At 36.3% G+C, this 70,452-nt stretch overlaps 8 protein-coding genes across 12 annotated transcripts in view; 5 read left to right on the top strand and 3 right to left on the bottom strand.

Annotated features, from left to right (window-relative positions):
• Positions 1–6,507: 6,507 nt before the first annotated feature.
• LOC131000520 (ABC transporter G family member 28-like) lies at positions 6,508–11,414 on the top strand. The gene is made up of 14 exons (XM_057926476.1): positions 6,508–6,844; positions 6,908–6,984; positions 7,071–7,352; positions 7,435–7,498; positions 7,568–7,714; positions 7,808–7,842; positions 7,924–7,997; positions 8,096–8,979; positions 9,062–9,358; positions 9,472–9,960; positions 10,102–10,250; positions 10,337–10,626; positions 10,722–10,852; positions 10,929–11,414. The coding sequence occupies exons 1-14, from the start codon at positions 6,594–6,596 to the stop codon at positions 11,083–11,085; spliced, it is 3,327 nt and encodes a 1,108-aa protein (XP_057782459.1). The 5' UTR covers positions 6,508–6,593; the 3' UTR covers positions 11,086–11,414.
• On the bottom strand, positions 11,350–15,439 carry LOC131000580 (ATPase GET3B-like). The gene is made up of 11 exons (XM_057926583.1): positions 15,211–15,439; positions 14,322–14,533; positions 14,173–14,235; positions 13,981–14,088; positions 13,404–13,478; positions 13,263–13,331; positions 13,132–13,197; positions 12,758–12,832; positions 12,442–12,540; positions 12,021–12,155; positions 11,350–11,687 (listed from the first exon to the last, which is right to left on the bottom strand). Exons 1-11 carry the CDS (start codon positions 15,338–15,340, stop codon positions 11,550–11,552), a joined length of 1,170 nt encoding a protein of 389 aa, XP_057782566.1. The 5' UTR covers positions 15,341–15,439; the 3' UTR covers positions 11,350–11,549.
• A 1,940-nt stretch (positions 15,440–17,379) lies between these two features.
• LOC131000545 (uncharacterized) lies at positions 17,380–20,251 on the top strand. Of its 2 annotated transcripts, none has more exons than XM_057926519.1 (10): positions 17,380–17,670; positions 17,754–17,810; positions 17,896–18,012; positions 18,088–18,426; positions 18,496–18,926; positions 19,028–19,127; positions 19,224–19,289; positions 19,415–19,504; positions 19,609–19,725; positions 19,812–20,251. In XM_057926519.1, exons 1-10 carry the CDS (start codon positions 17,395–17,397, stop codon positions 20,121–20,123), a joined length of 1,905 nt encoding a protein of 634 aa, XP_057782502.1. In that variant the 5' UTR covers positions 17,380–17,394; the 3' UTR covers positions 20,124–20,251. The 2 variants fall into 2 exon arrangements, with proteins under 2 accessions (XP_057782502.1, XP_057782503.1); XM_057926520.1 differs by having other exon boundaries at positions 17,596–17,670; positions 17,754–17,815.
• Positions 20,252–20,974: 723 nt separating this feature from the next.
• LOC131000609 (uncharacterized) lies at positions 20,975–22,120 on the bottom strand. Its single transcript, XM_057926622.1, has one exon. It carries the CDS (start codon positions 21,717–21,719, stop codon positions 21,096–21,098), a length of 624 nt encoding a protein of 207 aa, XP_057782605.1. The 5' UTR covers positions 21,720–22,120; the 3' UTR covers positions 20,975–21,095.
• An 8,480-nt stretch (positions 22,121–30,600) lies between these two features.
• Positions 30,601–32,711, top strand: LOC131000575 (lysM domain receptor-like kinase 3). Its single transcript, XM_057926576.1, has one exon. It carries the CDS (start codon positions 31,206–31,208, stop codon positions 32,532–32,534), a length of 1,329 nt encoding a protein of 442 aa, XP_057782559.1. The 5' UTR covers positions 30,601–31,205; the 3' UTR covers positions 32,535–32,711.
• Positions 32,712–34,126: 1,415 nt separating this feature from the next.
• Positions 34,127–39,043, bottom strand: LOC131000525 (110 kDa U5 small nuclear ribonucleoprotein component CLO). Of its 2 annotated transcripts, XM_057926483.1 has the most exons (11): positions 38,864–39,041; positions 37,773–38,527; positions 37,582–37,650; positions 36,273–37,466; positions 36,062–36,160; positions 35,831–35,989; positions 35,595–35,680; positions 35,323–35,521; positions 34,927–35,037; positions 34,633–34,839; positions 34,127–34,494 (listed from the first exon to the last, which is right to left on the bottom strand). In XM_057926483.1, the coding sequence occupies exons 2-11, from the start codon at positions 38,514–38,516 to the stop codon at positions 34,396–34,398; spliced, it is 2,967 nt and encodes a 988-aa protein (XP_057782466.1). In that variant the 5' UTR covers positions 38,517–38,527; positions 38,864–39,041; the 3' UTR covers positions 34,127–34,395. The 2 variants fall into 2 exon arrangements, with proteins under 2 accessions (XP_057782466.1, XP_057782465.1); XM_057926482.1 differs by having other exon boundaries at positions 34,127–34,839; positions 38,864–39,043.
• Positions 39,044–61,800: 22,757 nt separating this feature from the next.
• On the top strand, positions 61,801–67,236 carry LOC131000535 (BEL1-like homeodomain protein 8). 3 transcript variants are annotated; one of them, XM_057926506.1, is made up of 6 exons: positions 61,833–62,070; positions 62,954–63,311; positions 63,394–64,286; positions 65,864–66,255; positions 66,339–66,399; positions 66,510–67,236. In XM_057926506.1, exons 3-6 carry the CDS (start codon positions 63,435–63,437, stop codon positions 66,990–66,992), a joined length of 1,788 nt encoding a protein of 595 aa, XP_057782489.1. In that variant the 5' UTR covers positions 61,833–62,070; positions 62,954–63,311; positions 63,394–63,434; the 3' UTR covers positions 66,993–67,236. The 3 variants fall into 3 exon arrangements, with proteins under 3 accessions (XP_057782488.1, XP_057782489.1, XP_057782487.1); XM_057926505.1 differs by having other exon boundaries at positions 61,801–62,070; positions 62,954–64,286; XM_057926504.1 differs by lacking the exon at positions 61,833–62,070 and adding an exon at positions 62,111–62,849 and having other exon boundaries at positions 62,954–64,286.
• An 819-nt stretch (positions 67,237–68,055) lies between these two features.
• The window catches only part of LOC130998007 (uncharacterized), a 3,848-nt gene continuing 1,451 nt past the window's right edge, over positions 68,056–70,452 (top strand). Inside the window, exons 1-3 of the mRNA XM_057923444.1 lie at positions 68,056–68,154; positions 68,721–69,566; positions 69,656–70,452. The exon at positions 69,656–70,452 is cut by the window's right edge and continues 445 nt beyond it. Coding sequence (XP_057779427.1) covers positions 68,056–68,154; positions 68,721–69,566; positions 69,656–70,452 — 1,742 coding nt within the window. The remainder of the gene's footprint in view (positions 68,155–68,720; positions 69,567–69,655) is intronic.

Here is a 70,452-nt window from a genome sequence, read left to right on the forward strand (position 1 = left end):
CACTTAATGACTTTAATGGTTGAACATATTAACTTGTGACTAGAAAATCATGTATACCAATTATTTTTTCTATTAAGTTTCAATCAAAGCTATTCATTTATTATTTGTTTAAAGTATTTTAAAAATAAAAAGAGTAAAAATAAATCACTTTTTAGTTTTAGATGGAAAGTTTCAATCATTCGTAGGGGTGTAAATGAGCCGAGTCGAGTCGAGTATTGACATACTCGAGCTCGAGCTCGGTCTATATGTATCAAGCTCGAGCTCGAGCTCGACTCGCTCGAGTTTGAGATTTTTGAGCTCGAGCTCGACTCGATTGCATATTCGATGAGCTCGAGCTCGACTCGGTTCGGCTCGATTATTGAATCTTAATCAAACTCGAGCTCGTTTAGGCTCGGTGAGCTCGAGCTCGTTTAAGCTCGTCTCATACATGCTTCAACAAATTGTATATATTATGAGCTATATTAATAATTAAGCTATAATATAGGGATAAAATCGTAATTTGTTTGAAAGCTCGATTAGGCTCGCGAGCCTAACGAGTCGAGTATGATGAAACTCGAACTCGGGCTCGATACCTAGTCGAGTAGCTCGAGCTCGAGCTCGACTCGACTTATACCGAGTCGATTTCGAGTAATTTTCGAGTCGATCCCGAGTAGCTCGCGAGCTAGCTCGACTCACTTACACCCCTAATCATTCGTGTCCTGGAATTATAGTTTCCATCTTTTAGGTCGTGGGTTGGTACTAAATTAGTAGACTGAATTTTGGACGCAAACTAATTAAAAAATCATAAAATCTCTTGTACGTTCAGGTGTACGGCATACTCAGGTATACAGTGTCATTTCGATAACATGATAGTATCATTTAGTGTTAGTGTCATTTCAATATACTGTTAGTGTCATTTCGAGATATAATGTTATTTATATAACATGATAGTATCATTTATAAAACAAAATAGTGTTAGTATCATTCTAAGATAGTGTTAGTGTCATTTACACCTAAGAAAAATTTGTGTATTTATTTTTTATGTGTTTGTTTGGAAATGGCGGCTGGAGTGGTCGCGTGAGCTGAGAGAGCGAGAGGTTGAGCAGGTGGCTGAGCTTTACTCCTTCATCAACTCTTTTTCTTTGAATGCAGGGCAAAGTGACAGATGGACATGGAAAGGATCTAAAGATGGCAAATTCTCGGTCAAATTGGCCTATAAAGCTTGTAGAGAGGAGGGGCAAGCCCGACAGAATCCTAGGGATCAAGAGGCTTTTCAAAGAATTTGGGAAGCTCCGGTTCCGTATAAGATGAAGACTTTGGCGTGGAGAGTTATCAAAGGGAGAGTGGCAACTTGCAACAAACTTCAAAGAAGGCAGGTGCAACTTTCTCCCACAGACTCTCAATGTTTTTTCTGCCAAGACAAAAGTGAGGAGCTGAACCACCTGCCATCTGACGAAGGTAATTTGGAATGAGATCCTTTCTTGGCTTGGGCTCTCTTCAGTTTTGCAGCAAAAGGCGAAAGAACACTTCAACGCATTCACTAATCTTGGTCAAAAATCATCTCAAAAAATTCTCTCAAGTGTATGGATAGCTACAGTGTGGAGCATCTGGAAAGTTAGGAATGAAGGAGTTTTCAGCGGAGCCAAGTGGAATAAAGGAAAGCAAGTTGCCGAGATTAAGTCACGACTGTGGAGTTGGAAGCAAGTTTATAAGACAGAGGCTCCTCCCATTGATTTTAAAGCTTGGATGCAATTTGTTCCTCTTTTTTGTCCCTGACTCTTGCTCTTGTCTGGTTTTCGGTAGCTTTGGAGTGGGCTTTGTGCCTTGGTTTCGACTTGGGCATCTGTGATTTTTGCTTCGTGGGTACCACTGGTGCCTCGCTGTTCTCTTGTCTTAATAAAATTATCTTTTTTCTGATAAAAAAAAAAAAAGAAAGATGTACCTTGTTTGAAATAAGAGAGAATAAGAAAGAAAATAAAAGGGCAATATGAGGCAGGGTCAAATGACAACATGAAAAAAAGTGCGGAAGCGGCGTCGGTTTACTATTTTGTCGGAATTTGACACAAGATTCGGTTCGACTGGATATTATGACGTCACTATTGCGCAATAGTACATCTTTACACTTTTCAAATACTAGCATTTACCACGTCGCTCATTTTCTATGATTCTTGTAGTGAATTCATTTTTTATGACTGTTTTGATATTCTTTTATCTTTTTCAGCAATGCATACGTACAAAAAGAAAGCTCCAAATTATAGATTACCGACGTCGCCATTTTTCATTCTTGTAAGAATCTTTTTGTACTATGATCGTGAATGATGATAACATATTCATAAATCATACATACTCATCGACAACTTACTCACTCATAATTCGAAAAAGTAAAGTAAATTACTCACTCATAGTGTAGTGCATTTAACATTTGTTTGTTTTACATATTTTAGGTGAGCGAATAATGAATGAAGATGATTAAAAACAAAACCCCAAGTTGGGACATAATATTTGTAAAACTAGTATTTCACCCGTGCGGCACGGGGTAAATTATTGTAGTCTTTTTTTTATAACGTTAATTAATTATATATTAATTAATATTGTATTGTGTTAAAATAATAAATAAAAATTATTGTGTTATATTGAAAAAAACAACATAACCTTTAACTAAGCAAATAATTTATTTTTTTAATTATACTATTACAAATATGGGTGCAATAATAATAAATAAATAAATAAAATTGATGAGTGTGGAATTAATCTCAACATAAATAATATATATAAAAATATAAAAATAACACAAGTATTTAACGTGGTTTGATCGTTAAGATCTACATCCACAGAGAGAAATCCGAGAGAATTTATTGTTTGTGGAGTTATACAATTATAGAGTTGAGTAATTATAATGAATCAACCCCTAATTCTATACATAAGAATCCTATTTATAAGTTATTAAGTGGACCTAGCCCTAAAGCCCATTAAACAATGCAATTAGGCCTAAATTATTGACATGGCTGGAGGTGCCAAGGGTGGCATTGACATAGTTGGAAATGCCAAAGATGGCGTTGACACGACTGCCACAAATGGAGGTTAACATAGTTGGAAGCGCCACGGGTGACGTTGACATAGCTGCCACGGGTGTAGGTTGACATAGCTGTTATAGGTGGCGTTTCTACGAGTGGACTGCCAACAGTGGTCTGCCAAAGCTATGTTGTCACGGCTGATTCTTTGCCTTTATTTATATTCATTGTACTTGATATGATATTATTATGTTTATCACATGCTGAAATCTCCAAGCCACTCCGACTATTTACTCTTGAAACAGCAACGTAAAGTTGACCATAAGAGAATACTGATTTCTTTAGAAAAAACTTCACGAGTGGCATAGATTATTCTCGACTCTTGTTGATTGTTATGACATACAAAATAATAAGAGGAAATTGTCTCTATTCGAACTTGAATGGAAGTCGTGAATCTGATGGAGTCAGAGACATTCTAGAAATCAACACTTTTTAGCCAGAATTAGTATCGATTAATGTGTTAGCCTCCAACATGTGGTTACCAAGTCTTGTAATCACCAAACGTGTTCTATTACACACTCCTTGAGAATGGTCAATGTTCCTTAATAACATGACCGGAGTTATGACCATCAAATTTATCTCGTTATTGGAATTTTGTGGATTAAAACAACAATGAAGTCCATATAAATATTTATTATGTATTTTAACACTTACTTATTTTTATGTTTTAAAAATATAATTATCTACAATCTAGGTCATGATTAGGCTTGTCGAATGATTCAAATTTGGATACCCGAATCAAAATTTTCAATTAGTAGTATTCAAGATCATTGCTTCTATGTCAATTAGTTGAACTCAAACTCAAACATAGACATCATGTAATTGATACAATAAGTTGCAAATTTATTTATTACTATAATTTACTGATTAGCATAAAAATAAATTAAATTAGTTTCCATAATGGAAACAATGAACAAAAAAAGACTCATATATAGCCGCAAATATTTCTCTAGAGATCGAATCAATTCTACCTCAATCACTAACAAAGCAATACATATTTGTGCTAACACAAATATAATAATCATTTTCTCGTATTATATACTCCCTCCGTTCGTCAAGATTATGTAAAAATTACTATATCGGACGTCCGACAAGATTAAGGCAATGGTCCCACCATCTTCTTTAATATTTTATCCTTACTAACACTATTTATTTACAAAAAACTCACCTCAAATTCAATCTCAACCACACATCTCATAAAGTGGTGAGACCCTTTCTCCACTACATCAAAATCATCACCAATTTTATTAAATCTTGTGCCCAAGCAATTTTACATAATCTTGGCGGACGGATGGAGTATGTAATTTCTTACATCCCAAAATATTGTCTCTTACACAAATTCAAGAAAAGCAATAGAGTTGTTGCACTCAATTTCATTCCATATAATATAATTGCCTTCAATTGCAACACCACATTCATACTATAATATTATTGCTTGTACAGATTTTAATTCCACGATTGATTATGGGAGATTCCAAGATTTTAAAGATATTAAAAAATATCACACACAAATACACAAAGAGATAGATTTTAGGAGAGTCATATCAAGCACTACCTCAAAACACCAAGTTACCTTGAAACTTGAAGTTGCTAACATAAATATAAAATATAAACGTATGAACCTAAGGCAAAATGTTTCAATTTCGAGTCAAACATCACCTAATCTTTAAATTTATTTGTTTAACAATAAAAAATGCATGAGAAGAGATGATGAGAAATGAACAATGTAATATGGTACAAAACCAAGTGATAAGAGTTAAATTATCATACCCTTAATTTATTATGTACATGATCAACATTTCATCTAACGCATGAGAAAGAAGTGGATCTTAGATTTGTAAGAAATTTATTAATTATGATATGATAGAGGTTGTTCGTTAAAAACAGAGTCGATGCTGTGAAAAAGTATGAAGTTGTGCCAATAAATACTACGGTCTACGGTTATATAAGAAGAACAACAATGTATGATATATTTATTCAACATTAACAGTTGGATAAAACAAATATGAACAATAGATTATTTGATATAATTTTTACATTTGAGACGTACATAAATTACTTTGCAGTTTAGGCATAAAATTTGCAGCTTTTCATTCCTTTTCATTGTCTCTGCATTTACTTCTTCAATTTCAGCAGACGCATATAAGTCGTAGCGTCAAAGATGTTGTCTCAAGAGAAATATAATCGGTGACGGGGAAGACATTCATCAGCTGGGGGAAATTTGCAAAGAGGACTAAGAATTTTGCTGAGATTTTGAGAGGCATACTCCCTCCATCCCGCTCCAAATGACCCATACCTTTTTTGGCAATACAATATCTCTCTATACTTAATATTTAAACAATTTCCACCAACTCGCTTTATCTACTTTATACATAATTTATCTACTTTATACACATTTTTTAATCTCTGTGCCCAAAAGTAATGAGACATTTGGAGTGGGACGGAGGGAGTACAAAATAGAGTGATAATATTGTTGATTTTAAGATATTTATATTGTGATTTAAGGTGGCGAATCAATAATTGCTTGATTGACAAATCTAATTCTATATATAATTGATAATTAATTTGGCGTACATATATATATAACTTTGAATATTTTTAGCCTCAACCTTTTTATAATCAACAGCTTCAAAACATAAATTTAGTCAATTTATTTTTATATCTAATCTTATAATTTATAATTAATTTTTCGTATATATATAACTTTGAATATCTTTAGCCTCAATTTTTTTTCTAATCAACACCTTCAAAACATAAATTAAATCAATTCATTTTTTTTAGGAAAAAGTCAATTCATTTTTATATGAGTTTAAGTAACTCATTTTAATTATATTTAAAAAAGGTAATTACTTTTAATTGACTTAATTAACTACCTAAATGCATTTATATTTGTACAATTGAAATTAATGCATTTATATCAACGTAATTAATGAATGTGTTAACAAATTTTAAAAATAAAAAGATAAAAAAGTAGAAAAACAGAAGTTACTATTTACGATAAGCCGACTTTATTATTATATATTATTATGTAGATTGGTTCCACAATTCAACCTCTTTTAATTAATACTTCGTCCATCTCATGAAATTAGTCATCTTTTAATCTTTATAAAAGTACAAAAAAAATATATCTAATATTATATGAAAATATAATTTATATACAATTATTCTATTTTGTCACTATTAGTACTTCATATGTTATTGTCATCAACATTGAATAAAGACATGCATGTTAGTAAAAGAATGTTTTAATATAATTCTAAATTTTTTTATTAAAAATTTATGAATTTATTTTTGACCACCCTATTTGGGAAACTAAGTTAAATACTTATATATAACAACCCGGTTTCTGAAAAAAGAAAAGAATAATTGAAAGTCAATCCAACGGTCCACACTCTTCAACTCCCTAAATCACCTCCCCGCCATTTCTTCCCTCCACAACCACACTCCGAAGGAACATCCCTCTCTCTCTCTCTCTAGAAAAAACAGAAACCAAGGAAGAAGACGATTTTGTTGAATCTTCGCAAAACAAATGAGAATGACACGATGCTTGAAATGAGAATATTGTCGTCGGCGATAACACTCACGCTAATCCTTCAAACAATATGGCGGGTGAGCCACGCGCAACCGCAACCACAACCAACACCACAAGACCCCGCCGCCGCCGCCGCCGCTGCCGCCGATAACCCGGCGGCCATGCAGCTGCTCTCCAAGACCATGTTCAACCGCTTCAACAATTTCTCCGCCTTCTTGGGCCCCGATGCCAAGAAGCATCTCGGCTTCTGCATCAGAGATATGTAATTAATCATCTCTCACCAAATCCTAATCATCGATTTCATGGCTAATTAATTTGCATGTAGGGACGCTGAATGGGATAAGGCGTTTAATTTCTCCAAGAACACGCAGTTTTTGGCGGAATGCGTGAGAGGCGACAAAGGCACGTAGACAATCAATGAATGGCATTGGCTATATGATGATGATGATGATGATGATGAATGGTCTGATAATGAATGGGTTGTGCAGATGCTATGCAGCGGCTGTGCACGGCGGCGGAGGTGAAGTTCTACGGGCAGAGTCTGTTGGGCGGCGGGGGAGGAGGGCTGAGGAGCAGTTACTATCTGAGACCAAACAAGAACTGCAACTTGACGGCGTGGCCAGCCGGTTGCGAGCCCGGATGGGCGTGCAATGTGAAGAAAGAAGACAATGTTGACATCAAAAATGACAAAGAGATACCGGAGAGAGTTCTTGACTGTCAGCCTTGTTGCCCTGGCTTCTTCTGTCCCCATGGCCTTACTTGCATGATTCGTGAGCTCTATCTTTCCACTTAAATATACTAACTTTCATAATCCATATGCACTTTTCAAAAATATTTGTCTGTTTCTTGAAGCGTGCCCCTTGGGAGCTTACTGCCCTCGAGCTCAACTCAATCAAGCCACCGGTGTCTGTGATCCGTAAGCCTTCAATTCTTGTATATATATGTGTATGTATGATTGATGCTGACATTCTGAGAAATTTGGAAGGTACCGTTATCAACTACCTCCAGGGCAAGCCAACCACAGCTGCGGCGGCGCCGATATCTGGTCTGATTTTAACACTGGCTACGAGTTGTTCTGTTCCGGAGGATTTTACTGTCCCACCACCACCCAAAGACTCCCCTGCACCGAGGGGTTGGTATTACTTGTTTCCAGACATGATTCATAGCATTCATTAATTCTCCTACTCAAAACTTCTTCTTCTTCTTCTTCTTCAATGTGTTGCAGGCATTTCTGTAGGTCTGGTTCCACTGCTCAAATGCGTAAGTCGAGTCTTGCTACGTGTGTTTCTGTGTCTTTATCATTTAAGAATGATGATGAATCTCAGCATGGATGAGTTGCAGGTTGCTTTCAGCTCGCAGGCTGTGACCAGCAAACTGAGAATCAGAATATCACGGCTTACGGAATCATCTTCTTCGTAAGCTTCTTCTTCTTCTTCGACTGCTACTGCTTGCTTTGTTTTCTCTTGTAAGAGACAAAGGATTTGGTTGAAATGCGGCGTTGATGTTAATGTAGGGTGGGATCACTATGATCCTTCTCATCATATACAACTGCTCGGGGCAAGTCCTGAGCGATCGAGAGAAGAGGCAGGCCAAGTCAAGGGAAGCCGCAGCGAGGAGCGCCAGAGAGACGGTGCAGGCTCGCGAGAGATGGAAGTCCGCCAAGGATGTCGCACGGAAAGGTGCAGAGTTAACGGCACAGTTGTCACGGACATTCTCCCGCAAGAAGTCCGTGCTGAACGAGCCGCATAAGGGCTCGGGCCAACCTAAACCCGGATCGGATGCAGCATTGGCTTCAATGTCCGGTGAGCTCAAAGGGAAGAAGAAAAAGGAAAGCAACCTCACTAAGATGCTGCGCGACCTCGAAGAGAATCCTGATAACGACGAGGGGTTCAACGTGGAGATCGGAGACAAGAATCTGAAGAAGCAGGGGAAGGGGAAGCAGCTGCACACGCGCAGCCAGATCTTCAAGTATGCCTACGGCCAGATCGAGAAGGAGAAGGCTCTACAGGAGCAGACCAAGAATTTGACATTCTCCGGTGTCATATCCGTGGCTTCGGATTTGGAATTCTCAAGTAGGCCGCCTATTGAAGTGTTCTTCCAAGACTTGACTCTCACGTTGAAGGGTAAAAACAAGCATCTCTTGAGGTGCGTCACAGGGAAGCTCGTACCTGGCCACGTTTCTGCTGTCATGGGTCCGTCGGGTGCTGGGAAGACGACATTCCTCTCAGCCTTGCTGGGAAAAGCTGCTGGATGCACCATCACTGGCTCCATCCTTATCAACGGGAAGAACGAACCTATGCAATCATACAAAAGAATTATCGGATATGTTCCTCAAGATGATATAGTTCATGGAAATTTGACAGTGGAGGAGAATCTCTGGTTCAGTGCTAGATGCAGGTACATTTCTGTCAATTTATATGATTACTCATGCTGTGTTTATAATGATCTTCGTGGTTCTAATCCCTAAAATTTTCTGTAGACTCGCGGCTGATCTTGAAAAAGCAGAGAAAGTTCTAGTTGTTGAGAGAGTAATCGAATCCCTAGGGTTGCAGCACATTAGGGACTCCCTAGTTGGAACTGTTGAGAAGAGAGGAATCTCTGGAGGTCAGAGGAAACGAGTGAATGTCGGGCTTGAAATGGTTATGGAGCCTTCGCTGTTAATCTTAGACGAGCCTACGTCTGGCCTAGACAGTTCTTCTTCTCTGCTGCTACTCAGAGCCCTGCGTCGTGAAGCTCTTGAAGGAGTAAACATATGCATGGTGGTTCACCAACCAAGGTAATCTAAGGAGTTCATCACTATTTATGAGCTAAAGCGTGTGTCTGTTCTTCGAGAAAGCTAAGGTGTCCCGGAGATTTCTGATGCTAATCACCAACCATTTCTTTCTGCAGTTACACATTATACAAGATGTTCGATGATTTGATACTTCTAGCTAAGGGTGGCCTCACGGTGTATCACGGACCAGTGAAGAAAGTCGAGGAATACTTTTCTGGTCTAGGGATCGTTGTCCCTGAAAGAGTGAATCCTCCTGATTACTACATTGACATATTGGAAGGAATAGTGAAACCAAATGCAAACGCGACTGTCAAATTTAAGGAGCTTCCGCTCAGATGGATGCTTCACAATGGTTATCCTGTACCACCCGACATGCTAGATTCTGCAGGGGTCTCGTCCATTGCCACTGACGACTCATCCCATGGAGGAATGACGCCTGCAAGTGCTACCCCGGACCAGTCTTTTGCTGGAGATCTTTGGCAGGATGTTAAGTTTACCGTAGGCCAGAAGAAAGATCACATATGGCTTAATTTCAACAGGTCCCAAGACTTGTCTAATCGAAACACACCAAACGTCGTCATGCAGTATAAGTTTTTCTTAGGGAGGTAATATCTACATTCATTTTGGTGGAAACTCTCTCTACTAGAAGCATAATCTAAGATTGTATGAGATGAAAGCTTAAATTGATGAGTAAAAGCAACAGCATCTTACCTCTTGATTGCTGATGCACAATAGTTTCGTCTCAGAGTCGGAAAGCAACGACTAAGAGAAGCCAGAACACAAGCTGTGGACTATCTTATCCTACTACTGGCAGGAATATGCTTAGGAACACTTGCAAAAGTGAGCGACGAAACCTTTGGCTCAACGGGATATCTGTATACAGTCATTGGAGTCTGTAAGTCATGAATTCCATCTAAAAAGATTGCTGCTTTGAGAATGTACAGCAAAACTAAACTGATGTTTACCAATGTTTTCGTGTAGCCTTGCTCACCAAGATTGCTGCTTTGAGATCGTTTTCTCTGGACAAGTTGCATTACTGGAGAGAGAGTGCTGCTGGCATGAGCAGCTTGGCTTATTTCCTAGCAAAGGACTCTGTCGATCATTTCAACACCATCATAAAGCCTGCTGTCTACCTATCGATGTTCTATTTCTTCAACAATCCCAGGTCTACCATTTTTGACAACTACATGGTCTTGCTGTGTCTCGTATACTGCGTTACTGGCATAGCCTACGTTCTTGCAATCTACTACGAACCTGCTCCAGCCCAACTGGTGCGCAATTCTGTCTTCTCTGAGAGTGTTTTTTGGCATTCGTCTTCTTGAGTACTTAAGTCTTGACTACATCCTGTGTTTTTGCACCTTTCCAGTGGTCGGTGTTGCTCCCTGTTGTTCTTACTCTCATCGCCAACCAAGATGCGGATTCATTCGCATCAAAAATAGGAAACTATTGCTACACAAAATGGGCTCTGGAAGCATTCCTGCTTGCAAATGCAGAAAGGTATGAACTGCATGCCATACTCTCAAAAAAAATAAAAATTGCAAGAGTATTCAGCATCTGTTGCCTGCTGTTGCAGGTATTCTGGGGTATGGCTTATTCAAAGATGTGGTGCAATCAGACAGAGAGGTTATGACCTCGACGACTACTACCCCTGTTTGGCATACCTCATCGCGACTGGTATATTTAGTCGAGGGGTGGCCTTTTTCTGTCTGGTCACTTTCCAGAAGAAATAGTTACAGAAGATCTAGCTGGTTTTGATTTTCTTGTAGCAGAGAGGTAAAGGGAAGGGCAAGATTTATAGTTAGGAAAATTTTCAGACAAACCTTGTCATGGGATACAGTTAGCAGTGAGAGTTAGAGATCTTATTGATAGTATGTTTGTATCCTACGATGGCTATGAGAGTGGAGAAACATGTTAGGTGGTGTTGTATCATATTCAACAAAATTCTTGCCTCCGGGGATATATCCCCGCCTACCAATGAAATACGAGATGAAACATAGACAAAGAAGACATTGTTATTGCATTTGTGAAAGGTAAATGAAGGAAGATTTGATTTCTCAAATTCTGTCTTAGTTCCATCTTGAGTTACAAGATGCTCCATGGTATGTGAAACAGGACGATAAATAAGATATTCAATGAACTTCTTGAAACATATGTAGAAGTGGGATGAAATACAGCTATCTATCAAGATGGTGCTTCATCTCCAAACCATATCTCCCATAAATTTAAGAGCTGGGACACCCCTTATTTCTACATCAACTAGAGGCGACTCAATTCGCTTCAGTTTTGCCAGCTGTGGGTCTTTCTCGATCATATCAAGAGCACGTCTTTGGTCCTAGAGAAAATGAAATATGAAGCTTTAGATGCATCCTCGTATCATAATTGAATTTTTCTTTTATGATTAGTATATATGTAGTATCTTACAAATATTAGATTTTATACTACAAAAAGGATAGAACTTTTCTGAATGCTGAAGACTTGATCTAATTTGAAGTATCTAAGCATATTCGAAATTCAGATGTTCAAGCACAACCTGGTATTTAAGATGTTATTCCTAGACTTTTACTGAGAAGAACGTTATATATACCGGTATAAACTTCCGTGGCTCCACTAGGCCCAAATCAAAACCAAGATGAAGCTGAGAAACAATTTCAGATTCATATCTTACCTTTCTTCTCATTGAGCAAAACTTGCAGTCAGATGCCGATGGAGGTAACAATTGATTTATGACTAGTCTGTTCACTGGAACTTTCTCCTTCCTTAAGGATGCACATAGTCTTGAAGATTCATTGATTGCCATCACCTACACATTATTACACCAGGAAGCAGTCAAGGCAGCAGTTTAACAGAAAATGGACGTGTTGAATACCCTTTTCCTAATCACATAGGGATAATGATTGATTAATAACTTGTTACAGATGTTGAGTGTGGTGAATTCAGATATGAGAAGATTGTGAATATCTATAGCATCCAAGTGGTTCTGGTTAAATGAGAAATTTAATTAGGAAAAAATGATGGCAGATATATCATTGTTTTCATTGATCTTATAAGAGAAATTAAACTGAAAGCTATCTGTGTGGATTCATTACAGTGGGGATTGTTACGATCACAAACTCTGTGGTCTCTGGGTCACGGAAAAGATCTCGCACTTTTCCCATGCTTAACCTTAGCTGCTCTAACTTGTCATTCTGCAAAATTTTAGAAAAAAGTAATGATAAAGAACAGAATCATAAGAGCTAGATGAAAATTGGGGAACAAAAGGCTGTACTAATCCTTTCTGAATAAGTAAACTGTTAATTACTAGAAAGCCTCTTATAAAATGAGAGCATAAGAGAATACAAAGATAATAAGGAGTTTCTTTTTTTCTTTCTCTTATATTGAGGAAAATACTAAGGAGGTTCTTACATCATCTTGTTGTGGTTCTCCTTTTCCAAATGCAGATTTAAGGGCTGCTGTTGCTGAAGCTATCTTCTTCTTGATCTGAATTCAGCCATATGTAAAGGGTGTTAAATCAGTACAACTAATTAAATCCCTACTACGAATATTCAAGACAAATTAAACCATGTCAATATCAAGTGAAGCAGTTGTACATACTGCATACAATTACAACTAGCTAGACAGGAAATATGGGATTTTGTTTGATTGAGATATATAATAGGATAAATTTTTTAATAATTCTATTTCCCTACCAAAATCGCTAACTTAAGGATGGGGGAAGGAGGGCAAAGAAGTCGAGCATATAGAGAATCGCAAGTGCACAAACACAAAAATGTACTCACCTTCATCATCTTGCCTATAGATGCATCAAGGAAATCAGGTAGCGACAATAGTCGAAGTGTGTGACCCTACAATACTCATATTAGCGGAGCTTCTGTAACTGTCGGCAAAGAAACAAAGACTAATCCCTTACCGTGGGAGCCGTATCAAACACAATGCGACTGAATTTACTATACTCCGGTGACTCCAAAAAATGCATGACCTGTAAGATGATATAATAATAAATTAGCATATATCCAAAAATGGGTTAATAGAAATAATTTATTATACGCACCTTGGAAATTGCAATAACTTCATCTAGACCAGGAGGAGGAGTGTCCAACAGCTCTTCAAGTTTGAGGTCTCCCATCTGCTCAAGAAAGAAGCAAGTACGAGACAAGAATAAATGGTACATCATCTTTCTAGTTCATCAAAAGTCTGAAATATTAACTATAGCTATTTGAGATTCGACTACATTTAGTATTACATGCTCAAATCAGCTGAATAAGATATTACTCATTACATAGCTCCAGCTCCATCGAACCGAAAGCAACTGTTCCGAGCAATTCCTCTTTCCATAACCCACCATGAGAATTAACAAAAATATATTTGATATGAAATACACAATGAGCTTCCTAACTCAGCAGCTACTTTACCCTTACATAAGTGAAACTAAGGCTTAATTTGCTAAATGAGTGCAACGGTTATCAGTTTCGTCTTTGAATGTCTTCTTTGATCATAAATCTACAACAGATGCCATAATACATGTACGGATGTACCAGCAATTCACAGAAAAGTTGAGGAACCGAATAAATCTCTGAAACTAAGGGCAACATAAGAAAGGCAAACTGACAAGTAATACCTGTTCTCACCTTGCCAACAAGCCCCCCGAAGCCCATACTGTCCATGACGTTTCTAACTGCCCCTTCATCGTGCTGCCCTCTGGAACTCAATTCTTCCCTCTCCTTTTCAGGGTTTAACTTTCATACGACAAATACAATGCATAATAAAAAACTAACACTTAGAGAAAGAGAGATCTGTGCGTCATATCAAGAAATCGATACCTCAAGTGCATACAAGGGAGAATCCACACCTTGTACGGGAACAAGCATCCCTCCAGCCAAATTCTACGGAATACACATTGAGAAAATGGCATTGTCTTCTAAGATTAAAAATCAAACTCTCAAGTATACACATGAGTACGAGACATTACTTGATCAAAAGAATCGCTTAATGAATGAGCAGGATCTGTAGACACCACCATAGTGGGGTGACCATGATTCGCTAATTTTACAGCAAGAGATGCTGCACAACTTGTTTTCCCAACACCTCCTTTCCCACCTAGCAAATAAAATCTCCTCTGTGTGCTAGAAACCATTTCATCAAATCCAGCAATTTTTGTCACAGCAGTGACCACAGATCTTGCTGCAATAACAATATTACCATGGAAGTTTAAAAGGGTACCTTAATCGAAACAGTACTTTTATAAGGATGTTTTGTAGACTTGGAATTCATGTAACATGTAAACTCAGCCACGAATACAGGTCGCAGGCAATGTTTTCATTTTACCGGAAAAAATCTGAATTCTTTCACCTAAAATACTAGCAAATACATTTGCATTTTTCAATGCATGTTCTTAGTAATATAAAATGGTTTCCCATATATCACATTGAAAATCTTCTCTCACAATTCAGCCACCAATTAACTTTGTTTCATTTTTTCAGCAACTCTTTTGCTCCTAGCAGTTAAAAACTACCTAAGTCTTCAGTCTTCACATATCTTCTGCCTAAGAGAATCAAATATGTTAATCTACCTATCCTTTTCCAATGTTTTCGTGGACACAGATTGCAGATTATTTCAGCTCAAATTCTTAAAGGGAACAAAAAATTAAGAGTATAAGAAACTGAGTAAAATATCATAAAACATATACAATATGAACGAAGGGGGAAAAACAAGTATCCTCGCCCTTGTGAAATAAAACAGCTAAGAAGAAAAACTTCACTCAAGAAACAAGCAACAATACCAAACATTCAACTAAAATACTGCAAAACCCAAGGGTGAATTAGTGCGCATGTGTGTATGTGAATGAGAGCAAGTCGCACCTTGGAATGATGGGGCGAGTGGATTTGAATTGATGTTAGCGGATACCAAGTCTTGTATGCTTCTGCTGAGTTTAGAATATGGATGTTTGTGACGCAGGGATTTAGAGATGTGATTGAAAAGAGAGGCCATTTCTCGACGAAAAGTGGTTCCTTCAGCGGCGGCAGAGGTGAACTATCAACTGCTCAACTCAAGTCCAAAGAAAGGTGGCGCCGACGACAGGGCTTCGTTTATCATTAATTGATTATATATTACTTTCTCCGTCCCAACGAAAACGGTGCGTATTCATTTTTGAGCCGTCCCCATAAAAATGGTGCATTTTTTTTTTTTGTTAATAATTTTAGTGGTGCATTTCTTTTTTTGTTAATAATTTTACATTATAAATAACGTAGCCCACACACTTTTACACTACAATCTTATACTCCTTAAATCCCGTTTCGAAAATAAGCGCACTCATTTGCATAAGTGAACTACCCACTCAAAATCACAAAGAATCGCCCATCTTGTATTCGGCCCATCAGAAGCCCAAGCACTTGCACAATTTGCCATAAAATTAACAAGGTTTCATTATAAAGCACAATTAATGAAAAATACAAAGTAAAGCAACTCATAAGTTTTATACTAAAAAGGCTGGAGGATTTCCGAACATGGTTAGAATTTCAAATTTAAATAAAGAAGACGTTTAAGGGGATGTATATAAATAAATCCTAACATAAGAAGTCATAATAATTTTAATTATAAAAAATCGTGTAAGGGAAATTTGAAATTATAATTTGTGAGTAATGCAGATACACACATATGAGATTGTTTATTGCAAATGGCATGGGCTACAGATTTTTGAAGGTACGATTTCACAAGAAATGAAATTTTGCAATGCCAGGTATTTTTATATGTGGTTCTATTCATTTATTTACTTATTCTCATAATTATTCCAAAAGGATTTTTTTTTTTTTTTGAAATATGATTGTGTTTCTTGACATGTGTGTATAAAAGTTCATTTCATTCCCTATAGATTCATGTCTTATTTCTTAATGTCTATCTCAAGTTATTTTGCGATGTTTGATAATTAATGCAACGCATAACCTTCCAGTATGAAGTTCAAGAAAAATAAACACACCTCTAAAAATCAATTTCTAAGATATATCTTGCAAATTGCAAAAACAAATCTATTTGCATAATGTGGTATATTGTGTGTACGTCACATAGAATATGTGAATAGTTCGCACCATGTAGACATCCGCACGGAAAAATTTATTTTACATAATTATAATAATACTTTTTATAATTTATATGAATCTACAACCGCTACCTTGTATTGCATTATCGTTTTGAATGTGTAGATTCATATCATTATTGGTATACACATAATAAAAAAGATTAGGAAAAGTGTCTAATGAATCAAGACTCGAAATTCAATCACTACCAAATTACTAATAATATTATACATATGTCGTAAAATATAGTTTTGTATTCGACATAAATATTATCTAACGAATCTTGACTTATTACTTATTAGTTGTCATATGATCTGCCGCAAATATATATTAAATAGTAGTATAATTTAAAATCAATAAGTAACTTTAAAGAAAATTAAAATTTAGAGCTTGGACGAATAATCAATTGTACAAGTAAAATTAAAAATAAGATTGGTTTGGTTGGTACCTTCGATTTATGTTGTAATGTCTGATATTTAACCACCCCTCCTCCCATATCAAAGTTTATGGAAATATTTTAAAACCATATTCGTCATCTTCAGTCGATGACTCATCAACTGAACTAACATCTTCAAACCTAAGAAAAATCCGTCATCAAACGTTTAACGTCTCAAGTTTCTAAGTATTTTCATCACTTCACTTCAAAGATAAATCCCATCCATTATTTAATGTAGCAAATAAGTATAATATACTCACATAACCGCAATCTAAATACAAATTTCTTCTTGCAATAATCCAAATCCAAACCCACAAAATCTTGTTCATACAATTCTAATGGAAATTTCCTTTTCAAAAGAATGTTACCATGCATACTTATTATAATCATCCATCATTTTTTTTAGAGAGAATTATAGTCACCCATTCATTACTATATATAAATACGAAGTCTATATAAATCTGAATTTACATTCCCCCAAAAAGATGAAAAAAAGAAAAATGAAAAAGAAAAGAACAAGTGCAAGCTACGGCAGGATGGCCCACCAGCAACTGCAAGCAAAGAAGTTAGTTCAGGCAGAGATTGAATTCGAAAGCTCCTCTTCATCTTCTTCTACTTGCCTCTCACACCCTCACACTTCACCAACTGCATCAATTTACACCAACAACATCCGCTGCTTCAATCACAAGCCAAAAATTCTCAACAATTTCTCTTCTTCTTCTTGTTCCAGCACATGGGAGCGTTTCAAGAACCTCTGCTTGGCTTCTCTAATTCCTCTCATGGACTCCTCACTTAACCTCCCCTTTGAATTTGTAAGTTCTCTCTCTCACCCACACGTGTTTCCAATGTTAAACGTGCTTTGTTTGGACTTATGTCGTGATTCCATTTATGTCAGAAAAAGAACAAGTACGCCAACACTGGGCTGCAAAACAGAGATGAACTCGAAAGAGAGGTGAGGTACATGTACATGTACATGATCGATTCTGTTGAATTCTGAGACCAATGAAATGCTAAAATTGTTGCAATTAAAAAAAAAGGTATCTGTGCTGAAGAAAATGCTGGCTCACGAACACAAAGTGCATGAGTATCTGGAACACCTCCATCATCGCCAGGATGGCTCTGCTCTTACCATTCCCAATTTCCTCCCACCAAAAGTAGGTCTCTCTCTGCAATACTAAATCATATATATATCCATTGCCACATATCTCATTATGTTGATAAAAAACCAGATGAAGGAGATACTAGCTGAGCTAGCAATGGTGGAGAACGAGATCACACGTCTCGAGAGCCAGATCAACCAGCTTCGACATCAAGTGAAGCGAGAAAAAGAAGGCAACATGGAGAGAAAGTACAAAGAATGGTCACTTCCACCAAGACGGCTTAATGATGAGAAGGAGAAGGTGGCGTTTGAGACGAAGGCGCTCCATTTCATCAGCAAGGCCATCAAAGGAGACTACCACCTAACCAACAACAGCAATCACTCCAAGAGATCTGCTCTGCTTAAGCCCCCTTCTCCTTCTCCACTCAGAGACACAACTAGCTATAGGCATCCTACTCCTACTCCAAGGGTATGTAATGTGAATCACATGATCATATGATATATGATATCTGAATAGTAACAGTAGCTACCATTGCAGAGAGATCGCGTTCTTGATGTTCCATCTGAATACCCAGCCAAAGTGCTCTCAACTCCATTGCACACCGAGGAAGAAAGCATCCATCGTTGGCCACCTAACAAGCTGTCCGAGAACATAATGAAGTGCCTCATCTTCATCTACGTCAGACTGCTGCGAACTTCTAGAGTGATGGAGCTCGAGAAGTCCGGCTCCATTGCTCGTTCCACAAACTTCTCTCTCAGCTTTAGGGCAGAGACCAACTCAAACTCCAAGACAAGCCTAATGCTGCACAAGGACTCCAGGCAGCAAGATCCTTATGGAATCTTCCACTCCGAGGCCTCCATACCCAGGGATGTTGGCCCTTACAAGAACTTGGTTAGATTCACATCCACCTCCATGGACTTGAAATGCATCCACAATTCTAGCTCTGTCCCTTTGTTTCAGAAATTGAAGTAAGACTTGCAATTTTTTTAATCAATCCCTTATTATGTTTTACTACTATTCTTGATGATACCTTTTTCTTTTTCTTTCTTTATTTGTTGTGAAAATTTAGGGTGCTGATGGATGGGCTTCAGAAGGTGGATTTGAGGTTCTTGAGTCATCAACAGAAGCTGGCGTTTTGGATCAACATGTACAATGCTTGTATTATGCATGTAAACATTTTTTATATTTATATATTCTTTTCTTGCTTAAAAATAAATATGTTTACGATTATCACGAATTTATACATACGGATATACTGGATTCAGGGATATCTGCAGTATGGAGTTCCATCTGTTCTCAACCATGAGAGCCTGCAAGGACTAATCAACAAGGTACAATATATATATGGTCACAAATTCTTGCACATTCATCATCATATGATCATATCGTACACAATCAATTACCTCGTACAAAACAAACAAGTTGTCTCCTTCTCCTTGTGTTGATGAATCTGTAGGCGACTCTCAACATAGCTGGAAACACAATCAACGCTCAGGAAATCGAGCATTTCATCTTGAGAAAGCCCCAAGATTCACTCATCAAGGAGGTAATATATACCTCTCTCTCTCATCAACACACACACACACACAGAAACTGATATTATACAACATAGATACATAATCTTTGTGGCTCAAAAAACTTGCTGTACAGATTGTTGGCAAGGACAAGGAGAGCAAAGAGATGATCTTGGGCGAGCTCTACGGCCTCGAAACGCCCGATCCAAACATCATCTTCGCCTTGTGCTGCGGCACGCGCTCTTCTCCGGCAGTAACTCACCATCTCAAATTGAACAACGTTAGTTACATGCAATGACGATTTGAAGCATATGTATGTTTGGACGTTTGTAATTTCAGGTTAAGATATATACGGCGGAGGGAGTGACGGTGGAGCTGGAGCGGTCAAAACTGGAATATCTGCAGGCGGCGATAATGGTGAGCGGCGCGAAGAAGATCGCTCTGCCGGAACTTCTGCTGGCGAACATGAACGACTTCGCCGCCGACAAGGAATCTTTGATGGAGTGGGTGTGCCAGCAGCTGCCGACGTCGGGATCTTTGAGGAAATCGATCGTCGATTGTTTCAGAGGCGGCCATGGCGGGAAGGGGTCGACGGCCGTTGTGGAGAAGATAGCTTATGAATTTGAGTTTCAGTATTTGTTGGTTATATGATACTTATATATATAACCAACTCCCTCTTGTAAATAGTGTTTGATTTTGTTCTGTGATTAGTGATTAGAAATATATTATGTGTAGTGTTGATTAGTAGTGGTGTAAGAATTGTCAGATGAGACGCTATTTATTGGAGATTTTTTTTAAAAAAAAATGTCACACCCACATTCTAAATTGTTAGTGTTAGTTGTGAATTCGAGTTTAAAAATTTGAATTCACAACTAAAAAATTAGTGGATAATTCTTAAATTTTTATTTAAGGGATATAATGGTAAGTGTGATTGATTTTCAAATTTTTTATCTTCGTAATTACTCCCTCCGTCTCATTAGGCTTATCTCATTTCTTTTGAACACAGTTATTAAGGAGAGTATAATTAGTATAATAAAAGTGTATAAAGGTGTGGAGCCATATTGTTTGTAGTGTAAAATTATTACGAAATATAAAAACATGACAAGATCAATGAGACGGAGGGAGTAATTTTTACAAGAGGATAGTCGATGAATAAAGAAAGTTGCAAAGATTCGATTTAAGTTTAACCAAAGGGAAAATGTGCAGATACACCCCTCTAGGTGTAGCCCTTATAGCGTATACATCCCCTTACTCACTGTGTGTGCAACTAAACCTCCAAACTCAGAAAAACGGATCAAATAAGCCCCTGACCCTAAACAGCGTCTTCTCACCGTCGGTCATCCCTTTCTTTTTTATTTTTAAATTTACTGTGGGGCCCACATTAGCGAAATTGCATTCACTAAACTATAGCTAAGAATCTTCCTTCAAATCCATGAACATAACCTAACAAATCCTCTGAGCAAATATGCAGAATTTTCCCCAAAATCATGTACACACAAAGAAGCTCGAATTAATTTAACACATATTTTCCAATGGAATCTCACTCAACACAAAGCATTCAAATGTGCCAAATCAATTTGATTTCACAAAGAATGATTCATCTGTTTTCAAAGAATTATTAGGTTATGTCAAGTGTGAAAGATAAGACAACAACGATTTCTGGAACAATTTCACAATCTGCACCACCTCCTCCGCCCCACACTCCTCCACGGCCACCACGCAGACACCGCCGCGCTTCACCGTGCGCTCAATCTGCCCCACGTACCTAGCCGGGAACAGAGCCAGATCCAGATACGCGCCAAACCCTAGATCGAAAAATAGCAAATTGTGCGGACCGCGCGGCTCACCAGCGGCGGCCACTCCACCACCTCCACCCCCGTCATGTACTCGACGCCGGAATCCCTGAGGGCCCGGACCGCGTGGCCCGGCCTGGCGGAGACGACCAGCACGTGCGAGTGGTTCGCGATGTGGTTTCGGGCCCGGAGGGTTTCGAAGAAGGAGGCGTTGGAGACAACGGCAACGGTCCAGGCCTTGGTGGACCAGACGCGACGGTTGCGCTTCTCGACTGTGGTGTAGGCGTCGGGGGTGAAAGTCGCAGGTGGATTTGGGGAAACAGGTGTGGGGCTTCGGGTTCGGGTCGAAGCAGGTTTGCGGCGTTTGGATGGAGAGGAGGAGGAGGATTAGCGTGGTCGCGGTTATGGCGGCGACGAAGATTCGATTGAGGAGCCTCTGAACGTGCTTTTCCATTGATGTATTAGTTGAAATCGGAGATGGAGCTTCATCAATGGATATTCAATTGACTGTTGAAAAATTGTTTTGCAATTCGTTAATGTGGGCCCCATAGTAAATTTTTTTTAAAAAAAGGATGACTGACGGTCAGAAGACGCTGTTTAGGGTGAGGGACTTATTTGATCCGTTTTTCAGAGTTCGGGAGTTTAGTTGTACATACAGTAAATAAGGGGAGGTATACGTAATAAGGGCTACACCTAGAGGGGTGTATCTGCACCTTTTCCCTTAACCAAATTCCATAAGATCAATTTCTTGACATGCTTAAATAGTTGGTCTTTTGTTCAATTTCTCGACATGCTAAAATATTAATGATAGGAAGTTGGAAAGATTCGAGTTAAATTTTACAAGAGGGCGATAGTTGATGAATAAGCGAATTAGTTCTCGGTCACTACAAAAAACACGCCGATTAGTAATCACGCCGATACTGGCAGCGCCACGCCGCCGATATTTCGCTCGTCAGTGACTCGTATACCGACGGCAAAAGAAGGCGACGGCGCCGCCGTTGAAAGTCGTCGCCGAACGGCGATCTTTTGTCGGAGATTTACCGGCGGCGTCGCCGATATTTTAAAAAAATGGGTCGCCTTCTCCACCGTCGGTGGGCGGCCGGTAATTATCGGCGGCAACGCCACCGTCGGTAATTCTGATAGGTAATTTCGCGTTTTTTTGTAGTGCGTATTCCTTCCCTAAAAGAAGTTAATTTTGATTGAACGAGATAAAATAAAGCTATACTATGATGTTATTATCGCATTAAATGTTTTATTAACAAAATAGCACGTGAAATAAAAAATACTAGTAAGATATTCAGCGGTCACCATGACACATTCCCATCTATATAATATATAAAAGAGGAGTTTTCTCTCTCCATTATTTTACTCCATTTTTCTCTCTCTTCTCCCATCATTTTTTTAATTATATTTTTTCTTTTATAATTTTAATTCTTTTCTAAATATTGTCAAATTTAATTTATAACAAAATATTCAATGTGCATCGTAAGCTTAAGTTCGTCAGAAGATCTTTAATGGCATAAAAATTATCAAAAATCTATATAATATATAAAAGAGGAGTTTTCTCTCTCCATTTTTTTACTCCATTTTTCTCTCTCTTCTCCCATCATTTTTTAATTATATTTTTTCTTTTATAATTTTAATTCTTTTCTAAATATTGTCAAATTTAATTTATAACAAAATATTCAATGTGCATCGTAAGCTTAAGTTCGTCAGAAGATCTTTAATGGCAAAAAAATTATCAAAAATGAATTTAAAACGAATAGGTTACTAAAATTTTAAAATATTTTATTTCCTTTTTCTTTGTTAAAATTTTACAACTTTTTATTTATGTTTGTGTATGAAAATATTTATTTATTTATTATTATTATGTGAAATATTCTATAATAATAACGTGTAATTAATTTTCATTATCAAATAATTTAAAATAATTTAATAACTATTATTATTATTATTATTATTATTATTATTATTATTATTATTATTATTATTATTATTATTACACTTTATACATAATTGAAAATTACGTTTTTAAATTCGGAATTTTATTGAGTAATTAGTATTTTATTTTTAAACCATATTTTGTATTTATTATATTTTGTTTATGTTTAATATTTATATATATTTATTTAAACATGTCATTTAATTTCGATTTCGCCGTGCATCGCACGGATGGTCGTACTAGTTAATTTAAAATCTCCAGAATTCCGACTGGGATATAAATATCGTTGACTAACATTAATAGTGTGCACATAACCAGTATATAATTTCCCTTTTTCTAAGCTAAAAAAAAAATCCCTTTTTCTTTTTTGAGGTGAATATAATATGATTTCCATTTTTCGAAGCTCAATTTTTTTGCCCTTTTTCTTTTTTGAGGTGAATATAATATAATTTCCCTTTTCTTTTAGCGCATATATGTGTGTGTCTGTGTGTTATTTTTTATTAGTAATTATTTATGCTCAAATTTATTTATGCAAAGAGTTATATAAATTTATAACCCGACACATCTATTGCAAGCAAGTAAAGAGACAAATTGTATGAAAAAGTAAATTTATAAAGGTGTATTTTTTATTAATTTAAATTCGCTCTAATTTAATTTTTTTGGCATAATAATTTTAATTATTAAACATTATGTTATGTTCTCATTTTATACTTTCTACTCGCCCATTTTAAATTTTTGCTCGCTCTTATTTAAGTTTTCGTTTGCTTTATTTAAACTTTTCGCTCAATTAAGAAATTACGTGTAATATTGTGAGAGTTATTATTGGAAGGCAAAATTTATGTGGGGTGTCAGTTACGGTTGTTGTTTTTTTTTTTTTTTGAAGGAGTCAGTTACGGTTGTTGAGAATCTTAATTATGACATAACTTAAATTCTTCGTATAGTAAGAATAATATTTTAATGTTGTTGGATATGTAGTGTAGTAATAAATTACTTAAAAGGAGCATATAGTTTATCATTTTTAAAAAAAATTGTGTAGTTTAAAGTATTTCCACAATATAATTTCCCTTTTTCCCTTTAGCATCATCACTAATTTCTTACTCGGATAAATCTTTACGGATCAATTTGATCCGGATCAGTAGGGTATAAAAGACCAAAAAAAATGACTGAAAATGTGTTTTACCTTAAATGCCCCTTATAAAAGTTTATTATTTTAAAATACTAAATTTAATATATTGTGAATATAAATTGAATGTCTTTTCAATTTTCTAGGCCATAAATTAAGTTCAAGAACATATGCACTTAAATCAATACATTGAACATATATAGGATACATAAAATTCGGTGCTATGTAAAATTGAACATTTCATTTAATTTTTTTTTATAAAAAATTAAACATTTCATAATTCGTAGCATTTTTTATTTAAGAAAATAATTAGTTTGGTATATATAAATAACTTGTTTTTTAATATGTTTTTATGTTCTATCTGACTTTTTTGTTTTTGTAACATTTTTTTATTTAAACACCCTCGATCACTATAAAAAGTATTTCAATTTAAAAATTTAAAAATTTATATATTATTATTATTATTATTATTATTATTATTATTATTATTATGTTGGATAATATATCTAAATTAAATTTCTTTACATAAATCATTAATGAGTATTGTAACATTTTTTTTATTATTTATCAAGTTTGTAACATTATTTATCAAGATTATAAAAGTTTGTAACATTTTTTTATTTAAACACCCCCAATTATTATTATTATTATTATTATTATTATTATTATTATTATTATTATTATTATTATTATTATTATTATTATTATTATTTATCAAGTATTGTGTATTTTTCAACATCGTCTTGATTTTAGTATTTTCCATGAGATCGTAATTATTCGAAACACAACCAAAAATATAAAAAGTCATAAAATGTAATATAATATATATTCTAATTTAGGATTGTATATATGTATATGTATATCACATAATAAAATTAGAATATTTTGTACAAGTAATTATTTTTAGTATGAAAAAAAAAAATTGTGTGAGATTGAGCCTATTGTAATCTCCAATGAAATCATGAATAAATTAAGAACAATTTGAGTTTACTAATTTTAATGTGTGTGAGATTGAACCTATCGTAGATCTTGATGATCTAACGGGTGAAAATAGTTTATATTTTGTATTCTAAAAAAATTGTATTCTAGTTTATTAATTTAAGTATGTGATATACATATACATATAAATACACACACACACATATATATATATATATATATATATATAGGAGGGCTATCGTGAGAGCAACTCTTAAAATAAAAAATAACAACTAGAAATAATGTATGAATTTTATGTTGAACACATATCAATTCACTGTATAAAGGTATGAATTGCGAAAAATAAATGTTTGCTACTTTTGGGATTCGAACTCAGGACCATGAATTCATCCAACAGGATGTTGAAGCAACCGTAGATCTTGATGATCTAAGGGCTGAAAATGATTCTTATTTTATATTTTAAGAAGTGTACTTATTTTAGCCCGCCCCATACATACATACATACATACATACATACATACATACATACATACATATATATACTCCCTCCGTCCCTAAAATAACTTTCTCTTTTTCCATTTTGGGATGTCCCCCAAATAACTTCATCTTTCTTTCTTTCCATTTTTGGAAACCTACCCCACCACTAATAATACTTTATTTATTCTTACTTTTCACTTTTCACCACTCTCAATACTAATTATAACACTTTTCACAACTTCCAATAATAATTATATCACTTTTTCTCCACTATCAATACACTTTACAACTTTTTATTAAAACTCGTGCCGTCCCCAAAGAGGAAGCCATTTCAGGGACGAAGTGAGTATATATTTGTAAATAAATCATATCATATATATATGAAAGCTCAACCAATTACATAAATAGTAACATATTGCCTAAGTTTATAATATTATGAAAAAATTTCATATTGCGTAAATTAAATTATTAGTTAATTTTTTATCTTTTTAATATTTTATATTTGTTAGTCTTACGGATAAATGTAAATAAATTGTCCAACCAAAGTTTATAATATTATGAAAATTTATATTGGTAATATATATTATTAAAATAGACTTTAAATGAAATAATAACATATTTTTGTATTAAATGATCACACATGTTCAGTAAACGTAAATAAAATATTTATTAAGTATATGTATTAGAGATTTAACAAATGGTGGTGTTAATGATTGTTATGCATCTATCGATCTCCTTTAGTGTACATTGGCATTGCTTAATGCATCTAAAGTTTTAATAATAGACATCATTTCAAACATTTACACGTCCTATTCTAACAACACCTGCGATCATTTTTATTTTGATATAACGAGCAATAATTGTTCCTACCCGTTTCTTGTATAACATAAAATTTTAACATTCATATAATATTATTTTCATAATTTAAATATAAAAAATACTTTAAAATAATATTTATTGTTAAATATAAAATGCTTCTCAAACAATCTTAAAGTCAGTGGATTGACTCATGTGTGCATGTGTTTTTGAAATTTAAAAAAAATGTATATATGCAAGGACGGTGTACGAAATTGAAACCCTCTACCCTTGATAAAATATTGAACTCTTTGTTTATAGTTAATGAATATTAAAAATTATGAATTAATTATATTTAATAAAGTATAGTTTATTTTCGGCAAGTTACCATACTAAAAGCTACAAAACTAATACAATCATTGTAGTTAAGCCGTTTTTTCGTATATATTAAGCAATAACTTTTTAATGCATTAAGATATCCACCGAAAAAGAATGAAAAGTACACAATATATTTTTAAATTATGTTGGCGATCACTAAAGCTAATGTTGTTATTCATATATATTTGTGAGCAAGAAAAATATATACTTCATCTGTAGCAATTGGACAAGAGGTGACAATTTCATTTACATGTATTTATTTTTAAAATATAAAATTTTGACTCTTTATTTTTAGAATAAATATAAAAATTAATTATATTTCATACAATATATATAATTTATGAATTATGTGTATATTTAAATCACTTTACATATTATCAATCAAATGCGTACGAAAACTTTAGCTTAAAGAGCGGTGACATTATTTAATTACCAACATTTATAATTTCGTTTTTTGCAAACATATATGAATCAAATATGTAAGTTAAATTTTGGCTTTAAAATAAAATAAACTAAAGCATGTTAATTAACAAAAAAAAATAACAGATTCATGCATGTCATGAAAATAATAGATTAATGAACTTAATTTAATTTATACACTCAAAATTAAACATTTCTTTTCATGAATATTTTATGAAGATTTTAAGTTTTAACTAGGGGAATATAATTCTATCAAAAAAACTAGAGAATACACATAAGGTTATTGGTGTAATGGATAAGTCCAAGTTGCGAAACCTATTGTAACCGGGTTCAATCCTTGATTTTGTATCAAAAAAACTAGAGAACACTATTAATAGAGACGTACTTTTTATTTTATTTTTGGACATGGAAATAGTACATACGTATTAATACAACTTTAGTATACTTACTTTGATATCTATGTTTTTAGGGTTAATAGCCAAAAAATACACGAACTTTCACGAAATTTGCAAATTGCACACGAGCTTCAAAAATAGCCCCAAAATACATGAACTTTTAATTTAAACGCAAATTGCACCCGCGTTGACCATCTGCGTGAGCGTAGTTGATGTGGCAGCCGGAAATTGCAGACGTGGACTTCCCGCCGGGCATTTAAAACGACGTCGTTTTGTCAATTTTTTTAAAAAAAAATTAAAAAAAAAAAGAGAATGTGAACAGAAGAGATCGGCGCGGTGGTCGGCGACACCCGGCGACCCCATTACCGCTGCACAAATCAGCACCAGCCGTCGACGACACCCGACCGCCAGCGCCCACCTCGCCATAATTTCAGACGCCTAACGGTGGCGCCGCCCGGCGCCTCCCCTCTCTTTTCCAGCCTAGCTCTCTCTCCCAGACTCCCTCTCTCTGACCCTCGACCTCTTTCCCTCTCTCTGGCCCCTCTCACCCTCTCGGCCAGACGGCCATCCGACGCCGCTCCCCCTGCTCCGGCGAGCAGCCAGCCATCGCCACCGCTGCGCCCGATGTCGTCTCCTCCAGCCCGGCGGGAAGTCCTTCTTCCTTCGATCTGGCGCACTCCTTCTTCCAACTACATCGCCTCTCTTCGCATTCTCTCTGAAATTCAGAATCTCCCCCAACTCGCGCTTGCAATTCACACTGTTTCTGAATCCGAATTCAGAGAAATTCAACTCCTTATTGAAAAACCCCTGCGATTGCACATTGGGGCTATCGGTTAATTACTAGAGCTAGGGTTGGGGTTTTCATTGAATTTGATGGGAAGCGTAGTAGCGTTGTTGATGTCAGCGGTGGCGGAGGAGTGGTCGGTGAACTAGAGGGCGGAAGGGTCGTTGTCGCCACCCAAGGCCCAGGAGGCGGAGGCAGAGCTCATTTGAAGAAGGTACGCGACAAGGATTTGAAGGCCGAATCCGAGGGCCTGGCGGGCCCGCTCGTAGTGAGAGGCGGCGAGCCTGTCAGTGCCGGTGACCCAGACCCAGACGCGGTGTGGGTGACGTCCTCGTCGACGACGTCGTCGACGGCGGTGGGAGGGCCGGAGATGAGGGAATTGAGCTGGTGGAGGACCTTCTTGCGGTGGTCCTGCTCGGCAGGGGACGACGCCGTTTGACGCTTACCTTTTTTTTTCTTTTCTTTTTAATTTGAATAATCTGGTTAAAATTGAAGAAGACGTCCAAAACGACGTCGTTTTGGACGCGTGTATTGACAGCGTCAGCGTGTAAAAAATGCCACGCAATATGCCATGTAATGTCCACGTAATCATCGGTCAAACTTATTCTTCACCGGAAATTTCGCCGTGTGCAAATCACAATTGAATTAAAAGGTAATGTATTTTGAGGCTAATTTTGAAGGTCATGTGCAATTTGCAAATTCGGTGATAGTTCGTGTATTTTTTGGCTATTAACCCATGTTTTTATGTTTTGTTTCATATTTTTGTTTTTGTAATATTTTTTATTTAAATAAAGGGTGTGTTTACAAAAAAGAAAAGCATACATAACAAAAATAAAAGTAAAGAAACACTTCAGGAAAATAAAAGTAAAACATGTTAACAAAAAAAAAAAAACGTCAGATACATAAAGAATATCAAAGCATGATAACAAATGCATGATTGATACATTCATGTTGGTTTACAAAATATATTATAAATTAGTCAAACTTCTCATTGAAAATACAAACGTATTTATTGAAAATAATGTTCCCAATAATATATATACATATTTTATTAACATTAAAATGAAAAATACATAAAGGGTAAATATGTCTTTTTATGTTGAACATTAATTATTTTTTGGATTTGATCCGGATCAAATTGATCCAAATAGCAAGGTCCTTCTTACTCACGCGTTTAAGACGATCATGCACTGTGTATTTTACAGTTCAGATTTTTTTATCTTGTCGTTTATTGTGTATCACTATTAACTTTAAAGATTGTCGTATAATAATATTTATTATTAAAATAAACAATATTATAACGTAATTAAATTTATTTAGTATTTATTAATAAAAATTGAAGCTTAAAAGTGAATATAATATAACAAGTTAACAACTTCTGAACACAACGAATACGATAGTAAGATTTTTTTTTTTTTTTTGACTGAAGAACGTAGCAAACTATTCAAGATGCGAAGGCTATTTGAAAATATACACAAAAAAAAAGGGTAGCATGATGCCTAACTAAGGATTGTGTATGGACTAATCTAAAAAGGAAAAAGGGACTTGTGGGAATGAGTTATTGGAGCTTGACTTATTGAGTTTCGACCACATTTCATTTAAATAAATTTTGAAAATATGTGTGTTGAATATAAATTCACGTTACACCTACTTTATTGTATATTCAGCTATTGTCACACGAAGCAGAGGTCATCTAAAAATATGTGTTGAATATGAATTCAGGGCAAAGCACCTAAGTTCGGTGTCTTACTTTTTGGTGTCAAATTAGTTTAATTTTGTATACTTATTAATTAAGGTTTGGAAAAGACTTCAAAGAGGGTATTAAACAACCAATTAATACTTTTAGTGGTGTCGAAAAAATTTATCACCGACTAGTTACTACTTACCACTAATATGTAACTTCTTCTCTTCTTCTTCTTCTTCTTCTTCTTCTTCTTTGTTTTTTTTTTTTTTGAGTGCTAAAAACAACATGATCTATGGCGGAAATTAGTTGACTGCGGTTGACGCGCTGTGGTAAATTTCCAAATATGATAATTGTCCTTTTGGAAGTATTTAAAACTTTTGTAGCACATCTTAAGCCTTCCAATCAAATATTACTATTTTTAAAGCACTTCAAAGAATCAAAATGATCTTCTCAATCCTGTATCTACAGAGCATTTGTTAGATAAGTATTAGCATTGCCAAACATAACGAGAAAAAATGGATAGCGTTTTACAAGTCAAAAGCTTTACAGTTGGATGCTTAATAAAAATCCGGGGCGGAATGGTGGTCAAACTTCCCAACAAAGGGTAAATTTATTGTCTTCTTCAACTCCTGTCTTCATCAATGGGCCCCTATAAACTCCATCAAATTATTACTTAATAATCAAAACTTTCATTTAATTATTACTATACCAATTTACTTCCAATAAAATAGTATTACTCCAAAGGTTGCAAATTCCCATTTCCCCCCTTCTTCCACACCGAATCAAAATCCACCCAACTTTTTACTGAAATCTTCAAATCGAATATTATCTCGTTGAAGCCATCAATAGAAATGGAGTATTAGCATTCGGAAAACCATCACTCCCTTGCATCAGTTATGATTGAATTTTTTACCAATTAATCAAAAGTCCCATGACTCCATCAATCTTCGATTCCTGCCTCAATTTCCGAAAAATCGTCGATTTTTCGTGATCGAATTCTGTTATGTGCAGAACGAAAATGGCGATAAGAGCTTCAGACCCGGCCCGAAACCCTAAAGCAGGCTCCAAAACGCCGAGAAGAGGTGTTTCCCAATCGGAGGCGGACAAACCCTCCTCTTCTTCCTCTTTAACGACGTCGAGAGCGCCGCAAACCAACCTCTCCAGTCAATTCCCCCGCGGCGGCTACTCCTCGTCTTCCTCCGCCGGCGGTATCGGCGCTGGTTCATCCTCCTCCTACCTCCTCGATAGCTCCGTCGCCACCGCATCCCTCTCCAGCCGTGCCTCTCTCTCCAGCCTCCGCGACAACCTGCCGGAAAGCACTCAGGTCTATGATTTCTCCGAAATCCGCGCCGCCACCAACAATTTCCTGGCGAAACGGCACTCCTCCACCTCCTCCTCGTCGCAGTCGTGGCGCTGCGTCCTCAGCGGCAAGGATGTCGTCGTTTTCCAGCGGAAGCTCCGCAAATCCACGACGAGCGCCGCCGTCATGCAGAAACTGTCGGTGATCAGTAAAGGACATTTCACCAGCATCGTTAAACTCGTCGGAATTTCAATTTCCGGCGAGCACATTTACCTCGTGTACGAATACGTGCAGGGATTGGACTTAGGGTTATGTCTCCGCAGCAAAATCGACCCCAATTTCACGGTTCTCTCGACGTGGACGTCGCGGATGCAGATCGCGACGGACGTGGCGTACGGCCTCGATTACATCCACAACACCGCCGGATTGAGCGTTGATATGGTGCACAAGCACGTCAAGAGCAGCGGCATTATCGTGACGGAGCCGTCGTTCAACGGGAAGATCTGCCACTTCGGCGCCGCGGAGCTCTGCGGCGAGACGGGGGAGGAGGGGCGGCAGGCTGCGGCCGCGGGGGAGAGGCAGTTCGAGGGGGTGAGGGGCTACATGTCGCCGGAATTTAAGGCTACGGGGGTGGCCACGCAGAAGTCCGACGTCTACGCCTTCGGAGTTGTGATTCTCGAGCTGATGACGGGGCAGGAGCCGCTGAAGTACGTGTTCGACCAGAGCAGCGGGGGTCACCGGCTGATTTCGGTGATCGAGACGGCTAAGGAGGCGGTGGAGGGCGGCGGCGAGGGGGCGGTGGAGGGGAGGTTGAGGAGGTGGATAGATAAGAGGCTCAAGGACTCGTTTCCCGTAGAAGTAGCGGAGAAGCTGACACGTGTCGCCTTGCAGTGCGTGCAGGATGACCCGGATAGGCGACCCGAAATGAAATGGGTTTCCGGTAAGATTTCGAAGCTCTATTTGGAGTCTCGGGTATGGTCCGACAGGGTTCGGGTTCCAACGGAGATTTCAGTCTCGTTTGCTCCTAGGTAGCCCTTCCATGATTCATTAATGGTTTTTATTTTTTCAACATAATTTTGATAATCCCGAATTTCATAAGATTTTTTGTACCACAATTTAATGTTCCATAATTTTAATTAGAGTAAAATTTATTAATTCTCTTTCTTAATTAATATTGTCATATCAGTGATAAACACATTATGTTTGCCCACAGTGAATAGGTGATCGATTATGATGATTATTACTTATAAGGTGTAGCTGAGTTTTTTTTTTTTTTTTTTTTTCATTTCATTTTGTTACACCATTGTAAAGATAAAATGGATAACACCATTGACAGTACCGAAAATTGAGCAATTTGGAAATTGTTCTATCCTAGTTGGCTTGAATTCAAATTCTAATTTTTTGTTAGTATTTTATAGTAAAACAAATAGGAATCGAATCGATGAGCTATTTTAATAATGGTCGACAATGATGAATTGGTGATATGATATGCACACCATATACAGCTGGGGCTCTAATAATGTGCGGAATTATAAAGTTTAGGTAGTTTCCAGCTACACAAGAAGCCGTGCGCGCATCCACTATAAAATTAATGGATCTAGATATTTGCATTAATTGCGTTATGGAATGCTCTTTTAGAGAACCATTAACCTAATTAATCCAAATTTATTCTAAGCTCGCAATATTATTACTAATTTTCCGTATCTCATTGTTGAAAATCTAGAACCGTCAAAAGAATCTCCAAGAACAGAACTGATCAAATCTTGTAGTTGTAGTTGTAGACGTCAAGTGTTGAACTAATCAATCAAGTTAAGTGAATCGACCCCAATTTGGTTGTGGACTGATTTCTATTGGACAATTCACATTTAGTATTAAGTATTAACTGAGGTCAAAGTCAAAAGCTTCAAAAGCGACTACAAAAGTCAAAGCCCTTGAGGTTTAGACTTTTTTAACTCAGCAATACTCTTTGCAATTAATTGCCTAGAAGTTATTGATCGTTTCATTGAACTGCATCTCGCTGCAATACATGCAAAATATTTTTATATTTATATAAAATTGATACCAATTTAATTATATTATATTTATAAATATAATAAAAAAATTTAATTGAATATATTTAAGTTTAACATTAAAAAATTAAAAATTAACAGTAATAAAAATTGATATTATGAAAATGCAAAAAAAAATTATTGAAAATTGAATTTATTTAAAAAAATGAGAGGAGAGATTTTTTTAAAATTTTAATCTTTAAATAAATACAACTTTTATATTTTAAATCAAATATTTTTATAAAATATATCAAATTAAAGCTCTTATCGTGATCTTTAATTGATATGCATATTAAATATTTTATAATTAATTGAATTTCATATTTTTTTATGAAAAATAAGAAGATAAATATAAAGGAAATAGAAAAAAATTCAATAATTTTAAAAATAAACCTTAAATTTAATTATAACTACAAAATAGATGCTACTAATTTTACAAAAAACATTAACTATTCGATTTGTCATGTCGGATATAATCTTAAAAAGAATCCTAAGTAACAACAAAATCAAATTAAATTAATATTTCAACAATTACCACACTGAATTTTAAAGTTTACATATGATACAACGCTGGAATTTGATAAATGTTCAATAATTTATAGGCTATTAACCCTACTCTTTAATATTAGATGATGTTTGCTTAACCAAGCACACATGAATAATGAATTCATGAAATGTCTCCGAATCAAATCTTCAACAGCTCGTAAAATTACAACAGAAATATACGAATTTAACCAAATGTAGCATCTACAAAACCGTAAAAGTAAAATAAAATGTCTCGAGTGAAACCGAATACTCGTCATGACACGTCATACAAAAAGAAGGCCAATCGACAATTTGCATGTTCAGATCATTTGTTGATGAAGATCGGCAGCCTGCTGAGCTAGTTCAACAACCATAGCCTCATCAAAGAATTTGTTAATGCTAACATCTTCCGACATTCCCTGAGAAAACCAATACGATTGTGTAAGTTAAATACATATCTGGTTATTGTTTTTTTCCACACATTCAAATGCGATCAAGCACAAAGAAGATGCATCTCCAACCGAAATTAAGAGGAAAATGGGTGGAGAATACTGAACCTTGCGGCGCCTCGTCTTCACCATAAATTCACGAGCCAAATGTTGGATTGGGGCTGGCTCCAACGGACGTAGAACTATACTTTTATCCAGAGGATCTCCAGGGACAATAGACCAGTGATCAAATGCTGATAAGCAGAATGCCTGCCCTTGAGTATGATACCTCAAGTCCGTCTCAAAACCAAACGACTCTATCACCGGTAAAAATGCCTACAAATTTTAATAATGGAATTAATGTTAACAAGAAATATGACTACCATTAAGACACATGATTAGTGGAAATAAGAGGCCTCAAACCTTAACAATATAGGCTGGGGTCCCTGGTTGTGGAACATCAGCAGTGACATGACCACGCCTACGTGATAAAACCGCGTATATTGCAGAAACACAATCTATTGGAGTTTGTATCTGATAACAATACAATACCCATTAGGTTTCTGTATTAGAAAATAAGTTGCAACAGGCAAGACACTAGTTGTCTGGAAGCAGGTTTTTGCTACCATTGACCATCCATAAAACCAAGCACTTAGCATACATATTTCTTCTTATATGTGTGTGTCCGTGGGTGTAAAGCACTTATTTGCTCTACACCTGAGAGATTGGCATATCATACATAACCAATCAAACAATGTAATCTGGGTATAACTTAGGTTTCTTTCTGTAACACAACAAAATATAAGAGAAAAATATTACCTCCACATAATACACTGGTTCCATGAGCCTAGGCGTAGCCATAAGGAAAGCTGAATAAGCCACACGTCGGGCAGTTGGAATGATCTGGCCAGATTGACGGTTCAATGGCTCAGGAGCAATTTTGGCATCCACAATTTTAAATTTAACATTTCTGATTGGCTCGTCGCATAGAGGGCCTTCTCGAGCTCCCCACTGAAACCTGTCCAACGTACATTAGTGCAACAAGAAAGCAGACAAATTACAAAAGAAAAGCAGGACTCAGAAAATCTTACCCTTGCACAATAGAATCTTTAACTGCATTGAGCAAACTCTTGTCAACTTCACTAGACAGTGTATCATCCAACAAAATATTAGGCCCCTGTTAAAGTAAATATATGTCATGATTTCAAATAAGAACAAAACTTTCAAGAGAAACAGCTTGATCAAGGAATTAAAAGAACATGAAAAGTGAATTCATAAATGGTGCTATTACAAAGCAGAAAGCATCTAACGCACATGTCCTACTTACCTGCTTCTCAGGACCAAAAGCCCAAATAGACCGCGCAGCAAGCAAATCCCAGTCATACTTGGTCTGGAAGAAGTCGCCAAGCTTCTTCCTTGGCCAGTCAATGCTTACAATACCATTTTCAATGTCCTCAGCAAGTCCTCTCTCCAGTGGCTCCGCAATCTAGAAATCCAGATAATGAAAACTAAGTAAAACTTCCAGATACTGATTTTCTATGTTAAAGTAGCTGCTTACCATTGTAATTTTATTTTTCTTGTTTGGAGTTTCAGCAAAGCATTTCATTGAAGAGGACTCCACAACTGTTTCACAGAATGAGACAACAGGATCTGCCACCTTTTCGACATCATGGGGGAAAGAACGGCACAAAAGCAAACACCATTAAGAAGCTTAAAAATCTCAAACAGTATCATGACTGCAAAAGCAGAACAATGGAAGAGATACAAACCTTTACTTCCACTTCTGAATAAAGCTCCCTGAGGTCCTTCATTATGGAATCCAAGTACAATTCCCCAGTGCCCAAAATTGTATGCTCCCCAGATTCTTCAACCTTTGTGATAGCTAATGGGTAGCTTTTGCTGATCTTCCTAAGACCCTCCACCATTTTTGGCAACTCACTGGGATTCAATGGCTCTGTAGCAGTTTTCACCACAGGAAGAGTGTTGAACTGGAGGGGCCTAAATATATACACATCTTCATTATATTCCAAGTTGCAAAGCGTGGCAGTCTTCATAATGGAAGCATCTACACCTTCAATTAGAACCCAAGAACCAGGAGGGGCTTTGCTAATGGGAATCCTATAACGAGCTTGGTAGACCCATAATTTGGTCACTTCTTTCACTGTCATGTCTTCCTCATCATCAGGAGAATACCCTTCTCCCAATACACGTACTGTCTGGCCAGCTATAATTTCCCCACTGTAGACCCTACCAAAGGCATCAAAGACGCTGCAATCTGATTTAGGATACAGTTTTGTTACATTAACCATTAGAGGACCTGATGCATCACAGTTCTCCATGGCCTCGTAAATTGGAGAGTCCTTAGGACCAGTATAGATGTGCTCAACCTTCCGAGGTGCAGCATCTTTAGCAGATGGGATGTGTTGAACCAACATGTCCGTAAATCCTGTGGCACTACCAAAAACAGAGCTACATGCCAATCTTAACAGAGGCCTAACATTCAATCGATAAGCCGCATTACTCAAAGTCACACCTAGTTCAGAAAGTGTAGCCTCTACACTCTTTTTATGTTCTCCAATCACTTGACTATATAATTTATACAGAGGTTCAAGCACAAACTGAACAAAGGACCGTTCTGCTCCACTTGCAGGCTGTTTCTTCTTGAAACTTCTGGTATCAGGATCGTAGTAATAATCGCCCCAAAGGCGAGAGGCAAATTTATTAGCATCAAATGGAACACCATGGAGTTTAACGTATAGCTTAGCAAATGATTGCAAAGTAAATGACCATCCTGCACTGGCACTTGCAAAACAAACATTTCCAAGGGCAGGATCAATGACTTGAACGTTTCCAGCAGTTGAAGATGCAGCTGTTATGTGGTTGTTGATGACTTCAATTGTGTGCCTTAGTTTGTGGTAGGCATCCTTTGGAGGCAACTTGAGCTCAGTTATTAATCTGTCAACCTGATATTATATATAAGTCAGACATATCAAAGGAAGAACCTCCCAGACAGCATTCAATGAAAGAATAAGCAGTAGTACCAAGTTTTACAAAACACCACTGGGTTTGAGATATCACCTTGTTTATCACAACTACAATGGGAATGCGGTCCTGGATTGCATGGCGAATTGCCCTTTCTGTGTTTACCTGTTAACAAAGGGGAAACTAAATACACACAGATAGAGGTGGAATTCCGAAGTTTGAAACCTAGAGAGAGAGAGAAAACACACAACACACACACACACCTACAATAAATAAGATAAACTTACCAGAACTCCTTCTCCAGCATCAACAATTAACACTGCACCATCAGCAAGCCTCAGAGCAGCTGTCATCTCATCAGAAAAGTTAACATGACCGGGCGTATCCATAACATTGCAAAGATATGATTTCGAATTGCTATCCTCTAGAACAAGTGACATAGGCATTGCCTTGATGGATATCCTCCTCTCTTGCTCATCTATCCTCGTATCAGTATACCTCATATGTTTCTCGCTGTTCTGATCAAAGGTTGATATGTGATGTGTCTGCTCGACCAACATGTCCACGAAAGTTGTCTTCCCACAGTGCAGGTGGCCGACTAAAGCAACATTCCTCACCAGCATAGGGTTTGACATGAGACCCAAAAGGAACTGCGTTGATACATAGGTAGATGAATCCTTAACCCCCAACTCAAACTTCAGATTTTTCACAGGCTTAATAATAGGCTGTTCAAGTGGCTGCTCATCTTCATCCATAACTAAAGTTTCAACTTCTTCGCCATAGACCTCCTCAGCAGTTGGGTAGTATTTTTTGTCCTCGGCTAGGACAATTTGGCCATCCATATCAACATCCTCAGTCGTTGTTAGCCACCCATTTGGTTTTCCAGGGCCACGTTCATCATCAGACATAGGCTCCTCATCCTCGGTCCGGTCAGGCAGTTCCTCCTCTTCCTCCTCCCTATCACTCTCCCGATCGGAATCGATTTCAGGTCCAATATAGTTTCCAAACTCATCGTAAAGATTATCATCCATAGCTTATAAGCCTGCAAAATGTAATCCTAATTATTAGCCAATTGTAGCAAGCTTGCAGCTCAGTAGGATGAAATTGGAAAGCAATTCATAACTATTTTTCATATGCAAGCAGGAAATGAACAACTCAACCACCAATAAAAGCTATCTCTGTAGAATTTAGAAACCTAGGCTATCTCACACGAAATACCATCAAGACTGCGCCGGACTCTGCAGCATTACATAATTATTTCCACGATATCTCTAACAATAACGCCTGCAATTAGTGTATCACTAACCCTAAATTGGGACAGAGGCGAAGTGCTGCTATGGTGTTTTGGAGGTGAGAATGTACAGTAGCAGAGGAGTACCTGTTGCGTGGATGGAAGGTATTGCTATGAACGGTTGCTGCTCGGCGGCGGAGGTATGTGTGCTGAGGGGCGGGGTCACGGCGGTGCTAGGTTTGATGGCGAAGGGGTTTTAGTCTGGGTTTGCTCCAAGACTGCCCAATACAATTGCGATTTAGATTTTCTTGCATTTGTATGCAAAATATGCCGCCATTTTGTTATTTCTTCGCTTAACAAATATACATTATTTTTTATAGATTAATAATAATAATTAATTATTAATTATATTATAAATAGCGGAAAAAGTTCACATTATATTTTGTACGTTAATAATAATAATTAATTATACTATAAGTGGCAAAAAAGGTTCACATATAATAAAGTATTGTTCGTAAATAAAAAGCATACTAATTTTTATAGATGTTTCAAAAAAAAAAAAAAAACTATTTTTTTCAAACGGAATGATTTAAGCTAAAAAGTTGCCACAAAATTCACCAATATATAAACTTTGAGGGGGTCGTATTGTGCAAATAAATAAATATTCATGAACTCAATGTAACAAAATATAAATACAATTTTTTGCGTAGAAAATCACTTATGCCTCTAAATTAGGATTTAACAGTCCGTCCAAGAAAATTTAGAATTGATTGTACGATGTCTGTATAGGCCCAAACAAAATGGGTTTTTATCTAGTAAATAGTTTGCGTTTTAGATCAAAATTTTAGAATAAGAATAAAAAAATTCGGCCTACTTAGCTGATTGTACCATCACCATGTGTGTGTGCCCCAGAAAATGGGCTTTTCTGTAGTAAATAATTTGGGCATTTAAAATCGAAATTTAGAGTAAGAATATAGTAAATTTTTGGCCCATTTGGTAACCGTATAAGGTAATGATGAGAATTTCACATAAGTTTAGTCTTTCCATTAATTTTTCTTTTTGATAAATTATACAAATAAATAAATAAATTAAAAAATCACACCATAACGAATTCGAACTCAAAATCTCAAAGCATGAACATTAATCACTTACCTCTAGACTAACACACGCACACAAGTGTGAATACTCGTAAATAATTATTTTATTTAAGAAAAAGTTAATAACAACCATATAAATAAAAATATAATATTAATTCAAACCATTTTTTATGTAAATAAACTATTTTACTTTTAATAAAATTATAATAAAAATATATAAAATGAAAAGAAAAATTAAAATTTAACCCATACCTCAGGTTTGCCCATCTCCCCCTCGCCTCTTGCCCCTCCCCATCTATTATTCTCGCCAAGGAAGCAGTTACCAAGACTGTGGACACTTCTCCTCTCCCCCTATTCTCACCAACTACTTAGGCCGCGGCCGTCGACGCTTCTTTTCCGCCCTTGCCCCGTGGTTTTTCTGAAAGGTTGTATACTGAAAGCAAGACTTTATGCTTGTATATATTGATTCCTTATTTCACTGTGATTCTTCTATCTGAAATATTGTTATTGCATAATCTTATTATAGTCTAATTTATCTCATACATAGATTATATGGTGTGTTGTAGATCACAGAAGATCATATAATTGGAAAATATTGAAATATAAATTGAGTTCACAATCGAGGCAATTATGGACGAGTTGCTGGTTTTGATTGTAGCATAAATGATAAATAGTTTGTCTTGACTATTTATTTATGCTAGTACCTTCGTGTATTGAACAGGATCACAGTGAGATAAATTCCTATATTCTGACTAATTAAGAATCAAGATCTCAGCGACTTAAATAGTCTTAACCTTAATTGAATTAATCGGTGTGAATAATTAATTGACTATTGCTTTGATTTATCATGGGTGAGAGTTCTATTGAAGCTCAATATACTCGATAGTTTGGGTGATAGCAATTATTATTTGACATGCGATTATATTGCAATAATGATCCATGTCCTGCTAATAACATGATGATAATATCCTCTCGAGAAACTTAAAGTTAATTTATCGTATTAAACCCTGCAGGTGGAATTAGTTCCGATACGATCATAAGTTTAAGTGGTAGCACTCGATATGTCGTTTATAATTAAAAGACTAATTAATTAATTAATTAATTAATCGTCAGATTGATTAATTAATTAATGGATATTAGATATCTTAAATATGAAGATTAATTAAGTCTAATACTAGCTCTAACTCACCTAAAGAATAAAGAAGTAATTTAGTATTAATTTTCTAGTGGAATAAATTAATACTTGTGTCTCGATTTTATTTTGGGCTGAATAAGAAAATCGAGCACTGGGAGGCCAAACTTTATTCGAGCTAGTAGATCCCCGTCTGGCCCAATAAAGGCTTCACTTCTTAGTTGGGCGTCCGCCCCTCTCACTCTTTATAAGCCTTTGGGCTTTGGTTAGTTTAATTAAGTTTATGGGCTTATTATTTAGGTATGATTAATACCTAGTATAAATAATAAGATAGCCCAAAATTTAATTACTTGTGCATTTATGTGAAACCATAAAAGAGAGAATTATGTGAGAACAGAAAGTGAAAGAAGAGATCGGCGCCTACGCAAAGGAGATGACTTTGAAGCTCGTTGTCATCCAACGTCAAGTCTTACCGTGGGAAACAAGTCGGAAGATTCACTCTGGAGTCGCTCATCGCCGGATTTGCAAGTAAGATTCGTTCTCCTGTAATAGGCACGTTGATTTTTGTATGTATTCGTTTGGTATTCGAAATAGATCACGAGCACGTAAATCATACCTCAAAATATGATTCCTTCATTTTATTCTTCTCTGCAATTATCTTTGGTTCGTCATTTCCTTATTCCATCACCGCTGCATATGTAACCACACGCCCCATTTTCCTTCTTTTTTGTAACTGCAATCCAATCCCTTTCGATTATTTCGTCGTGATTTTGTTTTGACTTTTATTTTGAAAATTGATAACAAAAGGCTGTTAATTGGTGCAAGCGACGGTGATGTAGGTGCGTGCTGGCTGCGGCGAGCTCGTATAAGTAGAAAATGGAGATAATGGGGATTGGACTGGAGTTTTGATTTTTTTTTTTTTTTCTTTCCTTTGTGTTTTCAAATTTTAAATTTTATAAATGAATTTCAAGTTTTTTATTTTAAGTTATTGATAAATTTTAAAATACAAGGATATTTTTATAAAAATATTTATAATCAATATATTTTTATTTTATGGTTATCATTGATTTTTTTTCAATAAAATGGTTATTTTAATCATTTCCTCATATTATAATGAGTTAGTGCTATGATAATATTTTAATTGTGAAAATCTTTTTCCACCTTTTATTTCACATTTTTTATGATAAATTTACAATCAAAGATAACGCGTCTTACTATTTATAGTACTAGAGTTATTGATTATTAAATAAAATTATCTATATAGGGTACGGTGTATTAATTTGCTTTTTATCCCTCTAAATGGAAGGATAATATAATGAGGTATAAGCTTATCACTTAAAGTGGGGATCATATTTGTTATATCTTATTTGCTTTGAATGATAATATATTTATTCACTCCTTATAAGGTGGTATAAAATTTTACCACCACATCTCTTAGGTATAAAATTATCCATTTCCCAATGGATAAGGGATTGCCCGAAAAATTATACAACCTGCTCGAATTTTTTTTTTACATCAAAGCAAATAATGTATAAGGTGATAAATGTAGTTTATCACTCCCTTATACCTCAAAGAAAACACACCCTTAGGGTATGGTTCTAGTGAGGTTTATATTTTTCGTGAGAAATGATAATAATAAATAAATCAATATAACTCACGAATAGCCATATACAGTTAATATGGTGAAAATTTTGCTCCATCCAAGATTTGAACCTATATGAAAATGCCTATTCATGCATTACATATTAATTTATTTGTAAAAATTATTGAATTATTTATGTGTGTATTTTCAATTTTCAGCGCATTTAACATTTTTGACGGAATATATCTCTATATGTATAATTGTTCAGATCTAAATTGCGTGATAGTTGCAAACCACACAAGATGCCGATCATACTCATTCGGTAGACTTGACTTAAAGAATATTTGTGAGATTTTATCTCCAACGATGGAATAGATTTTAACAATGCTACTGCAAAAGAATACATATTTAAATAGGGCTAAAGACGCACAAGATGTTTTTACTAAGGAGTATTATATAGATTCTAGTGTACGTCTCAACACATACACTGAGTAGACACGTACGAAGTTGGATTTAGCGCATAATAATATCTATATACCACGCCATATTTTGGCATAAATTAATAAAAGCAACGATGCAAAAAGAAAGAGGAAAAAGAAAATGGGGTCAAACGTTTGATAAATAGGAAAATTCCTATTTCTAGTCCTCATACAAAAATTCATTCGAGACCCCTATGCTTATATTCCCTTCCAAATGGACCCTACTTTCTATCTTTAAGCAGTCAATAATCAATCACATGAATGGTCTGTATGAATCGTGTGAATGTGAATCATGTACGTACTTCTTTATATTTTTGTAAGGAAAACAACAAAACTTTTGGCTAGAATGTAAGAGTTTTAGTCTATATATAAGTTAGAATAGCTAATCGAAATCAATATAGTAAAAGGTTTTCTAATTTGGAGTATAACCTTGATTATAGTGTATTTGAAAGTAATTTTATTCCAAAACCAAAAGTGTGAAGATCGTGTCTCAACGAAAGGTATATTTTTTTGGGGGGAAAGTGTATGTTTGGAACAAAAAATTAATTAAATGTGACAAAATAGATAGAACATGTACTTATACTTTTGAAAAGCCGATGCTGACATGTAGAGATGAAGCAAGGGAGAGCTATTAGTGTGGCAATAATTTAAAAATTGGTCTCATTTATATTTCACAATGTATTTTACACTCTAAAGTATTTGTGATGAACAACCTATGCTCCGCCTCAAAAAAATAAAAAAATAAATAAATAAATAAAGACACTATGCTCCATAGTTTGGAATAATCTAAATTACTGTGATTATACAAAAAGGACATTGCTAAAATTGCTAAAAATATAAAAAGAGTACGTAATGCTAAATAGCCACATTGTGGTCACCCACAATTTACCTAAATAGAAAATAATTAAATTTATTTAATTTATTTTTTAAAATATAAATAAGATTTAGTTATTTTATCATATTATCTACATTGTAGTTATTTTTTGTAACTTTTTTTATTTTTATTAAAAATAAAAAATAAAAAAAATATAGAAAATATAATAAAATAATTAAATTTCATTTTTATTAAAAGAAAAAAAAGTAAATAAATTAAAAATTTTCTTATTATACTAGTTTGTGGGTTAATGCGGCATCATAGATGTTTTGATATAGTAAAAAAGAGAATTAGGGTCGTTGGGTGTAGGGATTAGGGTACCTAATTAATGGTAGGGATTTGTGCAGTGACGCAAACGTGAGATGACGTCCATTATGGACTTCGTCGTGCATGCCCATGCACAGTTGTGTATTTAGTGGGCCTATAAAGTTATCAAACTTTTATCAATTTTTAGTTTTATGTACTCCTACAAATTTTAGTGTTTGGTATGTTAATAATTGAAATATATTGATTTAATTTGAATTTATTATTAATCAGAATTTTGGTCAAAGTTAGCGTTAGTAAAATTAATACTAGTATCAACATCATCGTTTTCGCGTAGTAATTGGTTGGCAAGATAATATCCTTTAGTCATTTCAATAATAAATTTGGTTGAAGTCCTAATTGATATATAGCCGAAATCCAAAGTCTAAAGTTGGTAAGCAAAATTAATTTAAATTAATAATTCAGTAATTATCATGCTAAAATTTAAAATTTGTATGTAAAATTTAAATTTTATTGAAGTTCAAATTATTTATAACCAATTAACCCTTATTTAAATGTCATCAACCAAAATATAATTTTTCCATTTATATTTTGATATATTGGATCCTTGAGTTTAAAGTTTATCATATCGAGTTTTATAAAAATATAATTAGTGAAATGGTACGAATTCGTATCATTCGTTTTAAGATCTGTCGTATGAAGGCGTTTGTAATATTAAAAGAAATTAAAATATTGCAAAAAAAATGGAAAAAATAATAAACTAATAAAAATATAAATTACGACAAACTAAAAATATAAATTACAAAAGTGGGGAAAATACTAGATGTTCTATGTAGAGGGAGAAAATGAAAGAGTTTGAAGGTGTTGAAATATAGCAAAAGTGATCTCTATTTATAAAGAATTAAAAAAAATACTTTATATAAAAGATATACTCCCTCCGTCCCACGAATCTTGAGTCGCTTTCTTTTTTCGATCGTCCCACGAATCTTGAGTCATTTCCTTATATGGCAAAAAAAAATTCCCTTTATTCACATTTTCACTTTTTTACCTACCACACTTAACACACTAAATACTATTTTCTTAATTCTCGGGCTGAAAAGAATTGCCTCAAGATTCCCAGGACGAAGGGAGTAATAATTTTAAGTATTATCCAAATAAAATCTTCAAAACAAATAAAATATGGACAAGTGTCTCATTGCTATTGATCTATTTATAGGGGAGAGAGACCAATGGTGGTCTCATTTTTGAGCTGGTCGAACTCTCTTAATCCAACCACTTGAATTGTTTTTTTTCTTTAATTTCATTTATCTATGTGGCAGTGGACCAAGTTGGGTAGAGCAATACCGATAAACATGGTCTTGGTGTCAGACGACCCGCCGCCAAGTGATGCCTTCGTTTTCTCGAATCTGTACCATTTGTAATAGAAGGGTACAAAAAGCATAGAGAAAATATTCTCCGATCGAAGGAGGATTCACCTGTGTCATTGAACTAATTCGTTCATTTCGTAACAAGGACTTTGCTAAATTTTACAGATTTCGTGTTATTTCTTGTTAATTTGCTCATATAATCTATAATTGTATTGTTTGAAAAATGAATAAATATTAATTTCGGTTAACCGAAAATCAATTTTTTCGGTTCGATTACGATTAAAATCGATTAACCGGAACCGTTTTACCACCCCTAGATATAACGCCCACCAAATGTGCCCTAAATATTCAATCCGTTAATTGACTCTATTATACAACATTTATCCTCTATATTTGTAGCGACATAACGCCACACTATCATCTCTAGTATTAATTAGTCGGTGTTTATATGTATAACTTTTTAAAAGTCGTTAAACAACTTGTTACTCCATTCATCCTATTTCAATAGGCTCACTTATTTTGGATACGAAGATTAAGAAAAATTACTTTTTAGTAGGAAAGTAGTAGTAAAGTGGTGTGGCTCACACCAATTAAGTACAATTTTTTTTACCAAAAAAGAAAAATGAGCCTATTGGAATGGGACATCCCAAAAAGAAAAATGAGCCTATTGGAGTGGGACGGAGGGAGTAAAAGACTTTATTGGACTTATTTATAAATTAAAATTCTCATTCGATGAGGAATGGAGCTTCAAAAGATTGTTTACATACTCTCACTTTCTCTTAAAAAATCAAGATATTTTTCGAGTATAACCTAATTATTTAGGAGCGGGGAAAATTCAGGAATTCTTGTTAAGGGCTAAATTTGTACGGAGTTCGGAGGCGGTAGCCCGCCGTTATTTTTTATTTCTTTTAATGCAATATATAATAATAATAGTAATTGTTTTTTGTTATTGGTTCAACCATAATAAGAAAAACTTAGTACTAATATTTTCATACAATAAATGTTTAATGCATTACAAATAATCTATGAATAGATACTTGACGAACTAATCGTTTATGTTTGAGAAAACAAACTGAAAGTATTGCAAGATCTTCATATGATTTCACAAATCACTCTTAAATCTTAATAATCTTCATTGTAGAAAATGTTCTCTCTCAATAGAAACAATAGCTATATAAAATCAACATCAACTCAATTTAGGAAAAGAAGAGGCAGCAGTATCAAGGCAGCCCTTGGATCGAGATCCGACGGTTTCCAATCTTTATCAGTTTTCAAACTGTACTTGCGTTTTGCTTTCCTAAACTGACAAAAGGAATTATCAACTCTCAGTTGCAGTCCTAATATTTTTTTACTGATAATCTCATTATTAGCATTCTACGTTAATCTAAGTTTGAGTTTCACTATATTCATTGGATGAAAATGTAAATGTTTAGTTAAATTATGAATTTTCATAGATAAAATTAATAAGGGAATATTATGGCAAAAAAAAAAACTACAAATTTTGAAAAATTTGTAATTGTGACATAAATTTTTAATTAAACCAATAAAAACATGAATTTATATTTTTGTTGTAATTTTTATCTAAATTTGACTTTCAACGAAATTAGAAGTTAATTGACATTCGAAATTGAGTTAAATATATTATTTTTTACATTCTAAGACATTCGAGCTTCTAAATACTCCTCACTATTAGAAATTAGACCAACATAGGTTGAACTTTTGACTGCCAACTAAGCCCTCTAATTTCGCCGAAAGTCAAACTCACGTGAAAAATGCAATAAAAATATAAATTCATGTTATTTTTTGGCCATAACCTCAATTAGTAACACTAATTATTTATTTATTTATTTAGATGGATAAAAACCTTCAGATATTTTAAGGTATTTAATTATTTCAATCATTTAAACTAATTTTACTTTATTTATTTCATTGAAAATGTGAGATTAAAAAAATTATATTCTTCATAATAAAAATACTCAATTATGTATTTAATTAATAATGCAAAGTTACACACCCTTAAAGAAATTATTGGCATGAAAATATATAAATTTTTAATCAATTTATTAATTACGCATTAATTTTAATTTTTGTATAATAAACTTTCTATTTATTACTCCCCGTTCACGAAATACTGTCCTAATTTGTCACTTTAGTCCATCCACAAAAATTTGTGGATCATTCTCTCCACTCACTAATATTAAATCCGAAAATCCGAACCGAACCTAACCGAAATACTAATTCGGTTCGGTTAATTTGGTTTTCGGTTCGGTTTTGGTTTTGAATTTTGAAACTTTCGGTTTTTCGGTTCGGTTATGGTTTTTAAGAAAAAATATTTGGTTAACCGAAAACCGAACCGAAATAATTAATTTAATAATTTAATAATATATATATATATATATATATATATTCTTTAAAAATTAAAATAATTATTATTAGTGCTATTCTATAAAATAGTCAATAATTACTCTTAATTTATACTCTTAATCTTTGGTAAAGATATTTTGAAATTTTGGATTATTATTTTTTACGGATTTGGAAACATGTACATTGAATGTTATTTAGTTATTTAAACTTTAAAAAATATATTGTGTATTTATTTCGGTTATTTGGTTTTAACCGAAACCGAACCGAAATATTTCGGTTCGGTTTTGTTCGGTTTTAAGCATGTTCGGTTCGGATTTGGATATTAATTATATAATTCGGTTTTAATCTGGTTTTTGTTATTCAGTTCGGTTCGGTGACCGAATAACCGAATGCTCACCCCTGCTAATATATGAGTCTCATTCTTCATTCACTAACTTAATTAATTTTTTTTTTCTTAATTTATGGGCCACTTTCTCCACTGACTAAATAAAAGACATAATTTTTAACACTTCGTCGGAGGGAGCATTATTCTATCGCTAAACTATAATCTTCAAATTTTCGTAAATATCAAAAGAGGTTCATGCGTAAATTTTCATTTTTCTTTTTGCATTGTTTTAGCTTGAAATTGTATAATGTTTTAACTTGTTTTTTCAAATTCCTGAATTTTAGTTTTATTTTTTAGCTTGATTTACTTCAAAACAGATTTAAATTTGAGGATTTTAATTTTGTGGTAATATCATAACAAAATTAAAATTTACATATTATCATACTAAAATTAAATTTCATGTAAAATTCATGAATAAATTGAATTTGTGTGTATTTACAAATTAATATCTTTATTTTGAAATAAATGAAAAGGGATCAATATTTTTGTTCCATTGAAAACAAGTTAAGTCTTGTTCCAGAATTTCAAATACATGATATTATTTTTATTTCTGTTTATCGTACTGTATTTAATAAGCATCTTTTAAGGCACGCATTTTATTTATGTAAAAAAAATATTTTGAAATCTATTCATTTTAATTGGTAAAAGAGAGTTTGGATTGAATATCTTAGAGCATCCACAACAGATTTCTTAAAAGTAATTATAACTTAAAATTTGAGTTAAAATAATACAAAGTGAAATAAAAAGATCATCCAATATATATCACCTATATTAAGTTGAGCCCACAAAAAAATTTACACCCGCTCAAATCTTATCCTAAATTTACACCCCTTTAAATCTAATCATAAATTTATAAAATAGATAATAAAAAATAGCACTGCTTGTACAATTGTAAAATAAGGATTAAAAATAATTTAGAAAAGATTTTAAGAGTATTTGTAGAAGTGAAATTTTGAGAGATCTGTTGTCGACACTCTTAGTCACTCGTATAAAAATGCACCCATTGGCCATTACAATGGCTCACTATTATCGTGCATATCATTATAATGCGGTAAAAGATTATATACAATCAAGTAGCATTAGACTTCTATTTGTAATTTGGTTTTGGTAGATCATTCAAGATATGCAACGAGTATACAAAACCAAATATTTCCTGTGCCAGTTGAATTTTTTTTTAATTATTGGGAGTGGATGATTTTTTCAGTTACGATATGAAAAATTAAGTATACTTCTTTTTTTTTTCGAGGGGAAACGAGAATTAAGTATAATTCTAAGCGAGGTTGTTGCATAAAAGGAAAATTATTTGAACTTTTTTTGCTAATTGCTAGAACAACAATTAGGAAAAAAATAGAGTGATGATCGGGGGATTACAGGCATTTTTTCAGATGGGATCATTTGTTCCACTATTTTGTGTGTATCAGTATCACTGTGTACCATTCTTAATTTATCTATTTTATAATTATTTTTTATAAAAAAAATATTATTATATTATGAACTCTAATTAATATATATAACTTAAAATTGAAATTTTAAAAATTATATACCATAACTTTGAATTAATGAACCGAAATAATCAATTATTAATTCAAATAAATGTAAAAAAATTATTATAAACCCTAATTGAATGAGTGAACCCTTATTAATTATCTTTTTATAATGTTAAAGCATAATAAACTAAAATTGAAGAAAATATAATTAAAAATTATAATAAATTAAAAGTGGTACATGATGGTACACACAAAATAGTGGGAGGAAAGATCCCATATGCTATTTTTCACAACTTAGTTCAAAATCTTAAATGTAAAAGTAAAAGAATAAAATTGGAAGTAAATTCTGTTTATGAGCAAACAAATAAACGCAAAACTCTTATTAGAACTGGAAATTTGATTGAAAGTTGATGTGAAAAGGACAGGCTGTAAATCTGGAGAGATGATTGCGTCACCTGGGGTGACGGTGACAGGCCACCTTCTGCTTGGAGATCTTTTGCTTCACTGCAGTCACCAAATCGCCAATTACCCATGAAAAAGCTGCTTCCTCTTCTTACTGTACGGCCAAAACTCCCAGTTACAAGTTACGATAAAACTTTTCCCTGCAATCTTCGCCGTCGGATTTGCTCCCCTTCACCATCTAACGGTTGCTGCTCAAACATTTCTTTGCCGGAGGGACTTATCCGTTTACTTTGATACCACACTAGTTCAACTGACGAACAATTCAACAAAGCTTAATTAAAAAATACTATTAGCATTATTTTTTTTCAAACTTTTAATATGTTAACTAAAATGTCTCGATATCTAATGAATTAGTATTTTTTTTTTGTGAAAAATAATAATAATAATAATAATAATAATAATAATAATAAATTGCACCTAAATACACAAAGTTTGCCGAAAATCCATATTTGACGCGAAGTTACGATTTTACATTTTAATACACTAATTTAATAACTTGTTCAATTTTGACACAATTTTCATTTCCGGTGATCGGAAATTCTGACGTGGCTATTACGTGTCATTAACTTATCCAGCGTGGAATGGAAACGACAGCGTTTTATAATAACAAAACGACGTCGTTTCTATTCTTTGAATTAAAAATAGGGTTTCAGAAGAATTATCAACAAGACGACATCGTTTTCTTCGCACTCTTCATATTCCTTCATGCAACGTTTCATCTCCATTTCATTCTCTCTTCCAATTTCATTCTCCGATCACCCCTTTCATCGTTTCTAAAACTGTTGCCGGCGTCTCACTCTGTCGTTTTACACTGGCGGATAGTTGCACGAAGTGGCGTCGCACCGTGGCATAATGGAGAATGATAGGTATTGCACCGTATCTCCCCTTCTCTTCTTTTGCTGTTGCCTCTGTCTTATTACCTTTTTTCGTGCTTGTTGTTCAGGACTAGTGTTAATTTTTGCGGGGTTTTAATGTTTTAGTCGTTTTACACTGATTAATTCGTGTCTAATTCTTGTTTTATGTTTGTATATGTTTTACAGTGATGTTTTCGGGATTTATCTCCATCATGGGGGTTCATTCCGACATTTAGGAAAACAAAGATTGTATTTGGGGGGTGAAGTTAAGTTTATAGCCAACTTTGATAAAGATAGATTCGGATTTTTTGACATAAAGGATGAAATCACCAAACTAGGGTATGTAGACTATGGTGACTTAGAATATAAAGTCCCTAAAACTAAGGAATACTATCCCATCTATGATGATGGTGATTGTATGGCTATGTTGGAGTTTTTGTCTTCTTCTTGTAAGTACTTTGAAGTGTTCTTACATAATGGGGTGAAAGAGGGTGATAGCAAGGGGAAAGAGGGTGTAGTTGCTGATAAGGGGAAGGGGAAGGTTGCAGTTGAAGAGAGTGGAAGTATAGGTGTAGTTGCTGATAAGTGGCAGATTGTAGTTGCTGATAAGGGAAAGGGAAAGGTTGCAGTTGCTGATAAGGAGCAGGGTACAGTTGCTGATAAGGGGAAGGGGAAGGTTGTAGAGGGTGAAGTGGTTGAAGGTCAAACTGACAGTGATTCAGAGGATGTAGATTTTGATGTTCTAGATGATAATGAAGGGATAGAGACTGATGATAGCTTAGGGGATAGTGAATTAGTGAGTGATGATGAGGAGTATAGGGCTGCAAGAGTTGGGATTAAGCTCCAGGAGAATGTAATTTCTGATGTTAACTGGAGTGAAGTTCCAGAAACTAGCAATGCAGTATTGGGTAGGTTAGGGAATGAGGTTGAGAAAGGTGTAGAATCTGGATTCACATCTGATTATGTTAACTCAGATGAAGATGTGAATTCAGATTCCACTGATGAGGATGAGAGTGGAGGGCAGAAGAGGTGTCCTAGAGTGGTATATGATCCTAAATGTGATCATAAAGAGCTTGTACCAAAGTTGGGTATGAGATTTCAAACAGGGTTTCAGTGTAAAGAGGCATTAAGGACTTGGGCAATATACAAAGGATATCCACTGCACTTTAGGAGAGTTAAGAAGAAAAGCTGTGAGGCTTTGTGTACAACTCCATGTAAGTGGAGAATCTATGGTAGTATGAGCAAGAGTCAACATGTTTTTAAGATAAAAATCTTAGAGGGTGAACCACATATTTGTAGCTTCTCCATCCATACAAAGCTTGCAAATTACAAATGGATTGCTAGGCAATATTTAAACCATTTTAGATTGAGGCCACACATGGATGTAGGTGAGCTACAGGCTGACATTGTAGCTAAGTATGGCATTGAACCCTCGAGGGGCAGGTTATATAGAGCCAAGACAGAGGCCTTGGAGTTGTTGAGAGGGTCAGTTAGTCACCACTATGCCAGCTTGAGGCCTTACATATTAGAGTTGATGAGGGTTGATCCAGAGGGCAGGTTTGAGCTCTTGACTGATGGTGGGGTATTTAAAGCTTTATACATTGGGTTTAGTTCATTGAAGAAAGGATTTATGGAAGGTTGTAGATGGATATTGGGATTAGATGGATGTTTTCTGAAGACACATTTGGGAGGTCAGTTACTGAGTGCCATTGCCAAGGATGGTAATGATCAAATGTATCCCTTGGCATGGGCAGTGGTTGAAGTAGAGAACGAGGGCTGCTGGACATGGTTTTTGAACATACTTCTGCAAGAGTTAGGAGTTGTGGATGGTATGGGAATCTCTTTCATATCAGACCAACAGAAAGTAAGTTTTCATATGAGTACAAAGTTATTAATTATGTGTGCAGTTGGCAACACAAACTCATGATAATTGTGTTTGCAGGGCCTTATAGCTGCTGTCTAGAATTTGGCACCATTTGCGGAGCATCGCAACTGTGCACGTCATGTATATTGCAACTGGAAGAAAGAGTTCAAGGGACCAACCTTGAAAAATCTTTTCTGGAAAGCAGCAAGGAGCACTTACCAAGCTCAATGGGAGGCTGCTCTTGAGGAAATGAAAGGGGAGAATGAGGCAGCGTACGCGGACTTCAATAATAGAGACTACCGAAGGTTTTGTAAGGTATTTTTGTCTACACACGTACAAAATGACATGGTAGACAATAATATTTCTGAAACCTTTAATGGTTATATAGTGAAGGCTAGAAGTAAGCATATTGTGAACATGCTAGAGGACGTTAGGATCGCTTTGATGGAGAGGCAAGTAAAGAAACTACAATTGACTGAAAAATTTGAAGGTAGGATTTGTCCAGGTATAAAGAAGAAAGTTGACAAGTTGATGGTTAATGCTAGATCATGCATTGCTCATCCTGGTTTGGGGGGGAAATTCGAAGTGCAACGACTAGATGATAAGTTTGTAGTGGAGTTGAGCAATAGGTCCTGCACATGTAGGTCTTGGAATCTCACTGGAATTCCATGTGTTCATGGATTGGCAGCCATTAATTACATGAAACTTGACCCACTAGATTTTGTACATGATGCTTACACATTGGAGAAATACAAGAAAGCCTATTCCTATGCACTTGAGCCTATAAACGGTGAGAAAATGTGGCCAAAAGCCACTGGAGATCATGTGTTGCCCCCCTTGGTTAGGATCATGCCAGGAAGACCTAAGAAAAAACGAAGAAGAGAGCATGATGAGGTTGATCCAAAGAAGCCCACTCGCTTGAGGAAGATTGGATCTCGGGTGACTTGTCAAAACTGTTTTCAAGTAGGGCACAATGCAAGGGGCTGTAAAAATGAAAAAGTGACTAAGCCATCGAAGGAGCAGGTACATCATTACTTATTTTCAGTTCATATTTTCAGTTTTGTCATAAATGTCTAACCAATTCATTGTACAGGGCAAGAGAGGGAGACCTAGGAAAACAGGGGCAACAAACAATGAAGGAAATCAAAGTTTGGTAACTGATGGTGGTTCAAGGAAGAGAGCAAGAAGAGGCTCAAAAGGAGGAGGAGATGATGCAAGCAAAGAAGGTGGTCAGAATACAAGCTCACAAGCTCAACCGGATGCAGTCAATCAACCAAGCTCACAAGCTGAAATTGGAACCCAACAAAGCCATGTTACTGAATGAAGCACTTATGTTGGATTGTCCTTTTGGTGGGAGTAGATAGCATTTCTTCTGTTTTTGTTTTTGGAAACCAAGATGCTATTTTTTTGTAAGGTATTTCTGTGTTGGCAAACATTTCAAAGCCATGAACAAAATGCTATGGTGATATTAAGCTTCTTATTCAGTTTATCAATGAAATGCCATTTCAGTTTGCAGTGATATTAAGCTTCTTATTCATTATTCTTCATTGCACAATACTTAGAGTGTTGGAATTGCCAAGAGATGGATCAAAATATGCCATTCATTTCATACCATGAACAAAGTCAGAAATCTTACAAAAGGTTAGCACCTAACAATGCAACTAACAAGATTACAATAGTGATCTAAAGATCAAAGTGATAAGAACTACAACCAACAAACGCATCCAAAACAGCTTCTTCAAACAAGAAATCTTCATATCTTCCAACTCTTTCATCTTGTTCTCCAATACACTAAAATTCTCTTCGAGCTCGGCCACTCTTGCTAAGCACATGTCAGCAAATTCAGCAAAACGTACATTCGAAACAACATTCAAAGCATTCTGTACTGCATCCACCCAGAGAAAGAATTGACACTGACAATGGCGCAAAATAAAGAATATAAGTTGCAAAATTTACAACTTAAAATGGGGAAATCAGAAATTTCGAAAACTGTAAAGAGGAATTCCAAAATTTCCGCGAGAAATAGAAATGAACGGGATTATTACGTCTCCATACTGACAGCAATAGAACTTCCGACCAGGATTTTTCGAAGTTCTAGACGTCTCCACCTTCGCCGGTATTTTGCAACGACATGTAATGAGAGCATCCTCTTGCACACTTGACCACGACGAAGAGCGCGACATGATTACACCACTCCAATTCTGCGATTGAAAGTCTCAATCGCCCGTGGTTTGAACGAGGATGAAAGTAGGGTTCGAAATTTCAATTTGGGGAGGATGATTTGGAATTAGGTTCAGAAGATTGGGATTAAATAATGAAGACTACTTAAACGACGTAGTTTTTCTTATGAAAAAACGCCGTCGTTTTGTGTTTAGTCCGGCGAACGGAATGGCGTGTGCCGGCCAGACACATAGGCGCCACGTCGGATTTTAATTTGGGTGAAATGAAAATTGTGTCAAAATTGAACAAGTTATTAAATTGGTGTATTAAAATGTAAAATCGTAACTTCGCGTCAAATATGGATTTTCGGCAAACTTTGTGTATTTAGGTGCAATTTTCCCTAATAATAATAATGAACTAGTAAAAGTTAATAGCTATAGTTCAATATAAGTTCACAATTTACGCAAAAAATTGGATACAATCGGGTTGACCCATATCCAAATTACTACTCCATCCGTCTACTAATTCAAGGCTTTCTTTTCTTTTTGGGACGTCCACTCAAGGCCTATCAATTTTTAGTAAGTTTTTATTTATATTTAATTGGTGGGTCCCAAAACAGTACACTTTTTCTCCACTCAAGTAATAAACAATACTCCCTCCGTCCCATTATTCATGACACGTATTCCTTTTTGGGTTGTCCCAACTTACATGACACATTTCCTTTTTTGGAAAAAATCAGGGGTCATTTAAGTATTAAAATATTCGCTAATTACTGCCTAATTACATTTCTCCCTAATTATACTCATTTCAATTTTAGCTCTCTCTCTCTCTTCGTCTCTCATCTTACGCTCTCTCTCTTCGTCTCTCATCTTTCGCCAGCTTCACGCCGCCGCCTCCGGAGAAGAAGCCCGCGGCGATGAAATGACCGGCGGCCGAGAAAGCTTCAAGCTTGCGAAGGAGGGGGCGTCGCCGACAAGAAGAAGCTTGCTCGCTGCTACCAGTAGCCGACACCTTTGGCCTCACTCCTTCCTCCAGCGCGCCGCCCTCTTCTAACACGCCGCTTTTCTCCAGCGCCGCCTCCATCGTCGTCGACATGGTCGGCCTCGCGGAGAAGAAGCCTCGTGGATTTGGGGACGAAGGGAAGTCGGCGGTGAGTTTGGGGATTTAGGGCTCCGATTTAGGGCTCCGATTTAGGGCTCCGATTTGGGGCACCACCATCTCCGATTTAGCTTGCTCGTGCTTCCAACGATTTGGGGGATTTACTCGTGTCGTCCACGTCTGCCGTCCACCCGCGTCGATCTGCGCACCACGCCTTCTCTCTTCAAAATTATTGTGTTGATTTGATTCTAGAAATTTTTAATTTCGATCTTGTTTGAAATTTTAATTTCGATCTTGGTTGTTGATTTTAATTGTTGATTTGGAATCTTGCTTGTCGATTTGGTTCTTGGAATTTCTGGAAATTTGGTTGTTGATTTGGTTCTCTGAAATTCTGAAAATTTGGTTGTTGGAATTTTGCTTGTCGATTTGGACAGTGGCCGGAGAGGGGCCGACGAGGGGGATGGAGAGGGGCCGACGAGGCGGCGCTCGCCGGCGGCCCCGCCGCCGTGTACCGGTCCGGCGAGAGAGAGGCCGAGAGAGAGAAAGTGTGCGTGAGAGTGTGTAAGTGCATGTGTGTGTGTTAATTAACAATAACAATTCCCTTCATTCTACTCTTCTTAATCTCCGTGCCCAACAGTGTTGTCCCATAAATAATGGGACGGAGGGAGTACATTAATTGTGGGTCCCTTTCTCCACTCAACTAATAAAAATACATTTTTTCTTAAAACCCGTGTTTTGCTACTTAGGTCATGAATTAGTGGACGGAGGGAGTATTATTTATAAGATTCGAGTCAATACATAGGTTCAAATCAAGGTGCGGGTCAGGGTCTAAGTAAGGGTACAATCCGATTGTACGGTACACCCATTGTATCCAATACCACCACTACAATTTATACTCCCTTGGTCCCTGAAATAACTTCCTCTTTGGATACGACACGAGTTTTAAGGAAAAAATTGTAAAGTGTATTGATAATGAAGAAAGAGTGTTATAATTATTATTGAAAGTTGTGAAAAAGTGTAATAATTAGTATAGAGAGTGGCGAAAGTGAAAAGTAAGAATAAATAAATACTTCATCCGTCCCGCTATTCATGTCTCGTATTCCTTTTTGGGTTGTTCCACCGATAATGTCTCGTTTCTATTTTAGGAAATAATAAGGACATAATTTAATTAAAATAAGCCACTAATTGTACAACTAATAAACCTTAATTAATTCATTTCCCCTCTATTCTCTCTCTCTCTCTCTCTCTCGTCTCTCTCTCTCTGCGCCTGAGTCTCCACCGCCCGCCGTCTGCTCGTCGCCGGAGGAAGTCTTCTCCTCCACCTTCTCTGCCCTAGCCGTCTTCTCCTCCACTTGCCTTTCCCCTGCTCGTCGTCGGAGGAAGTCTTTCTCCGCCATCACCTTCTCCTCCGTCGCCTTCTCTCTGTTGGACGCCGGATCTGTCACTTCTCTCATCGGTGACGGCAGCGCCTCGCCGCCCGTTTTCCGGCGACCAGGGCTCTACCCTCTCGTGCCTTCCATCTACAAAGTGACTCTCGGCTCTCTCTCTCTCTGCACCTCCACCATCACCTTTTCCTCCGACGCCTTCTCTCTGCTAGATGCCGGATCTGTCACTTCTCTCCCTCGGTGACTGCAGCGCCTCGCCGCCCGTATTCGCCTCTCTCTCTTCCATCTGCTAAACTCCGGCGCTCAGTGAAGCCACGGTCGCCTCTCCCTTCACTCACAAATCCAGCACAGAGCCACCGCCTATGATCTCCCCTAACCCTCTGCAAAACCATAACCCCTAATTTGGGTTGCAGATTTGGTTGGGGGAAATCGTTTGATTTCTGAGTTCGATTTGGGTGGGTTGCAGATTTATGAGCTCGATTTGGGTGGGGTTGCAAATTTGGGTGGTGATTTACCGATTTGGGTGGTGCAGGCGGTGGTCCGGTGGTGATTAACCGACGGTGGTGCGGTGGTAATTTACAAGTGGGTAGAGAGAACCTTAATTAAATTAACATTAAGTTTTTTGAAGACACAATTTAACTCTTAATTTTAGTCTCCTAAATACCCGTGCCCAAAAGAAAGGAGACTTCAATAGCGGGATGGAGGGAGTATTAATAGTGGGGTAGTTGTCTAAAAATTGAAAGAAAGAAAGAGGAAGTTATTTGGGGGACGTCCAAAAAGGAAAGAGATGAAGTTATTTTAGAGACGGAGGGAGTATATCCTAAGCTTGATTTTTATTACTCGCTCAATCTCAATAATACTGTCTCAAAAATACGATATACAAATTAAAAAATTGTAGATAAAGTAAATGAGTAGAGTAATAAAGAAGAGGAGGTCTCCTGCATGTACACCCGGGTGTACCGTACACCCGGGTTGTACCCGACCTGAATCCTGACCTAGTTGTACTATCGTGATCCATTTTTTCTTGAAATGACACTTACACTAACACTAACACTAACACTAACACTAACACTAACACGATTTTGGAATGACGCTAATACTATTTTATTTTACAAATGATGTTATTTTGAAAATAACACTAACACTATTTTGTTTTACAAATGACACTAACACTATATTGAAAGGATACTAACACTACATGTAAAATGACACTAACACTACGTGTAAAATGACATTAAGACATGACATTCAGGTAGTATAGTCCAATTGAGTTAGTTCCAGGTCAGGATCCGGATCGGGTACGAGCCCGGGTGTACCGTACACCCGGGCTTACAGGAAATTTTGTGAATAAAGAAAGTAGTGAAAAAGTAAAAGAGAGTAGATAAAATAAATTGTATTGGGACGAGACATTATAAATGGAACGCAAAAAAAAAAAAAAAACGTTATTATTGGGACGGAGAGAGTAGGTATAAAAAATATTGCAATTGAACATAAATTTTTGAAATATAGAAATATTGAATTTCAACTTCTTATTTTATTAAACGATTAGATAATTTCATTCAAAAGTTCGGACACAGGGAATCAAAATTATAAAGTCAATACATTAAACTTCTATTATTATAGTATAACAAAACTAAAAAATATTTATTAAAATAAAAATTAATAAAACAACCAATTTTTATAAAATTACAATACTATCCTTATTTTATACTATATTTTTAATAAAGCCATTAATTTCGGCAACTTCTTCAGTATCGGAAGCTTTGACTTCTTCTCCTCCAAATCCGGAGCCTCTGGCGGTTGCACCGACTCGTTCATGAAGGCGCGGCTCCGGCGTAGCTATGGCATCATGAATGACTATTCGTTTGCACCGACTCGTTCATGAAGGCGCGGCTCTGGCGTAGCTATGGCATCACGAACTACTATTCGTCGGAAAATCGAAACGATCATAATTAATTTTTTGAGAATTAAGTTTAATTTAATTTGTGACACTGAGTCTCGAAGATGATCGAGATAATGATTAGTACCAAGATGTTGTTTGTATATACTAGTGTACCACTATTTTGAACTTGTTAGGGTATTGCACTAGCGGTGGAGACGAAGGATTTGGTGGCGCGGTACTGAATTTTAACGATTGAATGATTGTGTTATGTTCGATCGTTTTATCTCTTGCATAACGAAGGGTTCCATCTTGTTTCTCACTCTCCTTCTCTCTCTCTCTCTCTGGCAACTGGCGTCTGGATAGACGGGGGCTAGCGTTGTAAGCGAACCAAGCCGTTCGCGAATTATATGGGTTTGACTGAAAAAAAGCTAGTTCAAAATTCGTTCGTTTCTAAATGAGCCGAATCCGAGCTCAATAAAATTATCAAGTCGAACTCGAGCCTGTACATTTTGGACTCGAACTTTAACGAGCATGTTCACGAACATATTCCTAAATAAGATCACGAACAGGCTCGCGATGTTCATTAAATAATAATTTTAAATATTTTATTTGTTAAATATTTTTAGATAATAAAAATAATCTTTATAATTAAAAAATAATTCATAACTAACTTAACAAATTATCTATTTGATAAAAATAAATTATAAATGATTCTTTACAATGTGACCATGAGAATAATTGCAAGCCCTTCGATCGCCATATTTTATGAAGAATGCATCACTTTGATGGATAAATGCATCATTCGAGTTTGAATATCATAAAAAGTTATTTTTTTTCAATTGCAATTAATTTTACAGTGATCGGAATAAGTTTGTATAGTCAGTGTAGTGTTTTCAGTTGTCACAATAAAATGTGGTTTCACTGTTAACAACCCCCTATTCTATATCTATGCAATCTATCTAGCAATATATATATTTTTTTTCTGTTTTAATAAAGATCAATAATATATTTAATTTATTATTGTATAATTTTATAAAGGAAATTTAATAAATATACATCTATATAAGTGAAGAGAAGCAGTGAAAACATAATATATAGGATTTAATGCATCCAAATATTTAATTAATGTAAATCAAGTGATAATATATAGTAGGATTTAATGCATCCACACACACACACACATATATATATATATATATATATTCTCCCTATATGTATTCTACTATTCTTACAATTTTTAATAAATGTACTTTATTTTTCTTATTTAAACTTTAAAACTATTTTTTTTGTAGTTTAATATGCAAGAAGTAGATCATGGAGTAAAACTTTTATTAATACAAGAATTAGGAATTTATTCCAACTATTGATCTTTGTGCAATGCACGTTAATCATGAAAATATGTGGTATGTTTTATAAAAATATATTACTCCGAAAATACATTACTTATATTAATAGAAAGGTATATATTGGAGTTGGCCTAGTCGTTTTGAATATTAATTATATACAAATACTATTTTCTTGAGATATAAAATACATATTATATTATAAAATTATAATATATTAGTATAATTAATTAATTAAACGATTTAAATCAACAATCGAAATAATACTAGTATAAATTATACTCCCACTAGTAAATCAGATGGGATCCTCTGTCATTATTATTATATTATAAACTCTAATTAGTATTTATTATTGAAAAAATTATATACCATAATTTTGAATTAATGAACCCAAATAATTTATTATTAATTCAAATGAATATAAAAAAATAATTATAAATTCTAAATGGATGAGTGAATCCTTATTAATTATCTTTATATTATATAAAAGCATAATAAATTAAAATTAAATAAAAAACAATTAAAATTATAATATACTAATAAGAATGGTATACGGTGGTACATGGTGGAGTAGTAAATACCAGTGCAGAACCAAAACCTACGAGATTTTAACCAATACCCCATAACAGTCTGAATAATCAGGGCAGAAGCTCATGCAACAGGACTTCCATTAAATACCCCCACTGGTAAATATCAGTGTGAATAATTAAAGATGGCATTTCCGTAGTTAATCACTTAATTAAGGGGCATATTCAAACAACCCCCTGCCCTCTTTCAAATCGGCAATTATTAAATCGGAGTAGGCCCCGTTTGGAGCACGATTTTTCAATCTTGATTTCCTTGAAGATCCATCCATGTCAAATTTGATAGATTTCTGCCCAATTCAAACAGTCCCAAGATATTCGCCGTCAACTCTAACTAACGGGGGAATTCCATTTGTAATCCATCCTTAAAACACAAGTTAATTACGCATACCATCAGGTATTCGTCCGTCACATAAATTGTTAATGATCCAGTACTGTATTAATTTGGTTATGGTTGAGAAAATAATTTGAATTTAAGTCTATATATTTGAAAAGCCAAACGGCAATAATCAACTGAGCAGCAATCATTGTCCTACACCTCAACTCATACAGCTTGCCTAGCCCTGCCTGCTCTCTTCCACTCCTATACCCCACAACAACTCTAACTTGGAATCTTTGCCGGAAAATCCATCGGAAAATCCACACGCTCCTTTTCTTCGCTTAGATTTTCGATTTGGATTGATTGAAGCAGGTAATTATATACAAGTATATAAGCTCCAATATCTCATTGCGTCAAACCCTTTTTCAGCTCGTATCTTTGAGCTTTGAAATATCTCTTTTAAAATATCTTCGATGTGTTTCTTCTGTTGAATCTGATGATGAACTTCCGAAGATGCATATGTACATGCAGATTCAGGAATCCACTGTTTTTGTTTCTTTTGTTTGAGATTTTTCCAAGCTAGAAAACGAGAAATTTCCAGATTCTCTCCATGATTTTGGCAGGAGCGATGGATCAGTGTTTGATTTCATGAATCTGGGGTTGGGATTTACTATGAATACACTGTAACAGTTCTTGAGATGTTTTTTTGGGGAGAAGAATCCGTAAATTCAAATCTCGAAATCTAGGGTTTGGAGGTGTTACGTGAAGCTTTTATCTTTTACCGTGCACAAACATATAGATATACCTTACTGGTTTGGGTACAGTATTTACTCCCTTGATTTCTTGCTCATCTCTCAATTCATTGCTGTTTTGGGCTGAAGATTTTGCTTGGCTTTTCTGTCTTCACTGCAAGTTTTGAGCCACATGATTGAACAGTGATTTCCAAGTCTCTTTACTGTACACTTGTCTGATGAGAAACATAGTTCACCTCAATTAAATGCTCTCTCCTCTTTCTCTTTCTCTTTCTTGCTTCAGACTCGGATTTCTCACAGTTTTCCCCTCTGCTTTTGTCCACATTTCACTGGGTCTTAGATTACTTTTACTGAAATTACTACTCTCTCTCTCTCTCTCTCTCTCTCTCTCTAGAATATGTGAGTACTTCAAACTCATCACTACTGCTTCTTCTTCATGTTTCATTTCATGCTTTTTATTTTTTTGTAGTTTTGTTACTGATATACAGTGCTACTGCATGCAGGATTGATGAAAATAGCTTGGTGCGCGGTTGCAATAAGTATTGAGTATGACCTAATTAGAGAGTGAAATTGCTGGTGGATATGAACAGCTATAGGCCTGATCTCCACATCGCGCAGCAAAGCCGTCGAGACAAGTTGAGAATTCAGCAAGATATTTACGCCAACAATTTCCCACACGATGCCTTAAACTTCGACTCCTCCGCCGACGTCCGTAGCTGTCGGAACGGGAACATATGCTACGATCCGTCGGAGCTCTGCCCGGAGATGATCAATTTCTCTGTGAACCCACTGCTCAAGGACGGCTTGATGGGGGCCGAGAAACGGGCCCCCTTTCCGACGTCGTTTAGCCCTTCAGCCACTGTGAGTAGCAGTGACCCACAATACTTTAGCACATGCGATTGGGTGGCTAACCACTCCTCAATTTATGCTAATCCTATTTCAGCATTAGATGTTAAGCCTAATTATCTAGGATATGATCAAGACATGAATGGCGCCGCTTCCTCACTTTACCAGAATGCGTTGCAAGACCTCGTTACCTCGTCCAATAATGTCCGCTCCTTCGGCCTCGAATTCGCCTCCCTCCGCCACAAGAGCTCGGGGGAGGCCGGCCATGGACCTTGGGTGGTTGGTGGGAGTGAGCTTATGCTTCTTCCCGATCAAATGCGCCTCAAGACCCAATCTGGCTTGATTACTAGGCCTGTGGATGGCTGCAGCCAATGGAGCGGCGAGCTCGAATTCGCCGCTCCAAAGGATCTCGACAGAGATCATTCCAACACTCAAGCACTCTCACTGTCGCTCTCGTCGGTTCCATCGCCCAAAGTCCACGAAGCTCAGATTACTGAGAGAGATTTTCAGACTCGAGATGTCTGTGGGAGTACTAATGTTCAAGATTCAAGAATTTGGAAGCCCGAGTTGCCGTCTCCGAATCAAAATATGTCAGCGGGTAGTAGAGTTTTAGGGGCACAAGCTTCGACTCATCGGAACCCCGGCCCGTTGGGCCCGTTCACCGGATACGCAACCATTCTCCGGAGCTCGAGGTTTTTAAGGCCGGCGCAGCAGCTGTTGGAGGATCTTTGCTGCATTGCCGGCACTAAAGAGGTCGAAGCCTGTGATGTCTCTGACGAGATTATGGAGGAGGTTAGGGTTTCCAGTGAAGGCGCTAGTAATAATGCTGAACATGCCATGGCCGGTAACAACTCCGGCGGCTTGTCCTCGTTCGTGTACAATGGTTCTAGCGATAAGAGCCGGGATGCCGGGGGTACGAGCTGCTCGACGGATGCTCATCGGCCGGAGAATCTTCAGAGGAAGGCGAAGCTGTTGTTTATGCAGGATGAGGTTGGTAATGCTCCTAGTATGGGGCCTTAATTAATTTTGCTTTTGAGTTGGATGTTGGTGGTACAAATTTATTACTAGCATTGCTTGTGCATGTGATCAGTTGAGAAAGTTGATTGCGATGCTCGTTTGTCTGAGTTGCCATTATTGACTATGGTTTGGTTAATAATTGAGACTTTTATGCCTTAAACATGAAAAGAGATCATGCTTTATTACTATGAAAATCATCAATTCCGATTGTGAATATGACTTATGGTTGGCTAGGACTTAGGACTTACTTAGGTGATACTCCTATGGATTCCTTAGTAAAAGACAAATACTAGCTGGTGTCGAGAAAAGTGCATGGGGCAATATTTTCTGCAGACTTAATTAGCCTGTTATGGTACTCAGTCTTCTTGGATTTTAAGAATCACTTTGTTGAAATATTTCTAAACTTTAAAAATTTCCAATTTTCTTGATCCTACCTGTTTTGTTTCTGTGATAAACTGTTAGTTTTCTGATGATGTGTCTTTGTCAATTTTGGTATTTAATTCAATTATTTCACTAGTATGCTAAGGGGTCATTTATTTTGCACGATTGATATGATGCATGCATGATAGAGTATTTTTATCGTAATGATTTCTGTAATCTCACCTTTTCAATGAGATAAAAATCAAGCTTCATTAGCTCAAATGATTGAAATAATAAAGGGTTTTGGGATATCATAAAGTTCCAATCCATCAATGTAAAAACGAGATTAACCTTACTATTTTTATCTATCAACGTTAATCCTCCAAAGTAAACGCCTCCTAAGGGGTTTATGGTTTTACTTATCTTATTTTGCTTCATTTTAATTCATATTTTTTTGGTTTATTAAGTGAGAGTACTCTTAAAATATTCCACATTTAATTTTTTATTTTCTGATCTGTAGAGTTTAATTTCCTATATTCCTTCATTCAACCACATTATTTCAATTGAATATTTAGAGATAGATGTACATGATTCAATTGTGAACCTCCTTCTTTGAATAGGGAACTATAATTATCTTTATTTTCCTAACATGTACATTGATTCTCCATTTTCTTGCTTCTGTCTAGAGCTATAATGATTTTCGGAGACGTTATTTTAGACCATAGTTAGGTAAAAACTTGACAACCCAATGCATGCAGAAGAATATGTGGGACATAACTCTCGTATATTAATTTTTTAATTTCTCAAACTGTGAAATGCATGTGACCTGTCTATGTTAAAATGTAAAAGCTTTTGCATATGATGAGACATTTAGTTGTCTAGTCTTCTTTCCCATCACCCTCAAATAGTATGTTGATTAATTAGGTCAAAGTGTTGTTAAGCTTTAAATAAACAACTTTATTTGGTGATCAATTGCTTTATTTCTCCCTATAATAGAGCTAGCTGGCAAATCTTAATTAATTTGTTGAACATGTTTTGGTCGATTGTGTAAGTGGTTGTACAACAAGATAGGCTTTTTCTTAATTGGAACACTGTTAGCTTAATGCTCTCTTTCACCCTTCCCTAATTAGATGTGTCACCTATCATTTGCAAGTGACTAATTGTTTTTGTTCCTCCCAATTTTGTACAAGGTTTGCAAAAGGTATAAACAGTATCATCAGCAGATGCAAATGGTGGTTTCATCATTTGAGTCTGTGGCCGGCCTCAGCGCTGCCACTCCTTACGTGTCGTTAGCCCTGAAGATGATTGCCAAGCATTTCCGGTGTTTGAAGAACACGATAACGGATCAGCTCAAGAGCATAAAAAACGCCCTGAGGGACGAATTTTCGTCCCCGTCTGCTGGGGCAGGCGGCAACAAGGGTGATGCTAATGCTTCGGTGTTGAAGTTTTTCGACCAAGGCTTCCAAAAGCAGAAAGGGACTGGCATTCTTGAAGGCCAGCATATCTGGAGGCCTCAGCGTGGTCTACCGGAACGCGCCGTCTCTATTTTGAGAGCGTGGTTGTTCGATCATTTTCTTCATCCGTAAGACACACGTCCTCTCTCTCTCTCTCTCTTTCATGTCACACATCTGACATTTTGCTAAATTGAATGTTTTATATATGAAGGTATCCTACAGACACAGACAAGCATATGCTGGCCACGCAGACCGGCCTAACTCGAAATCAGGTCTTGTAATTCTACCTATCTTTGATAACACGCAGCTCTTTAATTTATAATAGGTATACATAGTAGTCGAGCCTCACTTCTTTGATCCCGTATCTCGCTGAATAATTCAGGTATCTAACTGGTTTATCAATGCTCGTGTTCGTGTATGGAAGCCGATGGTCGAAGAGATACACATGCTCGAAACCAAAGGGTCTGATAATTCTGGCAAAAGCAGTAACGGCAAAACTGCGGATGGAGGTTGTGCCCAAGCCGACGACAGCAGCCAAAGGCTGAGAACGCGTGCGATCCCAGACAAGCAGGTCGAATGCTCGAGTTTTGTCCCTCCCGGGCAAGAGGGGGATAGGTCGAAGGCGAGCCCATGGGGTCAAGAAAAGCGTTCAAGAATCGAGTACCACGTCCCAAGCAGTGTTGATGGGACGTTGATGGGGTTTGTGCCGTCTCACCGGAATGGTATGGAGATGGGCGGGATAGGGTCGGTGTCTCTGACTTTGGGTCTCCGGCAAAGCCCCGAGGGCGGTCAGCGGCCTGCAATGCAGCAGGAGAGGCATATGAGGCATTACGGAGGTCAGATCATTCGGGACTTTGTTGGCTGATGATTTTTATGTAGACTTTGGAGAAATTAAGGTAGAAATAAATTACTATTTGAAAGGAAAAAATTTAAAGAAGGTGGTGAGATTGGGAAGGAAGGTTTAGGAAAATGGAAAGTTCCAAAAGCAAAATACCTCTCATAATTCTCCAGAAATGTAAGATAAAGGGACATTTCAACGTAGTGGCAGTGTTTTGTATTGGAAAACAGTTTCTCTTTCTCTCGGCTAATATATTGCGGGATTTCTGCCATTTGTATTATCGTCATGTTTTTTTTTTTTGTTGTTGTTATTGTTGTCGTGTCGTCGCTCTCGAATTCTTTTGTTGAAGATTGAACTTTTAAAAAATTTCAACACACAGATTTTGTTCTCGCTGCAGTTTCAGGTTTTAACATTATCTTTTATGAGCAAATTAGTCATATAAGTTCAAAAGTTGGAAAAATTTAATCAAGAATATGGTGAATACCTCTATTTTAAATTCATTCTAATTCTACTATGACAACGTAGGATTAAAAAATAAAAGGGTGAGATTTTTATCTAGCCCTTTGAATAAAATAAATAAGTTTTGTATCACACTCCATAAATAAATAAGTTTTGTAGCACATTCTTAATGGTTCCCACCAAATCTTTGATTTATTTAAAAATTTTGTTTTCTTTAAACAATAAAAAACGTGGCTGATAGAATCTTCTATCATTATCACGATTTGTCTTATTATGTCTCTCTCTCTCTCTCCAAAATCGTGATCTGATAGTATATCTTTTAGGGTTTAGGGTTTCTTTTCTTGCATGTACACGATTTGGAAGCATGAATCGTGAGGATCGGCTGAAAAGTGGTCAAACAAGAATCTTGTTTCAAATCATTCCCCAAAAAAAAGAATCTTGTGCAAATATTGAGAAGACCGTGCACTATACACGGCTCTCTCTCTCTCTCTCTTCTATTATTCAGCTTCCAAATTCAAAAAAAAAAAGAGACACAAAAATCTTAAGGACCGTGCACTCCATACACTCCATACACGCCTCTCTCTCTCTAAGAAACTCAAGCCCACCGTGCACTCCATAAACTCAAGCCACTATGAGTTCAACGGAATCAGATTACGATGGGGAAGAGGCACAACGAGAAAGTCGCCGGAGTACATCAAGGAGGAGCGAACAATACCCGATGCCGAATCCGGTAAGTAACCGTGGCCTATATTTGTCAAAATTTGAGTTTATGTGTTTTGTATTGTTAAATTTGATTATTAGGTACACGGTTGTAGCATGTTTTAGACAATTATGTTGGTAATTTGCGAAATTTGGAATCTGGAAATTATTTTGAACAACCGTGTACAACCGTGTACGGTTCTTCAGTACACGGTTGTACACGGTTAGACAATTATGTTACACGGTTAGGATTAATTGATGTAATATGCCTTAATTGTGTATTTTTAACGTATAAAGGTATTTGTCGTACACGATTTAACCGTGTACAGCCGTACACGGTTTGCTCATCCATACACGGTTGTACACGGTTTCTCTAAAATCGTACACGGTTGATTTTAAATCATGTAATATGCCCTAATTGTGTATTTTAGACGTATAGAGGTATTTTTTGTACACGATTTAATCGTGTACAACCGTGTACAACCGTACACGGTTAGGGTATCCGTACACGGTTATACACGGTTGTACACGGTTGGTCTAGAATCTGTACACGGTTGATATTTTTTGATACTGATCATCATTTTGAATTAATTGCAGCCTCCGAGGCATGCTTGGTTACGTCCGTGCATGCAAGGTTATGCCGCACATATCAATCACTACATCAAGGACAAGACACTGAAGGAAGTGGAGACATGTCTGACGCATTACGGGTGTCTTGAACAATTTAAGAAAGGTCTGTTTGGGCATTTACTTCAGTTGAAGAGGCAGGATAGTGCGAATGCCGCACTGCACCATCTTCTTGCACGGGAGTTGTATGACCAAGCATTCGGACCGTGGGAGAAGTGGTTCCACATTGGTGGACACGACATTCGATTCGGTGCTATGGAGTATTGTCTGGTGACGGGGTTGTGCTTCGGGCCATCCCCGCAGCATTTTGATCCTAATGTGGATCACCGTGTTGGGAAGCAGAGTCTATGGCACCGAGTTTTTAAAGGCAAGAAGTTGGAAGTGAAGGATCTGCGAAAGCGGTTCGTTAACCGCAGTATGGGCAATATTGCCGAGGATTATTTGAGGGTGGGCAATATTCTCGTGGCGTATGATCTCGTCTTTTGTCGGGATTATAAACACGTGCACGAGTGGGTGTGGGCACTGGTAGAGGACTATCAGAAATTGATCGACTTCCCGTGGGGCTCTTACTCATTCCAGATTTTGTGCCATGGGATGAGTGTGTTGAAGAAGCATCCCTCGGAGATTACAGGTATTAGGAGGACGTACCACTTCTATGGGCCCATATGGGCATTACAGATTTGGTCGTACGAGGCCATTCCGAGGTTGGGCCGCGCGTGTGGGGCTCGTGACTCGAGCTTCCAGATGCCACGATTGGTCAACTGGACGACTTGGAAGTCGGCTTCTGACTTCGCCCACTTTTTTGATGTTGATGAGGTAATTATTATTGTTTTTTTACAGTTTCAATCCTTTTATTATGTTATGATTAACGAATAATGAAAAATGATCGATTCATCTTTGTGCAGGGCGAGTGTCACCAGACACTCGAACCGGTCGAGGAGGAGCATGATTCATGGTATTTGCAGACTCTGAGGCTTCCCGACCCTTTTTCTGTACGATTCCATCCTGGAGGGAAATATGCCGGCTTGACAGAGCCACTTGTACCGGAACCGCCTCCTCCTGTTAGGCCTCCTCCTGTGCAGAGGAGTAGCTCACGAGCAGATAGGGCTCGTGAGAAGCAGCCTGTCCCTGTCCCGAGGAGTAGCTCACGAGCAGAGAGGGCTCGTGAGAAGCAGCCTGTCCATGTTGAGCGGCATAGACAGACGTATGTTGATCCGATTGGTAGCCCATCGAAGCGGCCCAGGCCGCAGGAGTTCGATGATTCAGTGCCTCGAGCAGATCCAGATGCTGATTATTGGAGGCGACGTGATGAGGATTTGATTGCCCGTGTCACTGAGAGCGTGACACGGGAGCAAATCCGGACCGTGATCCCTGAGGTGCGGCGGGCGATTGTAGACGACGACTCCGAGCATGGACTGGTTGCCAAAATTACACGGAAGGTCGTGGCCGCTGTGAAGGATATATTCGGTGGGCGATCTTCTTCGAGAAAGCATAGATCATCATCCAGCCATGCCAGTCGTCATAGACACGAGAGTGAGGAGTTGGACCAGCCGATACCCAGTCACAGACGGTCTACATCTCACATTCCTAGTCCTGGGCATCGGGGTCATGAGGATCCGCCTCATGTGAGCCATAGGCACTCAGTTGGAGACCTGGATCGGCAGCATCGGGGTCACAGTCGATCACAGCATGGAGATGATCC

The sequence above is a fragment of the Salvia miltiorrhiza genome, chromosome 8, assembly GCF_028751815.1.
Source record: "Salvia miltiorrhiza cultivar Shanhuang (shh) chromosome 8, IMPLAD_Smil_shh, whole genome shotgun sequence".
Lineage (NCBI taxonomy): Eukaryota > Viridiplantae > Streptophyta > Magnoliopsida > Lamiales > Lamiaceae > Salvia > Salvia miltiorrhiza.

What these genes read in the sequence shown, in the direction of transcription:
- LOC131000545 (XM_057926519.1), top strand. Translation starts at nt 17,395, where the DNA reads ATGGCCCACCAGCAACTGCAAGCAAAGAAGTTAGTTCAGGCAGAGATT. An exon ending in ACAATGCTTGTATTATGCAT is followed by an intron (nt 19,128 to 19,223) that starts GTAAACATTTTT and finishes TACTGGATTCAG; the next exon opens with GGATATCTGCAGTATGGAGT. An exon ending in TGCAAGGACTAATCAACAAG is followed by an intron (nt 19,290 to 19,414) that starts GTACAATATATA and finishes ATGAATCTGTAG; the next exon opens with GCGACTCTCAACATAGCTGG.
- LOC131000535 (XM_057926505.1), top strand. Translation starts at nt 63,033, where the DNA reads ATGAACAGCTATAGGCCTGATCTCCACATCGCGCAGCAAAGCCGTCGA. An exon ending in TGTTGTTTATGCAGGATGAG is followed by an intron (nt 64,287 to 65,863) that starts GTTGGTAATGCT and finishes ATTTTGTACAAG; the next exon opens with GTTTGCAAAAGGTATAAACA. An exon ending in CCGGCCTAACTCGAAATCAG is followed by an intron (nt 66,400 to 66,509) that starts GTCTTGTAATTC and finishes TGAATAATTCAG; the next exon opens with GTATCTAACTGGTTTATCAA.
- LOC131000609 (XM_057926622.1), bottom strand. Translation starts at nt 21,719, where the DNA reads ATGGAAAAGCACGTTCAGAGGCTCCTCAATCGAATCTTCGTCGCCGCC.
- LOC131000575 (XM_057926576.1), top strand. Translation starts at nt 31,206, where the DNA reads ATGTGCAGAACGAAAATGGCGATAAGAGCTTCAGACCCGGCCCGAAAC.
- LOC131000580 (XM_057926583.1), bottom strand. Translation starts at nt 15,340, where the DNA reads ATGGCCTCTCTTTTCAATCACATCTCTAAATCCCTGCGTCACAAACAT. An exon ending in ACTCGCCCCATCATTCCAAG is followed by an intron (nt 14,534 to 15,210) that starts GTGCGACTTGCT and finishes TTGTTATTGCAG; the next exon opens with CAAGATCTGTGGTCACTGCT. An exon ending in AAGTTATTGCAATTTCCAAG is followed by an intron (nt 13,332 to 13,403) that starts GTGCGTATAATA and finishes ATCATCTTACAG; the next exon opens with GTCATGCATTTTTTGGAGTC.
- LOC131000520 (XM_057926476.1), top strand. Translation starts at nt 6,594, where the DNA reads ATGCTTGAAATGAGAATATTGTCGTCGGCGATAACACTCACGCTAATC. An exon ending in ATGCGTGAGAGGCGACAAAG is followed by an intron (nt 6,985 to 7,070) that starts GCACGTAGACAA and finishes TGGGTTGTGCAG; the next exon opens with ATGCTATGCAGCGGCTGTGC. An exon ending in TGGCCTTACTTGCATGATTC is followed by an intron (nt 7,353 to 7,434) that starts GTGAGCTCTATC and finishes TGTTTCTTGAAG; the next exon opens with CGTGCCCCTTGGGAGCTTAC.
- LOC131000525 (XM_057926482.1), bottom strand. Translation starts at nt 38,516, where the DNA reads ATGGATGATAATCTTTACGATGAGTTTGGAAACTATATTGGACCTGAA. An exon ending in TTGTAGTTGTGATAAACAAG is followed by an intron (nt 37,467 to 37,581) that starts GTGATATCTCAA and finishes ATATAATATCAG; the next exon opens with GTTGACAGATTAATAACTGA. An exon ending in AAAGATTCTATTGTGCAAGG is followed by an intron (nt 35,522 to 35,594) that starts GTAAGATTTTCT and finishes TACGTTGGACAG; the next exon opens with GTTTCAGTGGGGAGCTCGAG.